The sequence below is a fragment of the Benincasa hispida genome, chromosome 10 (assembly GCF_009727055.1).
Source record: "Benincasa hispida cultivar B227 chromosome 10, ASM972705v1, whole genome shotgun sequence".
NCBI classification, from domain to species: Eukaryota; Viridiplantae; Streptophyta; class Magnoliopsida; order Cucurbitales; family Cucurbitaceae; genus Benincasa; species Benincasa hispida.
The window spans coordinates 2,241,995-2,313,480 of record NC_052358.1 but is presented as its reverse complement, the minus strand read 5'-3'; the positions used below and the strand labels follow the sequence as shown (position 1 = coordinate 2,313,480).

The following is a 71,486-nucleotide window of genomic DNA, read 5'->3' as shown; positions in this document are numbered from 1 at the left end:
TCAAATGGGTAAACAAAATAAGTCTTCTTTCAAACCAAAGAAAATGGTTTCTACTTCTAGACCTTTGCAACTGTTACATATGGACCTTTTTCGACCTACTAGAGTTGCAAGTCTAAGTGGAAAACATTATGCGTTTATTATAGTTGATGATTTTTCGAGATTTACTTGGGTTTTATTTTTATCTCATAAGGATGAAGCTTTAAAATATTTTATTTGCTTTTCAAAAAGAATTCAAAATGAAAAAGGTTTTATAATTTCGAAAATTAGAAGTGATCATGGAGTAAAATTTGAAAATTCTTCTTTTGAAAATTTTTGTGAAGAAAATGGAATTTCTCATGATTTTTCCTCTCAAAAAACACCTTAGAAAAAAATCGATCTTTACAAGAATTAGCTACCTCCATTCTTAATGAATATGATTTACCAAAATCTTTTTGGGCTGAAGCTGTTAATACTACATCTTATGTAATCAATCGTGTTTTAATAAGTCCTGTTTTAGATAAAACTCCTTATGAGCTTTTTAATAAGAAAACTCCAAATATTAGCTATTTCAAAGTCTTTGGTTGCAAATATTTTATTTTGAAAGACAAAGGGAAACTTGGAAAGTTTGAGTCAAATAGTCAAGATTTTTCAAGAAACCCAAGAAACTGACCAAAAACAACAAAATTCTTACCCAACAATGCGCAAAGAGAGGGCCACATGACCCGAAGTTGTTCGGACGAAAACTGTTGCATATGCCGACAACAGCGACAACGACGGCGAAACTATGCGATGAACGACGGCTGGCAAAGCTTCGGTCACTGTTGGATCAACAACAGCGTGCACGGCTCCTGTGAGGGCTTCTAGTCGACGGACGGACGTGCGTGAACTCACGAGGGGGTTTTCTTCTTTAAATTTTTTTCCTTTTTCTTTAATTGCATGCAAATCGAGGTTCTCATTTAAATAAATAAAACTCTTAACCTTAATTTCCCCCTTTCCTCAACCAAAAAATAAAAATATTTATTTTCTCCAACAACCAAAGAAAATTTAAGTTATTTTATTTAATCTCACTTCCACTCAATAATTAGAATTCCAAAACCAAAATTAAATCCTACTCCCAATAATTGAATTAATTCTTGACCAATATTAATTTAAATCGATTTAATCAAAACAAACAAATTGTAAGTCTCTAAAATTCGAAGTCCAAAACTAAATAATCAAAATAAATACATTCAGTTTCCTGGAATTTTACTTGTTACAATCTACCCTCCTTAAGAAACTTTCATCCTCAAAATATTTAGTTTTGAAAGAGTTCTAGGCACTGGGCTCTCATTTCCTTCTCTCTTTCCCATGTTGCTTCCTCAAACTGATTGTTCTACCATAGAACGTTCACCAGTGTCACTTCCCCGTTACGCAAAATTTTCACTTCCCTTGCAACAATTTGTACAGGCTTATTCTCATAACCTAGGTTCTCGTTCAACAGCAAGGGCTCAAAGTTCACCATATGAGATGGATCTATTATGTGATTCCTCAACATTAAGACATAAACAATATTGTGTACTGCAGGGAGGGATGGTAAAAGTGCCAACCGATAGGCCACATGACCAAATTGCTCCAAAACCTCAAATGGCCCCACAAAATGTGGTCTGAGCTTCCCCTTCCTTCCAAATCTCAGGACATTTTTCATATGTGCTACCTTTATAAACACTTTATCCCCCCTCAAACTCAAGATCACTATACCTAACATCTAAAGGAACTCTTAAACAAGAGTGCCTATGAGCGGAAGTGGATCTTTATAAATTTCATTGTGACCGAACTACCACACATACATTCGAACAAATAGATATGCATTGTAAACACCAATTACTAGCATGCTTTAATAAATAAATACAAAAGACTAAGAATCTTACTAATTGAAGACAATCTTCAATCGAACTAGGTCCAGCGGAAGCGAACTCCTCTTATTCTACTCGTCCAGCAAACGGTCGTCTACACGATCAGCAGCGCACGAACACAAAACAACCGAGGACGACACCACCACTCAAAGCCCTCGGTATTCTCGAAATGAGAATCCAAAGGTTGGACTTTGATGGAATCAGTAAAGGGAAGAAGGAAAAATGATTGTGTAAAACGAAGAAGTAAGTGGGAGAAAGGGATAACCATTGTATAGTCGGGTGCTTGTCGTTTAGGTCGGGGTATACGATCGTATGGTAAACACTAAGCGATCGTCTATCAAAAGTAAGTGATCGTTTAGTTTTGCTCGATGCACCAAGTGATCGTGTAGTAAACTTAAACGATCGTTTAGAAATCGTAGGCGATCATTTAATATGCGGGTGTGTGACCGTTTAAGAAAACGGGCGCTAACGTATAGGCTCTCAACACTAAGCGATCATATGCTTTCACATCGTGAGCGATTTTTCTGATGCGTGTATATACAAAATGAAAACTATTTTCATTTTTGTTTTTCAGTTATAAGAACTGAATCGAACTTCCCACTTTCGCAAGAATCCAAAGAAAAACTCGGTCAATTATCACATAACTGCCCAATTAATTAATGAATGAATATAATCATATTATATTTTTAATCTATAGTTTAATATCATATATCAACTATAGTTTTTTCTCCTCTACTTGATATAAATCATATTTATATCCAATTTCCTTCAAAATAATGTATCTCATACATTTAGTCAATTATATCATATATAATTAAACTCCCCCTTGTCAATTTGAACATTTAAACTGACCCAAAAAATTATTCTCAACTTTTTCCAAGCTACCAAAGGGACTTTATGAACCTATGGCTCGAAGCTCCAACGGTACGTGAATAGCTTACTAAACTCTTTAGCCATGAGATCGACCATTCGTTAACTACCAAACATTCCACTAAAGAACGACAGCTGAACTCTTCTTACCATAAATATATTTCTGTGTCCATCGGATATAACCAATCATGAGTACAATAACCCTTCACAAATGCTCGTAAATACATCTGGGCCAAATTACCATTTTGCCCCCGTAGTTACATCTCACTCCTTAAGTACCACTGATCCCTCTAATGAACAATACAACATAGTCTAACTATGTGTGAAAGCCTCTCGGGCCAAGAGAAAGTGTGTGGCGCCATAACGTTCAAGCCTTGGAATCAGCCCTTAAGGGAGCTATTTATCTACTTACCCCGGCTTCAGGAAATGAGTGCATTTCATATTGTGTAGATGAGTTCCCAACTCCCAAATTAGACGAATCTTTAAAGTGGTAGGTTCGAGTCGGCGGCCTGGCCACTCGCACCCATGCAAATCAAAGGATCGCCCTCAATGGCAGGAGTTCCCAACTCACTCAGGATTGAGGTCATGTTACCTACGGTCATCCTAGTGACTGTCTCTTATACACATCTAGATGTGTATAAGAGACAGGCATAGATGATCATGATCAGACCATTTGTACAAGTCACAATACTTGTAACTATTCCACAAAGCGGGCCGCATCCGTAGCATTACCAGGATAAGGTTTTCCTTATATATCCATATACTACAAACTATTTTGGTTATCACTTAAGACATGGTCCACTTGTATGTCACCACATATATGCTTAAATTACATAAAGATAACCAAGGATTTTAGGTTTATTGGTTTGTGGTAAAGCAAATAAAACATTTAACTGAGCAAAATCAAGAAGTGAAGTACGATATCATATATTATACATCACAAACGTTGTACAAACTGTTTACAAACTACAGGACACAAGACTTTAGGCATCAACCCCAACAACATCAGTGTAACTCTTCTGTCTGCTCTACATTGTTAGCATTCGGGCCCTAATCTTCTGCATGGCTTTATTTGTCATCTGCATTAGCTCAGTTCCCATCAACTTTTGCTCCCCAACCTCACCCCAGCAAACGGTAGACTTCAACCCTCACCATATAGGGCCTCAAATGGTGACATGCCAATAATAGCCTGATAATTGTTATTATATGCAAAATCAACCAAACGCAGGTGAGTATCCCAACTCCTTGAAAACTTCATTTCACAGGTCCGCAACATGTCTTCCGAAATCTAGTTCAAACGCTCCATCTGCTCATCAGTCTAAAGATGGAGTAGAAACTGACATTACATAACACAACGACTCTATTTCTATACTAGCATGTTGCACAAACATAGATGATATGAATGAATGCTTCGTACCAAAGTCAAATAATACAAGGGCATAATGTCCCAGAATAAGGAGTGTACTTGTCACCACTAAGTCTGACTTTTCTGCCTCATACTGAGTCGTGGCGTAAACTTGACCCTACTGTTGTTGTCAGTTTGAATTCCCCTACTATGAATTTGGGGGCTGACCCCTTACCATTTCTAGAACCACTATTAGGGCATTGGTCGGTTGTATGTCCTGCCTACTTACACCTAAAGCAAGTCCCTGTACTAATCAGATAACGTCCCCAATGACGCTTCCCACGCGATTTGCACACAGGCCTGTTCCTCCAGACTTCTCTTGAATTAGAAGCTTACTGCTTGATGTGCCCTAGCGGTCTATCTGTTTTATGAACCTTATGTGGAGGCTCTAAAGCTATCTGATCAGCTTTTCTCTTCTAACCCGAGGTAGGTTTTACAACAAAGGACTTCAGCAACACTAACACTGATGGACAACCTACTCACGTTTCCACACAAAATGTTACTGCATAGGTGGTAGGCTCAAATGCTTGCACAATGCCTCGCACCCTATCTCAAAACCCTTAAATAAATCTTTCAGCTTTCTTTGCTTCAGTAGGCATTAAGTTGGGAGCGAAACAAGATAGCCTGTCAAACTTCTCCCCATACTCTTCCACCGTCATGGTCTTCTGCTTTAGGTTCATAAACTCGACCTATTTGTTGTACCTCACATGGGCAGAGAAGTACTTTTCGTAGAATCGTTCTTTGAATTGGTCCCGTGTTATCTGGCCCTTTCCTTTCATGAAGGGGGTGGGAAACACATGGAACAAAAAGGGTTTTCTTCTTTAATTTTTTTTCCTTTTTCTTTAATTGCCTGCAAACCGAGGTTCCCATTTAAATAAATAAAACTTTTAACCCTAATTTCCACCTTTTTCTTAACCAAAAAATAAAAATTTCTCTTTTCTCCAACAACCAAAGAAATTTTTAGTTATTTTATTTAATCTCACTTTCACCCAATAATTAAAATTCCAAAACCAAAATTAAATTCTACTCCCAATAATTGAATCAACTCCATATCTTGACCAAAATTAATTTAAATCGCTTTACCTAAAACAAACAAATTCTAAGTCTCTCAATTCTAAAGTCCAAAACTAAATAATCAAGATAAATACATGCAATTTCTTGGAATTTGACTTCTTACACATTACTTATTAATAATGACAATATAACAATAATAACGACAGTGACGATGATCTTAGACCTCTAAATTGCTTTTTCTTAGATGTTGTGCTAATTAACGCTTCGTTTAATAACTATTTAATTTTTTATTTTTATATTAAGTCTAGACGTCACTTCTGCATATAATAACTTTTATGATCTTTCATTTACATTTTATGAGTGTTTTCAAAATCAAAGTCAAAATTTAAAAACTAAAAATAATGTGTGTTCAGAAACTTGTTATTGATGGCAAAATCCAGCTAAGTGAACTCACCTGACTATCACGTGCCACCAATGGTAAATTTATAACTTGTGTTACCTGTAAAACAATAAAAAATTACACATCTGTGTGGTGTTTGCCACAGACAATCCTATACTTAGCAGATTTTAGCACAAAGGTCACAATAAGAGTTGAGTTTACCTTCTGCAACGCTGCTGTGCTTTATTTATAATGAAGTTCAGAGATTTTCTTTATCCGTTTAGGTTTTGGATTCTATTTCCTTTTTTCATTCAAAAATCGGATATTTAAGGGCTAAATTAGGTCACTAGGGATGTTCCTGACTGGAGGGCCAATCCAAATTGGCCTCTCTCGAGAGGTATACTAGCCTTGCTCAAGGCCTCTGAGGACGAGGTGGGCCAATTGGGCCTTTTTGGCCTAATTGTCTTTCCCCCTAGTTGTAGGAATTCTCCCGTGCCTGCTTCTTGCAGATCTTGGGTCTGTTTTTGGGATTAGCTAACTCTTCTGGTTTTACTTTTACCTTGATCTTTTACTGGTCTAAAATTATCCATAACACTTGTGATTTTGTTTTTAGAAATTGATTGAGAAATCGAATGCTTAGGTAGGAAACATGAAAAACATGGATAAGAAATTATGAGAAAATAATAATCACAATTTTTAATAAATTTAAAATAAAATAGTTACACAACATGGTCCAAATAAAAGAGCTTATAAGTCTATTGGGGCAAACTTTAAAACAAATTTTATTGGATAAGTAAAGTTTTGTTTGATAAACCAACTGATTTATGGATTTTTTATTTAAAAAAGAGGTGATTTTCATCTTTTTTTCATATACTAATTTAATTCCTAACTAAACTTAAAAACAAAAACAAAATTTCATACATGGTTTTCTTTTTAGATTTCATAATTTGATTTAAATTATTTTTTTAAAAAAACTAAAGTAGGTAATAAAATAAAGAAACTCTTAAGTGAAAGTATTATTTATAAATTTTTTATTAAAACTAAAATTTTAAAATCAAATAGTTATCCAAAAATTATTATGTAATAAACATAATGTATAGGGCAATTTTTGTCTACCCAGCAGGTTTGGAACACGAACACCACATGTATATTATATATAAGTCCTATCCATCCTACGAAAGAAACTTTTTTTAGTGCATTTCCAAAATAATCATCAAGCCAATAACTACTTATGTATTGTGTATGTGTTCAAATAATATATACCTTGTTTTACACTGAACAATATGTCTTAATGTTGATTATTTATGTGATCAAAATCAAGATTTTCTTTCCCTCCTAATTTAGCATGTAGTTGACATTCTACCTAACTCTCCCGAGTAGGTCTAAAAGGTTAAGTTTGATGGATGAAGGTGAATTTAATATTACATCAATACCTCATTAACATTCATCGATTGACCAAAAAAACTTAAGTTAATAAAGGAAGGTAAATTTAATATTATATTAACACTCTAACATTCTCCATCTATATTATAAACGTTGCGAGGTCCCCTGATTTTTTTAATACGAGATCTTTAACACTCTCTTCAACTTTTAAAATACACGTATTTTTATCACATCTGAAATTTCTTACATATATTACATTGATAAGATTACTTTATATATTTTTCATTCAAACTCTCCCAAATCTTTTATTTAGATTTACATCGTGCATTCAACTTGATCGGCGGAGTTGTTTAAACAAAGTAGATTTAATTCTAAATTTGGTTTTATAACTTGAAAAAGGTTTAGAAATTCTAAAAGTTAAGACTTTAATCCTTATAGATTGTTAAAACTTTATAAATAGTCCATACGATTTAATAAAATTATCATATATAATCTTTTCGCAAATACTATTTTAATGTATTATTTATAGAAATAGTAAAAAGAAAATATTGATAGACGTTGATATTCAGTGATAGACTTATATATGTTTTTATCATTGATACTATTAGACTTTTATTAGTCTAATGATAGATTTCTGTCCATTTCTATCACTAATAGACATTAATAAACCTCTATCAGCGTCTATCAATGATAGACTTATATTAGTTTCTATCACTAATAATATCGATGATAGACTTTTATCGATTTCTATCATCGATAGATACTGTTAGACTTTTATCAATCTTTATCCGCCTTTATCAGATAATATCAGATTTTGTTATTTTGTGTAAATAATTTTCTTTGTTTTTTTATTTTTGAAAATCTCCCTTATATATTTTTGCTTTTATTTTATTTTTTGTGTATCTTGGAAGAAAAAATAAGAATAAAAATGTGAACCCACATGAGCATATGCAATGCAAGACAGAGAGACAGCTCATTATAGTGCTAATAAAAACATTATACCCACATGACACTCAATTTGACTTAACAATAAGCTTCTTTTGGCAGCCCTGATTTATTATTTTTGGGTAATCTTTTTATTCCCATAAGAAACTTTAAAAATAAAGATGAATTTAGTACACATTTCAGTTTCAATTATTTTCACTTATTAATTCAAGATTAAAAAAAATATTCACTGAATTTTAGATTTAGTTTTCATTATTTAGTCCTTATCAAATTGTTACATTTTTAAATCCCATTTCATAACTATTTTATTTATAAAAATTAAGTCTATAATATTACTTTCACCTCATTTTTTTCATTATCTACTTTTCAACGATGGTTTAAAAAATCAAGCAACTAAAAATAGTAACTTTTGAAATGTTGTTTTTGTTTTTGGAATTTAGTTAAGATTAAACCATTATAATTACGAAAGATGTTAATCGTTGTAAGTAATGTGCATGAAATAAACTTAATTTTCAAAAACAAAAATAAAAAACAAAATGATTATCAAACGAGGCCTTAGTAATTAAATTTTGAGTTTTTTTATTTCAATTTAGTCTCTAAATTTCAAAAGGTTATTATTTTATCATTAAGATTTGAGTTTTGTTTCAATTTGGTTCTTAAGTACCAATATTTATACTTTCAGCTTCAATTTTTCATTAAACACAACTTATAGCCTTTGGTGTTAATTTTTATTAATTAATTTAAAATAATCATAAAGTGAACTATTAAGATTAATTTCAATAGTGATGAAATGGTAGAATTTAGTTAATTATATTTTGTTTAGTTCTATTAAATTAATTAATAGACATTAACACTAAAGACATAAATGAGTATTTAGTTTAAATTCGATGTTAAAAGGATAAAATTTTAAAACTTATAGATTAAATTAAAACAAAACTTAAATCTCAAAGGTATAATTATAATATTTTGAAGCTTAGGGCAAAAAAGTATTCTTCCCGTGGAAATCAATTAAACTCATATATATATATATATATATTCTTTTAAAGTCCAAATTCAGTGAGAAACATAAAATAATCATGTAAAGTTTTCTCAAGTGTTTTCAGAAATTCTGATTAAAAAAATCATTTTTTTTATTTATAAATATTTCGTACGTGTAATAAACTTGCTAACAATAATTTCTTTCGGGACCATTTATTTTTTTGAAATGTAGATAATAGAAATCTTAGATGCCTAAAATTATAGATTATAGGAATATTTTTTGCGATAGTTTGATAATTTTGTTTTTATCTATTTGGAAATATCTTAAATTTACATAACGTTCTAAGAATACCTTACGACTATTTATTAGTTTATAATTAATTTGAACTTTTATAACTTATTTATTTTTATCCATTTGAATTTTTTTTGAAATTAATACGATTTATGTTATTTTCCTCAACAAAATAATATATCATAATTTAAGACTTTTTATAAAATAAATATTAATTTAAATTTGGATTTGAATATCTTACTAAAAGATAATAAGAAAATTACAATATAACAAAAACATATGATATATATGGTTGACTATATTTAGCGGATATAACATAATGTAAACAAAAATTACAAATATGACTAAATTTAAATAGTTTATCGATGATAGATCATATTATTGGCAGGAGTCTATCAGTGATAGACCATATCACTAGTAAGAGTCTATCAACGATAGAAGTCCATCGCTGATAGACTTGCTATATTTGCAATTTTTTTAAATAATGTTATACATTTGGTTATTATTCATAAAAATACTACTAATTATAATTACCCTTTACTTTAATTATATAATATAAATGAAGTTTGATATATATATATAAATAAATAATGGCACAAGTGTAAAATAAGGATGTCTCAACACAGTAATATGAAAAACTCATGTTTTATAAGACATCCAAAACTTTCGAGATGTCCGAAAATCTATAGATGCTAGAATATTTTACAATATCACGATGCCACAAAATAATACATGGTAATCGAGATGTCCATTCAATGAGAATCTAGATGTCTAAAATATCAGTATTGATGAGAATCTATACATCTCTAATACATTGGCACTTTTTTATAATATTTATTATAAAACCTATTATTGTTTAATGGTATGTTTTCAAACTTTATTGCCCAACAATGATAATAATAATTCAATATATACAATTTAAAAAATCTGCGACTATTTATTTCCTCAAAAAATTACTAAAAATTTGACATCAAATTATTAGCATTAAATTGTTAATTAAAGTTAATGGATTAAGTTACTACAAAATTTAACTAATAAAGACTTCACTCTTTCTATTAAAATTTTATTAACGTAAAAAGATTCGATGTATGTTTCAAAACTACAAGTGCTATAAATTTCTTTTTAAATTCATAATCGAAGATGTGAGAATATATATGAAAGTATCGACATTTAAATATTTTAAATTCAACAAAATTTAAATCACATATAAAATTATGGTTGAAAATGTAGTTAAAATATCGTATTGATTGGATAAGGAAAATATCATAAATATATAACTAAGATGTATTTTCAATATATATATATAATTTAAATATTTTATTTTTAAGTTTTAACCCAATTATCTCAAGAGGAAATAAATTTAGGTTTGGACAATTAGTAGTAAGCAACCTTTAGTCTTGTGATGAATGGACATTAACAATTTAACATTGCTAATTCTTCAAATTTTAGGACTAAAATTAGACTGCTAGACTTTTCATTGATTAGGGACATGCATTTGCCTGGCCTCACCTCACCACTATTAATGGCATTTTTTTTTTTTAAAAAAAAAGTGATTTAATTCCCAATTTTCTTTTTCTATTCTTTTCCCCTCTTGTTGACAGACCTAGAAAACACGTGTCCACTCTCACGTAGCGAGTACCCAAAATTTCATACTCCCCGGTGGAACGGTGGCATTTTCACACACTCGCCTTCCGTCCGCCTTTTCTCTCGCTCTCTGGTTCCCACTCCTTCAATCTCAATAAATACGCTCAGCCTCTCAATTCTTCCTCACAACCGATTTTCCCATTTTCCCATTTCTTCAAGCTTGTTTCCTCTTTCCCGCAAGATTCTCACAAGCTCAACGCGGGATTTTCACTTTTGATTTGCAGAGTAGCAAAGCAACAATGGCGTCCGGAAACAGGGTAGATCTAGATGGCAACCCCATTAAGCCAATCACCATTTGCATGATTGGCGCTGGTGGGTTCATTGGCTCTCACCTCTGTGAGAAGCTTATGGCTGAAACCCCTCACAAAGTGCTTGCTCTTGATGTTTATAGTGACAAGATTAAGCACCTTCTTGAGCCCGATTCGCTCCCTTGGGCCGATCGTATTCAGTTCCACCGTCTCAATATCAAGAATGATTCCCGGCTCGAAAGCCTCATTCGAATGGCAGATCTGGTTCGACTTCTGTGATTCCTTCTTTTTTTGTTGCTCATTCTTCTGGGTTCTTGAAAGAATTGTCGAATTTTTGTTCTGGGTTGTTTGAAGAATTTGTCCTTCTTTGGGTCATTGTGGGTTCTGAGCCATGCTCATTCTTGTTATTGTACGTCTTTGTCATTTCTTTTAGTTTTAACTTCGTGTTTCGTGATTGGAATTCTGCTTGCATGATGTAGACGATAAATCTTGCTGCGATCTGTACTCCTGCCGACTACAATACGCGTCCTCTTGATACCATCTACAGCAATTTCATCGACGCAATTCCTGTGGTGTGTATGCGATTCATTTCTATTTCTTTCTGATTCTTGTTTCTTAATGTTTTGATTTGAGTATGTGTGTGTTACTTCTCAATTCAAAAGATTTTGTTATCGTTAAGAATTGGTGATTTGGCGTGTTTGATTTGATGTGCTTTCTTTTCGTAGGTGAAATACTGTTCTGGGAACAACAAGCGTCTGATTCACTTTTCAACTTGCGAAGTGTATGGTAAGACAATTGGAAGCTTTCTTCCAAAAGATAGCCCTCTTCGTCAGGTAAGCCATCTCTTTCTGCTTTCTTCTTCTCTCTTATTATGAATCCCTTGAATCCATTCGATCTATAATAATTTGCCTTACTTGTTCAATGAAAATGCAATGTCCTGGATCTTGCAGAGTCGTTAGGCAACTGTCATTGAATGCCCATGAAAGATTTTAAAAACTTGAACGTGAAATGAAAATAGAAACTGCATCTTGCTTTTCTTTATCTCGTAGTAAGAAAACTGTCAGATCTTGAAATTGAACCAATAATGCCCCTTCATAAATGATTGTCGTGGTTTGCTTGACGATGTTTGTATGCTTTGATCCACCATTTTTGGCTCTTCTGTTTGGCTGAAATGTAGGTTATAACAATATTGTACTTATTGATTTTGCAATGAAACTATTTGCTAATTTGAATTAATTTTCTGATTTGAAATATGGGGTTAATGTTTTGTGGCATCAAGCATTTTATTCTTTTGCTAGGTTCGAACTAATTGTAACAGAGTTCATGAACAACCTTTCTATAACATCGGGCTAACCACATGTTCAAAATTTTATACTATTTATGTTTTGTACGCCATCTTTTATCATGTGCATAGAATTTGAAAGATGACAGCTATTTATCTTGATGTTAATTCTCATCTAATCCTCATACAATAGCCTTATGGATAATAATAATAAGCTGAATACTGTATTGTTTGTCATTTGTTTACGATAGGATCCAGCATATTATGTTTTGAGTGAGGATGCTTCTCCTTGCATCTTTGGTCCCATCGAGAAGCAAAGATGGTCTTATGCATGTGCTAAGCAATTGATCGAGAGGCTGATTTATGGTTCGTTTTCTTACTTGTTTACTCTGACTTTATGGGAATAAGTACGTGGAAATTGCAGTTGTTCTTAGCCTTTGTTCTTTCTTCTTGTGTTTCACAGCTGAGGGTGCGGAAAATGGGCTGGATTTCACAATTGTAAGACCCTTTAACTGGATCGGACCAAGGATGGACTTCATTCCTGGCATTGATGGCCCAAGTGAGGGTGTTCCAAGGGTTCTAGCTTGCTTTAGCAATGTATGTTCGGATGTTTTGTTAGTTTCCTGCTTTGGCTTCTAGTTCTTTTTGTGACTCTTGCTTTGAAGAATGACTGTTTTGATTTTCTGGTTTTGCAGAATCTCCTACGCCATGAGCCACTGAAGCTCGTGGATGGTGGCCAATCCCAAAGAACTTTTATATACATCAAAGATGCAATCGAAGCAGTTCTTTTGATGATTGTATGACATTCCTCTTGTTTTTCATTGATCTTGAACCCAAAGTTTGCATGCAGTATACATATCTGAATTGTGTATTGTTTCGTTCAGGAAAACCCAGCGAGGGCCAATGGTCAAATCTTCAATGTGGGCAACCCCAACAATGAAGTGACAGTGAAGCAGCTCGCTGAAATGATGACCGAGGTGGGGGGCGAATCGTGTTTGGTTTAAATTTTTATTGTTCTTTTGCTTTTGTTAGATTAAGTAACTTAAGTTGTTTGCTTGGAGTCCGGTAGGTTTATGCAAAGGTAAGCGGGGAACCTTCGCTCGAGACACCGACGGTCGATATAAGCTCTGAAGAATTCTATGGTGTGGGTTATGATGACAGTGACAAGAGAATTCCTGATATGACCATCATCAACAAGCAACTTGGTATGGTGCTTGTCTCATTTCCTTTCGTATTTTCCTTCGATTATGATTAGTGATTAGCGATTTCAATCGAACTGCACAACTGCGTTCAGGTTGGAACCCGAAGACATCACTCTGGGATCTGCTGGAATCAACTCTGACCTATCAACATCGAACATACGCCGAGGCGATCAAGCAGGCGACAGCAAAACCAGCTGCATCCAGCTAGAGAATGTGATACTCTTCTCTTTTTGGTCATATTTTTTCTTCTTCTCAGGCTCTTTACAGGAGTTTTATTTGTAATATGTGGCTGTGTCCAAGCTTTTCTCCAATTCTTTTCTGAGATTATAACTATATGTTGATGGATGAGTCCCACATTAGTAACATTTTTTTTTTCTTCTTGATTTTGAAATGTGTTAGTTGGATAGGTGATATGTGTAGCCCTGTTGGGGAAGACTCTGTTATATGTAAAATGATTGAATTTCAAGCTTGGACTTACAAGTTAAGGGAGAATACAAGTAATCCACTGCTTTTCTGTCCATGCCTTAATCTAATTTAGTTGACTCAAATTTTAATAGTAAGGCATCCTGTTACTACTAGAATGTTTACTAACTACATAAAATTAAAATCCAGAATAAAGATTTAAGAATCGAACTTTTCCAAAATTCCAGATGAACTTTTGTGTTGGGTAAGCAAATGGAAAAGGAAGAATGAAGTAAAACGTTGAATATGTTTTATATATAATGCATAAAAATAAGGTTAAATTTCAAAAGAATAGTCTGAACTTTGTTTATTATTATTATCATCTTCTTTCAAAATGTTTCCCATATCAGTCACCTATGTTCGGGCCTCGTTTTCCATTTCTGGAGTCATAAAGTAAAGATAACAGGATGATGATGTAGCTTTTTAAAGCACTTTTAAAATTGAAGTTTGTGTATGTTAGGAGTCTAAAGTTATGGGGTTTGGTGGTTCCATATGAAAACCTGACAAAAAACGAACCCGCATGAAATGAAGTGCTTGAAAGCCAAAGAGAAATTGTGTTTTTGAAGTTGCTAGTAAAAAAGTCCAAATTGAAAAGCTTTTGTTCGAATACCCGCAGGCCGCATCCTATTCTACTAAATATTCAAAGCACGACAACGTTTTATATTTATTAACTTAAATAATATTATTCTAAAATTTGTTTTTATAATATTTTCACAAATATCTTTCAACGTCATCATCTTGTCGATATTTCTTTGGTAAAATTGGAAACTTGATCCTTTCATATGTTAAATTTTAGGGAATGGGTGTGACCCAAGAAGTTGAGAGAGTGGAGTTACCTCTATTTGAACCAAGAATTCATGGGTCCCACGGGGTAAAACATCAATTTTATATCATATTAACATTATGAATTCTATAGAGTTCATGGGTCCCATAACTAAAAAAAATATCAATTTTATGTTATATTAAGACTTTGGGGTCAGAAGGTCAATTAACATAGTATTATAATATTAACCTTGGTGTTAGAAGTTAATCCTCCGCACCACATACTATTTTTTTAAAAAAAAACTCTTTTGTCGTAAATTCCTTCATAAATCACTTTAAAATCATACGGTCATGTCACGCGTTTTCAAAATCTGTTATTTACCAATTTTTAGATTATCTTAAAAGCAGATATAATATTTAATAAAATTCATTTTCTAAATTTATAATTAAAATTAAAGTTTATTTTATATATCTATTTTAAACAATTATTTAATAATTAAAAATTATATAAAAAATAATATTAAGTCAATTTTGTTTATTATATTTAAAATATGATNATAATATTAAGTCAATTTTGTTTATTATATTTAAAATATGATAATTTATTGTTTATTTATAGTTACCGAACACTAATACGCTTCTTCATATTAAAGTGAATTTTCGTTTAGTTCCATTATGATCATTTAAAAGTAGCGTTGTTTCAACTGAAGTCGCTTTGGCCGAGTGGTTAAGGCGTGTGCCTGCTAAGTACATGGGGTTGCCCCGCGAGAGTTCGAATCTCTCAGGCGACGAACCTTTTTATACTTTTTCTCTTCCAAAAAGTTAGGCATTTTTCATTTTCATTCTTCTTTTCTCTGTTTCATTTCGGCCAATTTCTTCCCTCGCTGTTCTTGCATCTTTTTCAACGAAACGCTTATCACATTTTAGGTATTTGATCGTTTTTCTTCCGCATTTCTCCAACTCGTCAACCATTTTCTTCTACGGCCTGCTATTGTTGCAAAGCGAGCTGCCACTACTATGTCTGTTACCTCTCCCACCTTCAATCTCTTCCATTCCACAGTTCCTTCCAACCCAGATGCTTTCTTTTCAAATCTCGAAGTTAGAGCTTCGGGATGCTTTAGATGGCCTTGTTCTGAACCCAGGGGATCCTTCAAGCTTGTTGCTCTTCATCATTCCTCGAATGTGAACTGCCGGATTCGACTTAATTGTATTTCGTCCGAGGCGGCGGCTGAGACCATCGTCGCACCGGAGGACTCTAAGGTTTTTGATGATGTTAATTCTGTATCTCGAATTGATGCGGATGGTGGCGTTGGAGGAGGTGGGAACCCGTTTGGTAGCGGCGGCGGTGGCGGTGGCGGTGGGGGAGATGGAAATGGTGATGGCGAGGATGAGAGGGAGTTTGGGCCGCTTTTGAAATTAGACGACGTGATCAAGGAAGCTGACGCTCGAGGAGTGAGACTTCCTTCGGATATGCTCGAGGCTGCTAAGGCAACCGGGATTCGGGAAGTTTTTCTTCATCGTTACTTGGACTTGCAGGTATATTTCATTTCTAAGTTTTTGAAAGTTAATTAATTGAACATATAATGCTTAGCACTTGAAATTATTTTGGATTTGTGATTAATTGCTGAGGAAATGTTGAAAGAACAATGTTCCTTGGCTCTTGTGCTTCACAACGCTTGCTGTTTTTAGTTGGCAGCATCATGAGGAAATCGTCGCAGCATTTAGCTCTTTGTTTCCTTGACCTTAAAACAAACATTAGGAAATGAAGCTTTGTCCAATATGTGAAATATTCCCAATATGATTGAACAAACCTTTCTTTCACTTCCCTGTTATCATGATTCTCCTTTTAACTTTTTCTTCTTGTTTTTTTCACCATTTATATATATGTTAAGAGTCATTCGCCCCTTCGTTCTTTGGAAATTAATGATGTATGTTTCCTTCTTCGTTTGAGCATCAAGATGGCTTTTTTCCCCCATAATTTGAAAATTTTGAAAGTTCTAATATGTAATATGATAATAAGGTAAATTCTCCTTTTGTGTTTACAGGGGTCAGGTTGGTTGTTAGGCTTCTTGATGAATTCATGCTCCATGTTTCGTGACCGAATGCTAGCAGATCCATCTTTTCTTTTTAAAGTTGGAACAGAGGTTTGTTTGGTGTTATTCAAATTTAATATAACCCAATGATCCAAATTTAATATAATCAAATGATCCACATTTCTCGCCATAGTTTTGCACATCATTGACAGTACCTTTTACTATGAGAAATCACATCATTGACATTTAAATCCAGGATTTAAGTCCCTTGGTTTTATGCTCTAACTGATTCCTTGGTGGTTCTCTTCGATCAATTCAGTTGATTTGATGATTAACTGTAAATTACAATTCCTGATTAATGGATTTAACAAGCTTTGCGGATGCAGGTAGTCATCGATTCATGCTGTGCTACATTCGCCGAAGTTCAGAAAAGGGGAGATAATTTCTGGCCAGAATTCGAGTTGTTTGCTGCTGATCTATTGGTTGGTATTGTGGTCGACATTGCTTTGGTTGGTATGTTAGCACCATACGCTCGTATAGGACAGCGGCCTGTATCAAGAGGATTATTGGGACAGATGCAACATGCTTATTCTGCTCTTCCTAGCAGGTTAATATCACATGACACCTTTCCGAATGAAATTCAACACCCTTATAAGACTTGCAGTTCCCTGTGTTGCCTTCTTTTGTATTTTATTTACTTCTTGCTGCTGGATCCTTCACAAAGTCTCTTGTGCCACGACTTTGTTTAATATCTATTTTTTCTCTCAAGTATGAGATGATATTTTCAAAACATTGGATGGAAGATCAGATTCCCAAGATTTGGCCTCAATTTTCTGACCGTTCCAATTTTCCTTGGATTTAGAATTTCCACGCTCCATTTTGTCATCTATGACTAATTACTTATTATTATTATTTGCTTCTGCAGTGTTTTTGAAGCTGAAAGGCCGGGGTGTAAATTCACAGTGAGGCAGCGAATTGCATCATATTTCTACAAGGTACTGATTGCAGCTTTCTGTGAGCAATGCTTAAACTACAATTTACTTTCCCATCATTGTTTCTTTGTTGTTTTGGAACTAAGTGCTCAAGACATGCCTTTGTTTGTCTTGTTGCTGCTGCTGCTGCTGCTGTGTATATATATATATATATATATATAATTTTTTTGGGGTTTTATTTAACTTGTTTTCATTGGTGCATTCTGGTCCAGGGTGTCTTGTATGGCTCAGTGGGATTTGGCTGTGGTCTCATTGGCCAGGGGATTGCTAATTTGATCATGAACGCAAAACGGTAAGCCTGTTTAAAGTATTCCTTATGTGTCTTGTTTTTTAAGATGTCGGATGTTGTTTTGTTTTCTAATATTATTATGTTACCATAATCTTTTTATTGGCAATGTAACTGTTTACCTCTAAGAAGGACCTGATTGCGTTGATAAACTCATGAACTTCGAATTGTTCTTTGACTGATGTGTGTTTTTATTGCTTCGAGTCATTGATATTGTAATTTCTCTGATTTAACTGTTACCCTTTAATTGATATTGTTTTTATTTAACTTTGAATTGATATTGGTTTTATGGCTTCTTCTTTCTTTCTTTCTTTTTTCTTTTTAATTAATTAATTAATTTAGCTCAGCTGTTGCTTTTTGGTATTGCAGTTTTTTGTGTATACAGTAACACTAATAAAAAAGAACATGTACTAAGTATTATATTATATATTCTAATTCTTTATTTGTCCCTCAATCTTGTTTAATAAAATAATTGATTATGAATTATGATACTTGTAAAAGGTTTAAATCCATTCATCTATACGCTGATGCTATATATATAAGACGTCCATTAAATCTCTATGTAGATCCTCATCTTTGGAACTGTATTTAATAATTCAGGTGTATAAAGAAATCAGATGAGGATGTTCCTGTGCCTCCTCTTATTCAGAGTGCTGCTCTCTGGGGTATGTATTCCTTGAATCGTCTCTATTTTACTTTACTAATTTGTTTGTTAATGAGACAAATGATCTTGTTTTTCTGAATTAATGTGGAGCAATTTAGCATAGTACATCATATCAATACTTCTTTCTTTGGTTAAATTATGATCCATAATACTTAGGTTGGTTTACAAGTCACTTATTTCTTAGGATTTTACTTGCCCATCCATTTTATTTTGGTTTACCAGAAGTTTGGTCAAGTTTCAACCTGGAAAGAACATCAAATTCTTTCTGGAAAGAACCAAAAGCACAATACTTATCGTTTTTATCAATCTCTTCGTTAACCTGTTTGGTTCGATCTTCACATCAACTACAACTTGAAGGCTACTTTTATGTATATTAACGTGTCGCTCTAAGTCCTCTCTTTTCCCTCATTCAGGTGTTTTCCTTGCCGTATCTTCCAACACTCGTTATCAAATTGTGAACGCACTTGAGCAGGTCGTCGAAGCATCACCTTTGGGAAAGAAAATTCCACCGGTGGCAATGGCTTTCACAGTTGGTGTGAGGTTTGCCAACAACATTTATGGTGGTATGCAGTTTGTGGATTGGGCAAGATGGAGTGGGGTTCAATAAATTTTTATTTAACATGCTGCATTAATTAGCCTTAATCTTAAAGAAAAGAAAAAAGCCCCCAAATTTGGCTCCCTATAAGCGCAGTGTTGTATCTTGATCTTATATAAGTTTTAGGTTTAGGAACTCAAATCTCTTTCCCTCTCAGAGTTGGGTGGGGCAGGCTTAGATAGGATGCCAATTTTCCTATGAGTATCCTTCACTAGTACTTAGGAATTGGTAGGATCATGGCTTTATTTATCGGATCATTTGATTGAATGCATGGAAATTTTGCAACACGGCCCACTAATGGTGGAGCTGGCAAATTCACTTGATTTTTTTTTTCTTTTCCCTTCACTTTACTCCTTAATTAAACTTCTTCCATTTTAGTGTGTTACAATTTAGTTTTTGAAATTTAAACTATATAATCCTAATGAATATAGTTCAGGTTTAATTAGATTTATTACATATTTAGATAAGTTCCAAACATGTTATAAACTACGAAGATATGGAAGGAATTTAATTCAACTTGAAACTTTAGTCCAATTAAGTTGTTACCTCCTAAAGTTTAGGAACTAAATCCTTATTTAAGGACGAAAAGTAATATTTAACCTTTTAATTTCTTGTTATCTTTTAGATTATGCACAATAAAATTCTCACGAGACTATGAGGCTATAATTTGCTTCTAATCCGTTCGGAATGGAGGGAGGATCTCCCTTTCAAATAGGATCAAGGTGTTAAATATATCTTTTTTCTTCTTCTTTTTAATCTTATTAATGTACTAAGCTATGTTTTTTGCTTTGTTTTTGAGTCCTATCATTGGAAGATAGGGATGATTATTGGAGGCTAATCCTAAGTTATGTAGTCTTCATTTCTTACTCTGCCTTTTCTACCAAATCCCATCTCTAAATTTCTCTAACCTTGAAATTGGAAGACAGCCAAAAAAAAATTGGCAGAAGGTTGAATGGGTTGAGCAATGAGAATTTAAATACTACTTTGTTCTTGTACTTTTGGTTTTGATTCATTTTGGTTATCGTATTTTCAAAATATTTATTTTGGTCTCTATACATTCAACTTTAGTTTATCATAGTTTCCTATACTTTCAAAATAATTTTTGGTTATTTTGGTCTTTGTATTTTTAAAAAAATTAAAAAATTAAAATCAATCAAAGAAGAAAGTACAAACATCAAAATAAATATTTTAAAAGAAGAGATCAAAATAAATCAAAATTAAAATTATAAGGACTACAATGAATATTTTCAAAGTACAAGTACAAAAAGAAACTCTAAAAATTATAGGAATCAAAATAGTATTTAAATCACATTCTGATCCCATCCTCATAAAACATAACTCGGCTCCATTCTGCGGCATGTGGCCTCTATTGCAATCATTAGTTTTGACCTGCAACAGTGTGGAGAAAAAAAAAGGAAATCCAGCCATAACTCTATATTTCACTCGCCTTCTCATTGAGAGCGCCAAAGAAACCGGTATCCCGCCGGCCATTAATGCCGGTGTATGGACGGCGGTCTTCTTCCTTTTCCGGTCAGGCCTGGAACACGCTCCTGTATTCGATTCTCCTCTCTCGCCCATCGCTCGTGATGGAGATGCTAGCGATGTGATTCTGGGGAAAAACCTCATTTATATCTCTAAATGTTGAAGGGTTTGTTAGACTTGGTGTTAGTAGTTACATTTGATTAATTTTAAATTGCCAAATGTTATGATATAGTTCCTTTTAAATAAGCTGAAAAACACAAGGAATATCAAAGATGAGAAACCAAAATGGTTAATATCTATTTGCTTCTACCATTTCTCTCTAGTATTGAGTTGGTTTTTATATTTAGACTTCGTTCATATGAGGTGAAATGTACTAAATCAATGGTAATCTGAAAAGTGGATCTCATTTTATCATGTTGTTTACTTTGTTTTGTGTCCATATGGATATCTAGGCCCACATTCAACTTTATAATAAAAAAATACAATCTCATCGAGAAGTGGAGGGTGATTAATATGATTGCATCGAGAAATTACGTTATTGTTATCGTCACATTTATGGTTACCATGACTATTTATCCTAAATAGAAATAATAATAGTAAATGTGATATATTCAACCTTCTAAGTAAACGTTATAAAAAAAACAATGATTCATAATTCTAAGTAAACATGATTTGAAAAAGAAAAAAAAAAAACAATAATAATAGTTGATAATTACAAAATGAATTGTAGTAGTATTTTGACTAAGAACTTTGAGGGGATGTTGGGGTAAAGGGTGGAATAGTGAAGAGTAATGAGTTAAGTCTAGGAATTTTTGAATTATTAGGACCCACTTGATAAGATATAAAATTAGTGTTTTTAGTGGTGGGACCCATAAACTCTTTGGGTCAAACAATGAATGAAGTTCATAAATCGGATGCGACACGATACTACGTTAATTTTTAAAAAAATGCGTTATATATATAGTCTAATTAATTGCTAGAATACTTATTTTAAGTTAGATTGAAATAGATTCAAGAAGAGAGTGAAAATTTGAAAAAAAAATCCAGTAACGTCGAGTGAATGTCGAGCCTCTAGAGTAGATGGTAGGAAAGAAATAGAAGATGAAGATTGAGGAATGAAGGGCGTGTGAATCATGATTTAAATAGTAAGAGAGAAGAAAATAATGAAGATTTAATTACGTTTTGGGTTTTTAATTTTTTTTTTTAATTTTTAATTTTTATGTTTTTATCATTTTTAATTTATTTTGTTTTGGATTGCTCAATTTAAGTGGACTTTTATGTTTGGAGGTGATTTTAAAATGGTTGAAATCACTTTTGTCATTTTCAAAATCACTGTGAAACATGTTTAATTATTCAAAACTAATTTTCATGATATGAAAATTACATTTAAAAGTATAAATTTGAAAACTATATTAATTTTGAGTAATTAAAAGTGTGTTTTCGGGGTGATTTTAAAAATGAAAAAAGTGGTTTTTTATGGTTTTAAAATCACTCATGCACTAAAATAAAATGGGTTGAGGGTTGGGTTTTTAAGTGGTTGGGCTTATTTATTTATTTTTTTTAAAAAATGATCCACGTATCTGGAAAAAAAATAGATACGTATCTACCACGTATCTGAATGTATCCGTATTTGATACAGATTCTCTTACAATTAGAAGTATCTGTGCTTCCTAACCTACTTCCTTACTCCTACTTCTCAACTCCTTAGTCAAATACACGTGGAAAGATTATAACAAATATTTTTAAAATTTTAAATTAAAGATTGATGGACTAAAATGAGATTTTCTTTCTCATGGACAACATATTTTAAAATATTCAAAACCTTATAAATCTCAAAAGAGTATAAGGAATATTAAAAACAATAATTTATATTATACATCCAGCAATTGTACTTATACATTATTTTCTAACACGACATTTAAGGTTGGAGGATCTGAATATTGGCCTTTTAGTCGATGGCAGACGTCTAAATCAATTGAAGTATACTGAGAATACCTTTTGTAAACATATTTGTAATCGTTAGAGTTAATATTCTAAACATAGGTTAAAATATCATTTTAGTATTTATCTCAAGGACTTATTCAATTTTAGTTCATTTACTTTTAAATAATTAACTTTATATATTTTCGATAAATCTGAAATTTATTCACTACTGTTAGTTTGTTGTTGTATCAGACTTTTTTCTATAAAGCATATTTGCACAATACATTTCTCTTGCTTGACCTGTTAATTTTTCGTTAAAAGTTAAGTATCAAAATTGTAATTTCACACAAAAACACAATTTAGTTCAAAGGTTAGAACTGTAAATATTTTACAATTTAGATGTGAACATTGTAGCTTTGTTTACACATCAACACAAAAAGTTAAAAGATATGACATTTGCATTGAAACAACATTTAAATTTAAAAATAGAAAGACAAAATTTAATATAAGCAATGAAATATGAGGAAGTACATGTATAATAAAATTAATAGTGGGTTTGAATTACATTTCTAACAATTTAATTTAAAAAATAAGTAATTTTAGAAAAAATTAAAGTAATTCAAAATAATTTTTCAAGTGTATTTTAATCTGTTTTTATAAAAATATTTAAATAAAAAATATATTTTTTAAAATACTTTTGTCTCAAATTAATCCAAATTGGTAATGTTTAGACGTAACATCTATCACATGTATTCCCTCTAATTATAATAAAAAAATATATCAAATTTCGTTTATATATTTTTTAAAAGCTTGTTACGAAGTAATAATTTGTGATTGAACCTTTGGGTGAATAATGCAAAATAAGTGTAATTTTGAATCCACCAAATATTTTAATTTTGAAATGAAAAAAAAAGGAAAATGCTACAAAGAGAAAAACAGTTTATTTTTTTTTAGTTTAAACTGTAAATATGGGTTAAACCAAACTCCAGCGAGTGCGAATTCAAAAATGTTAAAAATGGAGGAAATTAATTAAAAAAATTAAATAAATAAAACAAACAATTTGATGAGGGATCATTTCTGGTTGAAATTTCAGACTTCGATGGAGGTAAAATAAAAGTCGTCTCTGCTGCCTGCCACTTTCCCGTCGACCGCTTTGCCAATTTTCTTCACTCCATCAATTTCTCGATCTTCCTTTTCATCTCTTACATTTTTCGCTGTTCGTTCTGGATCAAACCGTGGATATTTGAATTGTTTCTCGCTTGTATTATTCGGAGTTTGAATTGGAGTTCGTCTTATTTCGAGTAGCTCTGCTGCTTGCTGCCGTCAGATCCGCTGGTGGAGCGCGGGGATCTAGGATAGGGAACTGAATAGATTGTGTCTTTCCGGCTGGATCTGAGCGGAGATGGCGTTGTCCGGTATGAGAGGCCTCGCCGTTTTCATCAGCGACATTCGTAATTGCCAGAATAAAGAGCAGGAGAGGCTCCGAGTCGACAAGGAGCTTGGAAATGTCCGCACTAGGTTTAAGAACGAGAAGGTTAGGGTTGGCCTTTACTTGCTTAATAACTTGATATGTGATTGTAATTCTCGCCTTCTATTCCCTGTTTTGCTGGTGCTTGCAGTTTTGTTCGTAAGAACTGTGGAAATCATGCCATTACCTAATTGCTGGCTTGGTATTGCGTTCTAAATTGTTTCAACAGAAAATGTAGATACCGAATATATGATGTGATTATGAGCTGGAAGGAAAACTGTCCCAATGGATTCTCCTTTGATTTTTTTTTTTCAAATAATTTTTTCCGCGTGCTGGTTCACCTAGCATGCTCCGTGGTATTTTAGGAAATTGTTTTAATAACATTCTGACCTGAGTGAACTACGATTGTTTGCAGATGACATAATAGTTTGGTTGCAAGTAGTGACTTAATACACTTTCTATGAATACATTGCCTTTCCAGAAAGGAAAGTGTTAGGTTATGTAAATTATACAATCTGTCTTAAACTACTGAAGAAGTCTTAAATGACGAGTCCTCGACCTTTACTTTAAAAAATTAAGAATCAAGCAAGGACTCCGTGCCAGCAGTCTCTGTGTGAGGTCTGCACTTGGCAAGTGATATTGTTTACATTGGAAGTGACTGATTTTATTCAAGTGGCTTCGGGGTGAGCCGTGGCTTGACAGTACTTAGCTTTGCGAGATGGTCCTTCTTGACTCATTGCTTGTTGTTTAACTATCTAAATTGGAAGGTTTGTTGTACATGCAATGCTACTTGGATTCACATGATGATAATTGGGTATGATCCAGCAAGTGCTATTGGAACATCTTGGGAAATCTATGTGTGAAAGTTGTGCAAATGCAGCATTGGACTTTTGAGTGCATCTTCGGTGGGGTTTTGAAAGGCACACCAAGAATCTGTGTCTTTATATTTCAGGCAGACTTTCCTCTTTCTCATTTTTGTGTTTAGTATTCAGTGGGGAATAAGATGGATACCTATTTATGAGAGATATGTGGTGGGGAGATAGGCTCTATGCTGTTTGTTTTCCTTGGTTATACTTCCTTACTTTCTAGGCAACATGAGCGTAGTCCAACTAGCATAAAACATGTACTATGGACTAAGAAATGAAAGATTCGAATACCCCATCTCGCATGTATTTGAACTAAAAAAAAATGCTTCCGTACTTATCAAAGGAACCATTTGGTGGCCATCCCTCCATCTTCATCCTCTCTTTCTCTTGGTTTATGTCGTCCTTTGTTTAACCGGCAAACATCAAATATTGTGGTCTCAACTTTTATTGGAGAGTTTTTGCTTAGCCTTAGTAGAGGGGATTATTGCTTTTGGGGTCCCAGTCTTGCCAATGGGTTTTCTTGTAGTTCATTCTTCCGTTGCTTGGTGAACCCTCCTCCGCCTAGTTTCTCCATATTTTCCTCACTATTGAAGGTCAAGATTTCTAAGAAGGTTAAATTCTTTGTTTCATGGAAGAGTTAATATCTTGCATTGTGTTTTGTGGAAGTTGATGGGTTTGTTAGCATCGCAATGTTGTATTCTTTGCAGGCAGGAGGTTGAGAATTGCTACCACGTTTTTGGGAGTTGTGACTATGCTTCCTCTGTTTAGAGATTGTTCTTTCAATTCCATTTTTCATTTAGCTCAACCGTGAGGATATAGTTTTTTGATTGAAGAACTCATGCTTCACCCGTCCGTTCGTGATAAGGGGCATTTTCTGTGACTCGCTGTGTTATTGCAATTTGTGGGGCCTTTGGGTTCAGAGGAACAAAAGGACTTAAGGGTTGAAAGACCTAAAGAGGAGGTGTGGTCACTTGTTAGATTCCATGTATCCCTTTGGGTTTGGGTTTGTAAGGTTTATAAAATATTGTTAAAGAATCCTAACTCTTATCTCTTTCCAAGTCGTTGTATGATGCATGAGATGACTAATTGGTGGATCACCCTTTTGGGCCCCTTTAAACATGAAACCTTGGGGGGAGATTACTGCGTACTTCTATCCACTTCTAGATATTTGCACTCTTTTGTGTGTGTGGCAGTAGACAAAATTAAATTCATAAAGTGATCAAAAGATGAGAAGGAACCTATTCGTGTATGATATCTCCATGTAATTGCAACATAGCCATATGATACGGTTGATGAAGGTTTATGAAGCCTTAACAACCAATGCACAGTGTGTTAGTATGGCCTGGAGGGTCAAGCACCTTGCTTTGAGTAAAGGTAGCATCAGAGCAAGCATGGCTTGTCTCACTTAAGTTTGTGCTTGTGTCCAGGATATAAGTACTACATATCATTCCAATTTATTGGATGTCCCCAAAGGGACGGATATGGTACTATATAGATTATTCTGATTGTTTCAGCAAAGCGCCAACAGCTTGAGCGATAGCAAAAAGTTCACAGTTCCATTGTGTTTCCATTTATTGGGTTTAGTTTTGATTACTGGTTGAATGCTTTTCACAAATATTGACTTATATAACTAATGGCACCATTGTTTGTCAATAATGGCATCTACCAGGGTCTAACGCCATATGAAAAGAAAAAGTACGTCTGGAAAATGCTTTACATTTATATGCTTGGTTATGATGTGGATTTTGGTCATATGGAAGCTGTATCTCTTATATCTGCACCAAAGTATCCTGAAAAGCAGGCAAGTTTCTAACCCTTTCATGCATGCTTGTAACTTGTGTTCTTAGTTTCTTTTATCCTTACTCTCCACTATTGACTAAACTTTGGATACATACAGCTGGAATCTTAATATGCAGCATTGGTCTCATCACTAGAAACATATCCCGTGTTTTTCTTTGATTGAAAAAGTGTCTTATTTTTAACAAAAAAGATCCTTGGTTCCAAACCTCTGGTCACCTGCTATGTATAGACAACTCTCAAGTTTCTGAATGAATAGTTATTTTGTTATAGTGCCATTCTCAATTTTGAGGTTTTAAATGTCTAGACTTAGAGGCCAAGAGATTTCTTTAAAAAAGGAATCCTATGTACAGAATAGTTTGCATAAAGGATGGGAAATTGTTTTAAAATGACAAAACTACCGAAAATATTTTCAAATATAGCAAAATGTTAAAGAGTCTATTGGTGATAGATGATAGTAGTCTATCAGAATCTATCACTGATAGACAATGACATTTTGCTATATTTGTAGATATTTGGGTTCATTTTACTATATTTGGAAACAATCCTTTATTATTATTATTATTTTTTTAAATATATATATTGATTTTTTTTTTTTAAACTTTTAAATTGATTGAAGTGTGATTAAATAATTGCAGGTTGGCTATATTGTCACATCGTGTTTGCTTAATGAGAACCATGATTTCTTGAGGTTAGCGATAAATACTGTGCGCAACGACATTATTGGTCGCAATGAAACGTTTCAATGCCTTGCGCTGACTATGGTATGACCATGGGAAATCTTTCATTAATTTAATTCCAAGTTATTTTTCTTTTACCTATGGAATTTATCTGTTTTTGCCTTATGTAGACTCCTTTTAGTGTATAACCAAAGATCATCTTCTCTGCATTAATTTTATTATCATCTTCGTTATTCTTTTCTTAAAACATTCTTATCACTTCTCTGTTCTTTGTTTTTGTCTTGTCTTGTTTTGTTTTGTTTTTTGTTTTTTTTTCGTAAATTATTCTTGTTATTACATGCTTTAGCTGCTTAAAAATTTATGACTTGATCACTTTAAAGCTTAAAGAAAGTATTGTTCTAGCTGCCATTTGGTTTTCCATTCAACGAGTTGAATATCTGGTGACTAGTGAGTGACCCTCCTTGCTAATGCTACCTGATGGGGGATTGTGTTGAGGTTATTTATTATCTGAGGTTTTTTTCCCCTCTCCCTAATGATAGTGGTATTCTGAAGGAGATGTGCGTAGACTTAACTACTGGTTCTCGCATCCATTAGCTTCCATTCATTTTACCAGGGAAATGTAAGACTTGAGATTTTGATTAATTACAGTATTTTTCGTGGGTTCTAACATCATCATTAGCCTTCTCAATATTTGTAATGCCAAGTCAGTCTGTATTTATTTTATTAGAACTTCCTTTTGGACATTTTGTGCGAGATAACCATTTAATGACTACTGACTTTGATGTTCATTTTTATTTATTCATCTCTTTAGGTTGGAAATATTGGGGGGCGAGAGTTTGCCGAGTCGTTAGCACCAGATGTTCAAAAGTTGCTTGTAAGTGATTAGAGAAAATTTTAGTTTTTAACTGATGCTAGATCTAAAACGAGATGAAAGGAATTTTCCTTTTCTAGATTTCAAGCAGCTGCAGACCACTTGTGAGGAAAAAAGCAGCATTATGTCTACTGCGTTTGTATAGAAAAAATCCCGATGTTGTCAATATAGATGGCTGGTATGCTTCAGTTTTAATTTCCTTGTACTATTATGTTTTCCCTTGTCGGTTTCCATTTGTTCCCTCTCTAATCAGTCATCGTTTAAAAATTATTTAGGGCGGATCGGATGGCACAACTTTTAGATGAGCGTGATCTTGGTGTTTTAACATCTTCCATGAGCCTTCTTGTTGCTCTTGTATCAAACAATCACGACTCCTACTGGAGTTGTCTTCCAAAATGTGTTAGAATTCTGGAGCGCCTTGCTAGGAACCAGGATATTCCACAAGAATACACATATTATGGTATCCCATCTCCCTGGCTTCAGGTTTGTAGTGTTCTGCTACTGAATTTCTGATGTGATGGAGGCTATATATATATATATATATATTTATATATATTTTGATGTTTATATATTTGAGCAAAATGTACCTTAGATGCTGTAAACCGGTGTTTATTTCTTGCTATGGAAAATACCCTGTCCTGGCAATATCAAGAAAATACACACACTATAATTGAAATGAGTTGAGAATTTTATTGATGGATGAAATTACCATCAATTGTGAACTACAAAAAGGATGCCCAATTATAAATTAAAGAATAAAGATTATAATATGTAAAAGGGTGTGAACATTTATGCCAATAAACAGCACTAAATAAAGCAAAATCCATGAAGTCATCAAATGATGATTGTTTGTCATTTGCCATTGAAGATCCTCCCATTTCTTTTATACCAGATAGACCAGGCAGGCCACAATGTCTTCTTGTCTCTCCCTTGAATGGACGTCTTACAAAAACCAAAGATAAGAAGTAAAAAATGTTCCCTGGAGTAATCATGTTCCAACCGAAGAACTCCTAAACCAAGTTCCAATATTGCTATGCAAAAGAACAACAGCCAAACACACCAGAACAAATGGCATTAAGATTCTGAGCTAGTCTTGCCCATTGCACATCAAGGAGGAGAGAGAAGGAAATAGGGGATTCTCCTTTGAATTGGTCTGCTTTATTGACACCTCATGACCAAATTCACATAGAAAAAGCTTTAATTTTTCATGGATATAAACACTTCCAAATTACTGTGAATAAATGCTGATGTCTTTTCCCACTATTTTGGACCCCATCATAGATCTAATATATATTTGTGGGATGAATCGATAGCCCAACTCCAAGAATCTGTGGCAGTGGACAAAGTAATGGAGAATAGTGGATGTGAAAGTGAGCCCATTCATCAATTTCATTATCCTTAAGGTGTCTTTACAGCCCAATAATCCGATCGGGAATCGTAGAATTCCTTATTTTAGCCACCGTATCATTTAATATGGGCCCTTACTAAACATTTGAGGACCAAAATGGACTTCCTTGGTGCTTTAGAAGATCCTGAAACAGAAGATATTGGCCAATGATCAGATTTTGTTTGCTGAATTGTTGATTAGTTTTGATATTTATACCACTCCTCGGTCAAATAACGATGCCTAATGGAAATTTAGCAAACCAGTGCTATCATTGTGATATCTTGGGAGTGGGGAGTTCATCAATTTTAATTTTAATTTGTATTATGAATGTTCATTCTGTAGGATTTTTCTTTTAATTTTTTTTTTCAATTTAGGAAATTCTCCAGAGCAATTTGATTCAACTTATGTGAGTTTTCCCCCCACTTTGTCTAGGTGAAAACCATGAGGGCTCTTCAGTACTTTCCAACAATTGAAGATCCAAATACCCGAAGGTCACTGTTCGAGGTTGGTTTGCTTCTAAGATAATGTCTCTAATTTTGTGATTCATTAACAAGTTCCTTCATCTAATTAATGGGGTCTGCTTCCAGGTCTTGCAAAGGATTTTAATGGGAACAGATGTTGTGAAGAATGTCAATAAAAACAATGCATCACATGCTGTTCTGTTTGAAGCCCTTGCTCTTGTATGTGGGCAATCTTTTTTCCAATGTCATTTTAATGGATGAATATCAGATGCATAAATTAGCATTTTGTTTCATATTTGCTATTTATGCATGTTAATACAAGCTTTAGTTTGTGTGGATGCATGCTAATTTTTCTGGCTATTTATAGTTGAATGGGAGGCTGTGCATTGGTCATCCTCCCTGTTCTCTACGTCATAGTGATCTTTTTGAATTTCAGTTTTTTCTTTCCCTTCTTTCAAGAAGTATAGTTCTAATGACCAATAAAATAAAAATTTTCTTCAAAGAAGGTTCTCATGTTAACTTGCTTGTTGTCTATTGCTTTCAATCCGTTCTGTCATAGGTAATGCATCTTGATGCTGAAAAAGAGATGATGTCTCAGTGTGTTGCCCTTCTTGGAAAGTTTATTGCTGTCCGTGAGCCAAATATTCGATATCTTGGCTTGGTAAGTTATGCATTTGATAATTGAGTGATGAAAACCAGACCCAGGATGGAATGATTTTGATATTATGTTCTTGTGCAGGAGAATATGACTCGGATGTTGATGGTGACAGATGTTCAAGATATTATTAAAAGACACCAGGCTCAGATCATAACATCATTAAAGGATCCTGATATTAGGTAAGTAATAACCTGTAAAGATTTAACACCTTGTTTGGAGTATCCAACTTTATTGTAATATTCGATTCTATTTGTTTATATAATATTTCACTGGATAATCTAGGACGAGTTATTTTGTAATTATGTTTATTTCAAGGCTCGTTTCCACTAGTAACTAGTTCTAGTATAAAAAATTGGAAGGTTGAAACATGTAAACTGGAAATTTGGAATATGTTGCCGTATAAATAGAAGAATAACATAACATTTAGTGGTCAATAGCCTGGTTGGACCCTGATCAACCTGCACCATGCCAGAAAAGAAAGAAAAGAAAAATAAAGTTATGTTTTTATACAATTATACCTAAGTAATTTCAAATGATAAAATTTGGGATGGTTTTGATTTCTTATTATTAATTATCAAATCCTGCTATGATGCTGCATTGTGTTCCTACTGAAAGTTTAGAATCTGTATGTAATAGATCGATTACTTACCATGCAGGCAAGAAATTTCAATATTTTCTTTCCAGTGACCAAAGGCTTAATTCAATCAAAATATGTTTCCTATTTATATATTTATATAAAATGATCAATGAGCTTAATGAATCCCTAAATAATGTTCCAAAGAGTTAGTGGGGGGTTTAGATGTTCCATAATTCATCTTTAAAATGGATGATTAAATTAGTGATTGGTTGAGGACTTGGGATGGTGCTGGGAGGTAAGGGCTCCTAGGTCCTTGGCTCAGTAAATGAAAATCTTTGGCATCACCTAAAAACAAACAAACAAACAAACACACATGTGCATGCGTGTGTGCTTACAAATCAACTTGAAACAATAATTCTGATTTTCCAAATTATCATTGGGGAAAAATGTAAATGGATTGCAAATGGAATTCCTGGGATGAGGATTCTTTAGTTCTTTTTATGTGTGGTTATTGGTGACACTGAGTTTGACCATTCATGAAATTCAGAGAGGCCTGTGGGAACACTTCAGAATGGGATGGGATGAAGTGTACTTAACTCACATTTAATTTGCAAATGACCCTTTTTTATTGAGTGAAAATGACCAATGAATAATAGGAAATGATCTAAAGTTTCAAAAACATTTGTGCTCATGTCAAGTCTCTGGTTTAACTTGGAGAAATCCCTGGTTTATGGCATTAGTATAGAAATGAACAGAGTCGATGAGGTTGGACACGCTGAGTTACTCTAATGCTTCTAGATGATGATCCCAAAAAGAGATTTTTGGAAACCAATTAAAGAGAGACATGGGAAAACTCTTTTTTTGTTTGTTTGTTTGTCCAAGGGTGGTTGTCTTACATTGACAACTGGGGTTTTATCTAGTCGATGAGCAGTACTGAACATTGAAAGGAAAATGAGAACTTTTGGATGAAAGGTGCACAAGTAAGGGAAATTAAGTCATGTTGTCAGTTGAGAGACTGCATCAATTGTGGGAAAAGGGTAGGTTAGGCTAGGCTTTGAAAAGATTATAAAAAGCTTATGGTTTGTAGGAATGCTTGTCTGTTTAATGATAAGGAAACAATAATAATGTGATGATAAAGACATGCGTTCTTGTTGAGTTCATCAACAAAAGTTATTACCTTCCCCAAAAAGGAAAAACAAAAGAAGAGAAAAGAAAAGAAAACGAAAAAAAAAAGAAAAGAAAAAGGCATTACAATGAAGTTCACTAGAAATCCATTTTTCAAACATGAATGAACTCCCATGTTCCTACATATATCCCAAAAATAAATATACCAAGGTTTGTAAATATGTTTTTTTTAAATAACTAAGAAATAAATAAAAGATTTATATTCTATTTTGTTCAGAGACATAAAATGAAGGTTAAGTATTCGCACTAGATCTTATATCTTATCCATCAATGAAGTCGTTTCTCTCTCAAAAAATTGTATTGTGTCCATCTGTCTGATTTCAATGTCTATGTCTAATTGTTTATGGATCTTAATGTCTTATCCATATGCCATTTAAATATGACTCTGCTAGAAGAGATGTTTATGGGTATTTTGATTTTCAAATGGTAGTAACATATAGGGCAATGCTTTATTTTGCAAATTTATATTTTCAGCATCCGAAGGCGTGCTCTCGATTTGCTTTATGGTATGTGTGATGTTTCAAATGCGAAGGACATAGTTGAAGAATTATTGCAGGTATTGGTCATGCTGCATCTCTCTAAGATTCTGTATGATCTTGATAGGTAGTCTCATTTTACATCCTTTTGGGTTACTGAAATCATTTCCATCTTTTATTGGAAAATAGCCTTGCTACTCAGTACTCACTTACCTTCCTTGTCAGTACCTCAGCACAGCAGAATTTGCGATGCGTGAGGAATTGTCTCTTAAAGCTGCAATTCTTGCAGAGAAGTTTGCTCCTGATTTGTCTTGGTAAGTATATACCTGCTTTTGGTTGGTAAGCAATGTGGAAAGAAACCAATACATAGTAACACTGAGCACTACTATAATGAAAGGGCCGGAAATGATGACCTTCCCTAGTTTAATGTCATGACTGTTTTCATTTGTTATTTAAGAAACTTGATGAACATGGAGTAGAATTCTTTATTTTCTCAACCTTTTAGATTTTGCACTCTTCTTGGTTTTAGAAAGAAAAAGATGCTTACAATAATATTAGACAATTACTGTTTTTTCCCCTGAAAAAGATAATAGATAGTTATTGTGAATGCGAGGTTTTCATTCCCTTTTTGTTTGATCTTTTCCATTACTCAATTACTTTTTCTTTAGCATCTTGCTGATTTGTGATTCAGGTATGTGGATGTGATTCTACAATTGATCGACAAGGCTGGAGATTTTGTCAGTGATGACATATGGTTCCGTGTTGTGCAGTTTGTTACAAACAATGAAGATCTGCAGGTAACCTAATTTGCTCCATTCCATTTTACACTTCGTTTCCATGATACAGTGATTGGGTTTTGTTTTATTGATTGTGATTTTATGCATTTAATCAGTCTTATGCAGCAATAAAAGCGAGAGAATATCTTGATAAACCTGCTATACATGAGACAATGGTAAAGGTGTGTATATCCCTTTTTTAAGTTTTTTTTTATTCCAATTATTGTTTTCATTCTCGAGCTTAATTTATGGTGATATCCTATATCACTATATGTTGATCATCAAATGTTTTTTGGTGTTAATTTTTGGCTCTCTGTGTAACTTATTTGCATCTAAACTGCAACTAATAGTTTCTCTTTCCTATGTCATTAATGATTAATTTGGATGTATAATCATAGACTTCAACTTAGATGTGATTCGTTTTTCATACAGGTCAGTGCATATATTCTTGGAGAATTTGGTCATCTTTTGGCCCGAAGACCAGGTTATAGTGCAAAGGAATTATTTAAAATAATACATGAAAAGCTGCCAACTGTTTCGTAAGTGCTCCTAGACTCTACTTAAAGTTATCTCCCTTTACCAAACAATTGCTTTCTGTTTTTTTGAAAAAATCTACTTTCTCTGCAGGACATCTAGCATTCCTATTCTTCTGTCGACATATGCTAAGATCTTAATGCACACTCAACCCCCGGATCTGGAACTGCAAAATCAAATTTGGGGAATATTCAACAAGTGAGACTTCTGCACTCTTTAAACTGAAACTCTTTTGTTTATTTGCATTTGCAGTTAATTTAAATTCTCTAATAGAAACTTGTTTTCCTTAGATACGAGAGTTGTATCGATGTTGAGATACAACAACGTGCTGTTGAATATTTAGCCCTGAGCAAGAAAGGTGCAGCTCTAATGGACATATTAGCCGAAATGCCAAAGTTCCCTGAGAGACAGGTGCATATTCTTCCTTTGAAGTGTCTGATTAAATGCAGTTTTCTGTGAAGGATTATAATGAGTACTCGGCAATCTTTTTTCAGCAAAAGGTTGTTGATATTATCTCTAATTTTTTCCATACTTCAGTCTGCTTTGATCAAGAAGGCTGAGGACACTGAAGCTGACACTGCAGAACAAAGTGCCATCAAGTTGCGAGCTCAACAACAATCATCAAATGCTTTGGTCTTAACTGATCAACGTCCTGTCAATGGCACACCATCGTCCAGCCAGCTTACTCTGGTGAAGGTGCCAAACACAAGCAGTTATCCGGTTTGTTTCTCTGTCTTTTCTTCATTAAACTTTCAGAACATCATTATCGCATTTTTTTTTAACACTTGAACCTGTTAACGGGAGTCTGCTTCTTGATACTGTCTAGATTTGGAATTCACTTCATTTGCAAACCTAATGACAGGATTCAACTGACCGTGAACTGTCCCAGACCAATGGTACTCTAAGCAAAGTAGATTCTAGCCCCCCCGAACCTGATCTCCTCGGAGATCTCTTGGGTCCTCTAGCTATTGAAGGTCCTCCGAGTGTTGTTGCTCAGGTTCCCCAAAGTGTAATGACCAATATGGATGGTGTTCCAAATGCAGTTGAGGGTGGAGCTATTGTTCCAGTTGGAGAACAGACAAATTCGGTTCAGGTACTGTTTTCCTTCTAATGGTTCAAACTCCAGGTTCGTCCCCCCCCCCCCCAACACCACACCACACTCACACACACTCACACACACACACACAAAAAAAGAACTTTTCAATGGTATTCTGAGAGGAAGCAAGAATATATTTATTCTTATTTCTTTACACTGCAGTTGTATCTGCTATCATTATCTATTGTTGGGTTCTTATTGCTAGAATTTTTTTATGCTTACTGCTTGAGGCAATACCATCGATGGTCCTATGATACTTGCAGTCGTTTAAGATATTTTACTGGGTTGATTGCATGTCAGCTGCTATGCTGTGGATTGCTCGATGTTGTGATTATTGATATTTCTATCTTTTATTTTTTCAGCCGATAGGAAATATAGCTGAAAGGTTCCATGCCTTGTGCATGAAAGATAGTGGTGTGCTGTACGAAGACCCCTATATTCAGGTATCTTTCCCCTGTATTCTCCTCACATCTTTTTTGTACTTCATATTTTTAAAAATTATTTTTTTAAGTTCCCCTCTTTTATCTTAATTCGTGGCTGGTTGTAAAACAACCTTAACATCCACTTGTGACTTCATTGCAATTCTTAAAGTAATTAAGTTGTTTTGGAGAACAAACTATCAAATACATGTTTTTGGTTTCTCTCAGCTTTATTCACTTATTTTAGTGCTCGAGACATGCAAGTTACACTTACAACCCTTGTAATTGTTCTCATTAAACTTGTGACAGATTGGCATTAAAGCAGAGTGGCGAGCCCACATGGGACGACTTGTTCTTTTTCTCGGAAACAAGAATATTTCTCCCCTTGCCTTTGTTAAGGCTATCATATTGCCTCCTTCGAATTTAAAGATGGAGTTGTCATTAGTACCTGATACTATTCCTCCTCGTGCACAGGTAAAAACAAGCAGTTGAGTTTATATATTGTCGTGGTTGTTTAAAGGCCATTACCTTTTTTCACCTATCATCAGTTTTTCTCTTTGATTGTATAGGTACAATGCCCACTTGAAGTCATTAACTTACATCCAAGCAGAGATGTGGCCGTCCTTGATTTCTCTTACAAGTTCGGGAATGACTTGGTAAATTTTCCTTGTTTGAAGTATTCTGAATTCCCCTTCTCAATGGCTGCAATAGCCCAGAATAACTCATGTATATATTGTTCTTTGTAGGTAAATGTGAAGCTTCGCCTTCCAGCTGTCTTTAATAAATTTCTCCAGCCTATATCTGTATCTGCGGAGGAGTTTTTCCCTCAGTGGAGGTCCCTCTCAGGGCCCCCATTGAAGCTCCAAGAAGTGGTGAGCTTTTATACTTTTTTCTTCAGTGCTGACAAAATATCATCGAAGAGTAAAACACCATGAAGATTTTATCTAGAATTGAAATGGAAAATGCTTCTCTAGTTGACACAGGAAGTTGAAAGTTTCCTGCAGTTATTGTTATAGAATTTTTGAGTGAGTTCCCAAGAAGAAAAGAAAAAAAGCAATTGTTACCTTGGAGCCTCCACCTCCCTCTCTTCTTCCGTCAAAATTTTCGTTTTTCTTTCTATCACACGTCCCAGAAAAGGTTTTTGGGTGTATGAAAAGAAAAACAATAATTTAAAGTCGTAAAGTGGATCCGTAAAGCATTATCCAATTGAAACAGTTGTTGCACAAATTTGGTCCGAGCGTTGTCTTATGGTGACTACTAAGCCATATAACTAATAGTTTCGTCTCTTATTGCCATTTACTTTGCAGGTTAGAGGTGTAAAACCCCTTCTGCTTTTAGAGATGGCGAATTTATTCAACAGTCTAAGGTTGATGGTTTGTCCAGGACTTGTAAGTAGTCACAAATTTCTCTCTCTCCCTCCCTTTTATCTATTTATTTATTATTATTTTTTTTTAATGAAATGATTCATCCTTTTAGTTTGTACAAAATTTACCTTTTCTTTTCCATCTGTTGTCTAGGATCCAAACCCAAATAATCTTGTTGCGAGCACAACATTCTACTCGGAAAGTACGCAAGCTATGCTCTGCCTAGTAAGGAATACTCTCCCTTAGTTTTTTACTATTTTCATGGGTTAAGTTTCTCATCCAAGCACGCACACCTTTTCATATCTGGTCTCTCTTTCGGCAGTTCCTCCTATTATTTTGCCCTTCGAGAAATTAGGCCCCCTCATATCACTTTTTATTTTTATACTTAAATTTTAAGTTTGTAACAATTAAGTTCATGTACTTCTAAATTTGTAACAATTTAGTACCTATACTTTTAAGTATCAATTTAGTCTTTGTAGTATACAATATACAAGATTTAGTCCCTATCGTGAAATATACTATTAAGATTCAATGAATTTCTTACCCATATAGATTGATAAACTAGGGGACAAGTTTATTAAGAAATTAAAAAAATTAAGTTGTTGCATAATTAGAATTGACAATTTAATTTGATGAGATTTTTTCCAATAGGGACTAAATTGTTAAAAATTGAAAAGTTCTAAGTTGATATGTGAGTTCAACGTCTAAATTGTCATGCGTATGTTCATGGACTAAAATTATTACAAATTTAAAATAATAACTAAATTGTTCAAATCATAGTTTAGGGAATAAATGAAGTTATCGACAAAAATTGATTTTTAACCAAAAATTTATCACCTAAGCCAAATTCTCCTGATCTGCCTTATTGATATTCAGGTTAGAATTGAAACTGATCCAGCAGACAGAACCCAATTACGAATGACAGTTGCTTCAGGGGATCCAACAGTAACTTTCGAGTACGTACTTTAGCCTGCTGTTGCTCAGTTAGCTCTTAATTTATGCGATTGTCACATTCTAATTTTCTATATACAGGTTGAAGGAGTTTATAAAGGAACAATTGATAAGCATACCTGTGCCTCAGTTGACAACTCCGCCATCAGCAGCAGCACTATCAGTAGGTCAACCCACAGTTGCTACACCAGCATTGACAGATCCTGGGGCAATGCTAGCAGGTTTGCTCTAGGAGAAAGCGATTCATCAGAAGATATTCATTCAGTATACATTTGTAAACATGATTATACAGCCGGCCTACCCCCGATTCCGGGGATACTAAGGCAAATGAGGGACACCAGGGCTTGCGGCGTGATCGGCATTGCATATTTAAGTTAAATCACTGGGGTTGGTCGGAGTTCTTGAGATTTTTTTATTTGCGCCAAAAGTAAAGGTGAGATTTTTTTTTTCTTTTTTTTTGTGTTTTTTTTTTTTTGTTTTTTTGAGGGTTAGGGTTCGGGAGAGTTGGTGAGAGATTTGTTCTACTACTGTTTCTTCCCGGTTCTTCATGGGGTGATTTCTGTAGTGTATTATTTGATGTGTAAGATATTGCGTTTAGGACTCAAATTGTATCCATCCCACAGTTTCAAACTCAAACACGTTCAAAATTTTTGTCCACCAGTCAGAAAATATTCATCCATTAAACGTTTGTAATTTCGAATCTTGTGTTATAATACATTCAATTTCACGATTTTTTGATTCAGTTAACCCTCCAAGATGAACCATAAATTAAATTAATTTAAGCACAGTAATATTTATATTAAACTATTGTGCGACATGAAATTGATCACATAGAATGAATGGTAAAAAGATGCGATGCGATGGAAATTAAGAATGTAAACTTTTGATATTAGCAAGCCTTGAATTTGGAAGTGATGGTCGTCAGCCATCACAAAATTTGTACAGGCAATTTAATCAGATAAGCACATAAAACCGTGCTTATCTTCACTTACATAAATAAGCTGATTTGATTAAGGTATTCCCAAAAAATCAAGTCGGGGAAGAAAATTGGTTAGATGACTAAAGATTTCGGAAATTTGAAAAATGAAGACAGAGAGAGAACTAGCCATTTTCTAGTAGAGAATTCTAAAGCTCAATGTCAAGCTCTGTCACCGTAGTCTCTCTGAACGCTGAACTTCCACAAAGCCTCGGGCATGGCGGCCAGCGTACTGGAGAATCCTTCAACAGTCCAGCTCAACAAGAACAAGTCCTAAGTATTTACGTGGATTTACAAGGCATGCTTCTTCATTGTTACATAGTTTGATCGATTGGCGGCTTCCTTCTTGCCCAATGGGAACCCGAAACCCAAAGCAACAAAACACAAAAACCTCCGAAGATACCTGAAACTAGTTACTGCCACTCTCGGCACCGGCCACAAGACCAGTTCTCTTCCTTGGTCAATGCATCGTCCCAGGGCGAGCAATGATTGTGTATTTGTAGTCCACAAACTTGGCAAAGGAGATCGGGGATGGGGTCTGAATTTGTACAGATTTGACAGTTCACAACAGTAGGTATAGACACTGCAGTTTCCTGTCGCTCATTGGAACCGTGATTGAAGATATTGTTATCTACGATTGAAAAGGAATTATCGATATCTCCCGAGGCATCTCCTGATGGATCCATCCCACCAAACTCCACATCATCATCAGGTGCTAGTAATTCTGTAAACGAGAAGTAGGTCTGAGGTCCAAAATCCATGTCCTCAAAATTAAGGCTGGCAAAGTCGAAGGGTGCGACCTCGTCCAGACCATGAGCAGAATTGTCCCATTCTGAGAATGGTGAAGATCCCTCTACTGGCTTCAAGAGTGCATTTGTTTCATGTGGGATGGAGAAGGATGGTAAAGAATGGGGTAGAGAACTATCCGAAAAACCATCCATGTCATCTTCCGGTTTTGTCTGCCTTCTAACAGGTAGCTTCTGAGGTGCTGCTTGTCCAGCTGCTGTGGCTGCGTTCCACTCGTCATCTAATCCAGGACTGGGTTCTGTAATTAGCTCAACTCTTGAAAGAGAGAAAATGAAAGGATCTTCTTCCTTGGGTAACATAGGACTACTTGTCCCATGCTTCTTAGGATCAGAAATGGTTATCAAATCATTACATTCCACCCCTGAATTTTCCTGCTTTGATGACTTTGCACGAGTTTTCTTGCCCCCGTCTTGTTTCTCGGGTTTAGGATCCATGTAAGGACATTCAGGTGATTTAATCCTACGACACCTACAACACTTGAAGCCCATCACATCAAAGATTTTTGATTCCTCTAATGCAACAGCTTCTGCATGGTACCAATCTACACATGGATATGAGGTGTTTATATTTAGAGAGGCCAAAAAAAAAAAAAAGAGAACAAGATAAATAAATGAAAAAAAAGGGCGAGGCACCAGTCATAAAAAGAAAACTTACTTTTGCAAGCCTCACAGCAGATGTACATTAAATCTGAACTATATGGCTTACTGCATAAATGGCATACGGGTTTCATATGATGTAATTCCCGGCCGCCCTTCAAAAGAAGATAATTATGCCTGAAATTGGCACTCGTGTCTTCACCACTCTTCTTCTTCCATATAATGCCCCATGAACAATTCCTCCGCTGACTCTTTGGAGCCGCACCAGAATCACGCGTAGCTTGTTTCTTCTCAGATCGAGTTTCCAGCTTGATTACAGAAGTAGCTTGTTTCTTCTCAGATTGAGTGTCCAGCTTGTTTTCAGGAGTAACTGGTGGCTGATTGGAGCCTTTAGGCCTCACACTCTTGCGTACAGTTGACGAACTCGAACTCCGTTGTCCTTTACCTTGCAAAGGTAATGGACTGGTTGGTGATTCAGTACTGTTTCCACTGTGATTAAGAGCTTTGAGATGGCAACACTGATTGCATATGATTGAGCATACAGCGTCCTCGGTAGCAGAAATTGTTGATCTCACAGTACAATTTACATGACAATAGCCTGATCAAAGGTAATAACAAGCATATTAGCTCTAGATTTACTTCTATGGAGCCTTTCAAGCTAAAAGCTAAAACTATTGGAAAAAGTTCTAAATAAACTTAAATGACAAATTTCGGGAAATACTGGAACCAAATAAACCCACTTTGAAGCTAACCTTAATAAAGCTGATAGGAATGTTATTAGAAAACACTTAAGAGTTTTAAGGGCATATTAACAATTAGTTAAAGGAGTTTGTTAAGAAAGTTTAGTCATAAATACTTTGATTGATTTAGGGTTTGAGAGAAATCTCAAGATAGAAGGGTCCAAGAACCTCGAACACTGGGTTTATCCTCTAATTCTGTTATTGTTTATCTTTGAATATATTTGGATTCTATCAGAAGCCCACTAATTCATAACTTAAAATGAACATTCCAATACAGATTTTGGTGGCTTTTCTGCATTGACAACGACCTAATAGATTTCAGTTAGAACTTTAGAAAAAAATCATCCAGGGGAGTATATAATACCTCGGCAAGAGCTGCACTTCACTGCATTCCTGCAGAGTACAAGGAAATTTTTTTTATCAACTATAGACCAAGTCAGTACAAGTTATATTACCAACTCAGTAGAGGCATAGATAATTACCTAATAAGGACCTCCATTTGACACGATGAACAAGCCAACAAGCCCATATTGTCTCTTCTACATGTGAGATAGAAAAATATCTCTCTTTGGTAGGATTTCACCCATCTTCTTCGTGATTGGTACAGAATATTTTGGTATACCTTGGATGATGACAAATTAACTTGAAAAGAACCTTCCTCGTACTCTTTGACCAGATATAAAGGGATGCAGTTTTCCGAAAACCAATACGCAACTCTTCCATCTTGCTTCTGTTCTATTTCAATGACATTCTTCATAACACGAGAAGGAAGATGCTTTTGACTCCCAAAGGCAACTCCATATGTAATTTTATTTTCCATAACTTTCTTATCACTAATACTAGCATTTCGGAAAACAGAAGCTTCAGTCTCTTGACCTTTCATATCCTGAAGGGTTTGTTCTGGCCGGACCAGATCATTCCATCTCAAATGGAAGTCTAGGTTCCTCAACTAATACAAATTCAAATCCCCAAGAGTTAGTTGTTATAAGCTTTTCTCGATATGGAGAAGATTTAGCATTTAGGAAAACAAAATTTCAAATTATCCATGCAATCCAACTATGATATGAAACTGAAAAACAAGCCATAAGAATATGGGCAACAAACCAACCTGAAGGGCAAGTTGTGATGCATTCTTACTCGCTTCAACAGCAGCTCTCCAGACAAGCTGTCTGCTCCTTCTAGGAATCTCTGAACCATCAGTGTAGTGTATACCAGAAATCTTCCTTGAGCCACCTAATGGATAGAAATTTTTTAGTGTCAAATTACCGGCCTCCTGTTTTTTTCTCTTAGAATTGACCAAGCAAAGGAATCTACAAGCCTCATACACATTGACGAAAATTGAAGTTGTTCACTCATTACCTTGACGGGCTGCTTTAGCAACAATAAATTGAGGCAATGCTGCTCTCTGGAATACAAGTTTGGATAGCCCTCCTCGAAACCATACAAAATTGGCATCGGTCCGATCATGAGAAGGAACTTCAGATACAGACTGTTTCCTACCTCTCCTCCCAGGTCCACGTTTGTGAACTGTTGTACCAACAGCACTCGGAGCATTTTGAATCATTGAAGTTTCTAAAAACCATTCATCTACCAGCTTAAACCAGTTACCAGAAAGAGCAATACAGCGAATGTTCTCTTCAAGCTGCAAATTATTTTTTGTTCATCAATAAGGAAAATGAATAATATAATTCAGATTTTTGTAACATCCATGAGTGGCACCTAATCAACAAGCAGACTGATATTTATGAGGAAAAGTGAAATATGTTGCATCTCAGACTCATAACACCCTTCACCCAAAAAAGAAAAAAAAATGCAGGATGAAAATCAACTTATACCTGTGTAGGGACATCCTCCGACAGTTGCACATAATACAATACAACTATATCTCAAAGTAAAACCAGGAACTCGGAGTAATAGATCAAAAACAAAAAAGTCCACTGATAAAAATATATGGACGAACACTGATGTTCAGAGGCTGGACTAAGAGGATCAAGTTTTATGCAAGCCAAGCAAAGGAGTCTTTCTTAGAGCTGTTGGGACATCCAAGGGAAGCTAATCTACTATCTTTACAAACCAAAATAAAGTGTAATAGCTTATCCAGCAGAAAATAATGACAAGATGTTGAAAACAAAAATAAGTGTATGCTGTATGGCACTCATGTGAATATGATACTAAAGTTCCATGACCCATAAAAAGGATCATGATACAATTCGTTTTTATTTATTCACAAAAGGGGCAATATCAAGCTGTTTTTTGGACAAGTAACCTAACTTCCATTGAGAAACATGAATGGAAAAGATAAGAGAGTTGCCCCACCCTGTTGTCTACTTCACAACTGACAAAAGCATACCTCCCTAAATCCTCACATCAAATATATCTATTTTTATAGGAAACAAAATACATTGATGTATGAAATTTACAAAAAATTCCCAACAAGTCTGAGCCATTGAAAATTACAAAAGATGGGCAAAGAGCCCAAGCCATCGAATGTTAACTCACTAACAACTCTATTTGCCTACAGCCATATCATCTATAGTTACAAAGAGTCCCAGTTAACTAACAATCTAAATGACCTAAACGCATTTCCTTTTAATTCCAACTGACAAAAAAAACAATTGATGAACTATAAGATCACCATCTCTTGCCACTAGTCAAGATTGGGTTTCTCATGTCTCATCAAATGAAATGATTATCATATTATTTTAGAATGCAGTAGTATGAGTATAGCAAGCTTACACTTCGACCCTCTGAAAGATGAAATGTCATGATTTATTCAGCTGATCTTAGCATACCAAAAAGGAAAATCATTATAATACATCTTCAACGTGTCTTTGGTCTGGAATACCTACATTGATTCAGGGGACGAACCTATATGACCGCTGTATCATGTTGCAAACAGATCATAAAATTTGAGGCACTCGAAAAGAATTTCATGGCAGCCAGAGTGCTATTCCAAAGAGAGTTAAATTCTTTCTGTGGACCATGGGCCTTAACAGTATTAACAGTATGAAGATGGTTCAAAGCAGATTTCCTAGCCTGTGTCTTTTCCCTAATATGTGTCATGTGCGTAAAAGTGAGGTAGATATAATTTACTTGCTGCTTGAGTTTGCTGAAAATGGCTGGAACTTCCTTGGCAAGATGATTAATCAGCACGGGTGTAAACCAAGATCCAGATCTTTTTTCTTAATGGGAAAGCAAAAATTTTATTGAGAGAAATAAAAAAATGCAGGGGCAGAAAACCCACAAAAAGGTGCCAAACTGCTAAAATGGACTCCAATCAAGAACAATAAGACAAAGCCAATAACTATAAAAAAAGAAAAAAAAAACTAGAAACCAAATCCCAAAGAGAAATAGAGAATCTACCAAGGGACCAAATATCACAAGAAGAATTCTCACGCTCTATGAAGATTTTGTTGTTTCCCTCACTTCAAAGCCCAACAAAATAGCGCACAAACACTTGCTACAAAAACAGGCCTTGATCATGAGGGCAGAAGGAGAATAAGATCCTCAAAAATCCAATAATTTCTGCAGACTAACAGACACAACTTATGCCTAGCAAATGACCAACTGTGAAAGAAAGAAAGAAAGAAAGAAAGAAAGAAAGAAAGAAAGAAAGAACGAAAGAAAAGAGAAGAGGTCAGTGTTGAGACCTCCCCAACCCCCAAAGCAACATCTTATTCGAGCAAAATATTATCTAGTTTCTTAAAAAATTTCCCACTTAATGCACCAACCCACCTCCCTCCCCTCCAAACAAACAAGCAAGTTGTTTCACAATAAAATATACAACGTAAGGCAAAGAAGCACACCAATCTCTCTCTCTCCAATTAAAAAGCATGTTGATTCTCTTCCACCTAGGTGCACATATATTGTGGGGAATCACTCCAACTAAAAGAGTAAAAGATGAAATCATTAAACTATTGATAGAATAGGGTAGAAAACATCACAACTTACTTCAAGCAAGAGAAATTTGATCAAACTGCAACTTGAAGCTGATTCTAATTGATGACGCCATTTTTTTCTGTGGCTTGCATTCAAGAATGGACCTCCAACAAGACCTCTTAAACTCTCCTCCATATACAGAATGTACACTGCTATGCAAGGTAGATTTCCTTCTCCATTCTTCCCAGGCCGGAGGCTAGAGAGGATTTTCATAGCACTTCTGGTAGCAGTCAATGCAGCATGATTCAACAAACATCCTTTCTTGCTTAAGACAGAGGCTCTACATGAAAGACACCAACCACACCTCTCTCTTGGTACTTCCATGAGCTTCTTGTCAAATGTTGGCCAGAAGAAGCGTGAGGCTGTTTGTGAAAACGCCTTTGCTTGCAATAAAGCATACGAAGAAGCAGAACTACTTCTCTTATTATCAGATGCATTTGTTCCCATAACCCGAGTTTCTTCGGATGACAGAACATCTAGTTTATGAGCAGCTGATGCAGCAAATTCTCCATGGGCATAGTGATTCACATATGCCTGAGGCTTATATTGGGAGCCCATGTAAGCACAACTAATAGCTGACTTGATATCACCCTTCACTTTTCCATGACCCAAAAGACTACCATTTTGGCTTTGACGAGACAGATTCAATGAAATAGAGGCATTACCATTCCCAGTATGACTAAAAGTTTTGTTTCCTGAAGTACTTGAAAGGTCTGTTGTGCTGGAAATATCAACCATATTAGGGCAAGCTAAGTCAGTTGAATTCTCTGGCCTGCTAATATTAGAAGTAAGAGAGTCCAGGTTAAATCCATTACATAGCACATTTTTTCCTACACACTCAGGTGGAGTTGTTCCACGACTAGTCGGATGAGAAAGTGGATCCTGTGAAGTTTCAACGTGCAAGGTACCCCGAACCAAGTTATTGTCTTCTTCACTATTGCACGTAGGCAAGCCTTTTCCATCCCCAACCACATCAAGCTCCTTACGTTCTTCCTCACCACCTGGATTTGATTGAGCATAGAAGTTGGTGTCTTCCCTCAAATTGGCAGGAACTACATCCGTACCACCTGCTTCAGGAAGAACTAGGAGATTTTCTGGGATGTCCCAATATTGCATAATGGCCTTACAGATGCCATGATATAAAGCAATATATTGGGAGGAAGAACAAAGAAGATGAAGTACTTTTAGAATGTCATTTCGATTATAATATTTGAGACATGGTTCAGAGTTTATGGAAGTCTTGAGCCTGCAATTATCGATACAAAAGGTCAGGAAAGATCCAACAAAAAAATTAAATAGCATGAAATCGAAATTAAAACACAAGTAAAGCAAAGCATGAAAATGCCAGACAAACTAGAGGGTCAGATGCATATAGCTTAAAAGAAGCCTAAATAAAAATGTTGTAACATACACCACCAAGTGGTTGCAACTACCCAAGAAAATGTGCTCATATGGATCAATGCCAAAAACTTCTGCTCCTCTGAGTGATGATCCTTTTGTTATTGTTGGCTCTCTCTTATTTATAGTGCATTCAGGACAATACCATGGCCCTTGAGGTATAAGTACCTTCACCATGCCTATACATCTCAAATGGTATGCTGACGGACACCCATCACAACAAAGCAAACTCCCATCCATCCCACAGAGCCGACACTCGTCGCTATTTCTGTTTGCATCAACAGCAGTCACATCCAAGTCACCATTAGTACCGCCTTTTAAACCCAAAAAATTTTGGTCTATATAAGACTTCGACCCATTATTCTCTACAATAATCTCCATAGCTTCCCCATCCTTGCAAGCTGAAGTTTTGGGGTACCTGGGATGAACCCTTCTAGGCCCATTTTCAGACAGACATGTAGCTCCAGCATCATACTCCAGTCCAACTTCAGATATTTCACGTGCATCAATTTCTGCTCTAAGCTCTCCAGATTCTAATACTTCATCACAAAGAATTTGCAGAACCATAAGCTTTCGACCAGCAGGAATGGAGTAATACTCGTTACCTAGAACATGCTTGTAAAATCCACTCCATTCCAGACCTTTTGCAAGTCCCATAACAGTTAAGTATTGGACCAAATAAACAGGCCATGTGAGTGAATCTAGCAAGTTCCAATTGAAGTGCCTGCAGAACAACATAGTAAAATGAATTATAATATATCATCAAGATAATTATAAATCATTCCACTTTTTGCAATAAGCTTAAGAAAATGTCATGCATAACATATTTAAAAAATAGATCTGACACTTCCCGAAACCCATCATTTAAAGAACCTAAGTTGAGTTCGATATAAAGTTTTCTTAGTGCACAATGTGTTGCTTTTACACATCTACTAAATACATAATAATCTTAGGTGTCCTAGGCTGGCCTATATGCACTTCAACTAATGTTGCTTGCAGAACATTGTTTAGACAATATATATGTTCAAAACTAGATATTCATATCCTAAATACTTCTGTTGGAGGGTTATGACAATTGCTGGATCTATAGCACCAACACCCCAAAAAATAAGGCAACAATAACAGTTGGTGGAGATCAATTGGTAAGGAAAACACTAGACAGGAAAATAATGCGACTCCCAACTACATTCAGAACATGTGATAGCTTCGTAGGTTATTGTAACATGAAGACTGCGAAGATATAACTTCGTTTATCATAAATTAGAGAGGAGTTTCAAGTTAGCATCTCCGATATCAGCAGGTAAAAGACATTATGATAAATCAAAATGTTATGCATTAATCTCCTCTGGATAGAAAAGAAAAAAAAAAAAAACCAAGCGAACCAGAAATTAGAAACTACCTCAAGCATTTTGATGCGATTTCTAAGCCATCTGAAGAAAGAGCTTCAAGATGCCGGCGTAAGGCACGCATCAGAGCAACATGAATGGAGTCCAACAATGTATTCGCTACACCACAATTAAGTGATCCCACAAAGTCATCCAAACTGAATGGAAACAAGAATAAGCGGACACTAAATGATCGCAGGAAACCATAAACAGATAAAAGATGTGAAACGTGCTGCTCTTGGATCCCAAAGGTTCCAGAAGATGGTGGAAACTCTGGTGCTGGGATAAGCAGACTTTCATCTCCAAATTCAAAATCCCGGTCCCTAACAGACTCAAGCGAATCACTAGAAGAATTAACGTCTGGTTCAACTTCTTCAGCATCATTTTCAATCATATGCTCACTGCTTAACTTGCTCGGTACCGATGCAACTGGATCCAATTTTTCAGTGGTGTCCGTCACGATCTTTCTCGTCACATTTGTACTCTTCGCATTAAACCTAGCTGCTAATTCATCCAAACGCTTCTTTCTCCTACTCAAACCATCGTCAAAATAAAGATCGCCAATTAGCAACCCCCGAATTTCCCCACTCTCTAAATCCTCACTATCACCGTCTTCGTAAACTACTCTATATAGTCCTTCCTCGTAATACACTACTTTTCCAAGAAACTTTCCACTGCCATTGAACTCTTTCAGCAGATATCGTCCCACCAAGGCCACGGGGCGCGACACAAGGGTCCGCTTGCACGATTCAAGAGCCGATTTCGCATCATCATTACCATCTTGAAGGTCATTATTTCTCCTTTTCCTCGGTCGACCTCTCGATCTAACTACCGGAGGTTCCATTGAAGTATCGACAAAAAGAAAAAGCTGAAACCTAAATCCAGACACTGTTAAAAGCAAAATCTAGGGTTTCAAACTGACTCTAACTGGAATATTGCATTGGAGAGGCATTCAATCCTATGAATGAAGAAAATCCTGCAAAACATCGAACAGAATCAGATTCAACGAACGAACAATAAGTGCCTTGTGCAGATTCGAAAAGTTCCGAGGTTCGAGGATCAGATTTTTCAGTCTTTACGTTTCCGAAAAGAAGAAATGCGACATTAGATAAACTGGTGGCTTGAGAGAAAACGAAAAAGCACGAAGAGCAATGTCGCTAGGGTTTCATAACCGCCATTGATAATGGCTCTGGGACCTCTCAAGAGAAGAGAGAGGGGGAGGTAAGGAGACCACCCAAAAGATATAATTTACACATCTAACCAGCTTAACTTTCAACGAGTTCGCTCGTCTGAACGAGTCATGACTCGCGATCCCTCACTCGGAATTTTGAAATTTTAAATTAGAGAAAAAATCATTTTAATTTTGAACTCGAGAGATTTTGAACTCAATAAGAATAACATAAAATCAAGAGGTTTTTATTTAATAACTTTTGTTTTAAATGTACTTATTTAAATAACAAAGATATTTTATTATATTTATTAATACGTTAACTTATTATCCTATATTTGAAAACAATTTAAAATTTAATAGAATAATACAAATTTATATATATATAAAAAAGGATAATATGTGAGATACATTGAAATTTTGATTTTTTTTTTTAATAGAAAGAGATAATAGCCTGATTCATTTTTTCTAAAATAAATATTAATTTTTACCATAAACTTCACAATATACGCTCATTTTTACTTTCAACTATTGATTTCATAAAAATAATATTATTTAACACATTTATTTCTTTTATTCTAAAGAACAAAACATTTCTTCATTCTTTGATTTTATGTGCATTACGTGGATTGAATTTTTTTGGAAAACATTATTTTTCTTTCCAAACTGGTGAATATATATTTCTTGCCATAAACATTGTTTTATGGAAAACATTATTTTTTTTTTTACTTTTTATTTAGCGAAATTCCAGCAAAATCAAAAGATAAAATCAAACAACTTGGGAGATCAAAAGATTGAATACCTTCATCCAACTTGTTGTATTGAACAACAAAACAGAGCAGAAAGTTTAGATAAAAAAAAAGGTCATAAAATTTACTAAATTTATTAATATACTTTTCTTAACTTAGATCTTGTTTGATAACTGTATTATTTTTTATTTTTGAAAATTAAACATATTTTCTCTCAAATTCTTCTAATGATTTGCATATTTATCAAGTATAATAATTTGATTTTAAAAATAAATATAAATTTTTAAAAGCTATTTTTTTAAAAAATTTGGTTCGATTTTTTAAACTATTGATAGAAAAGTAGATACCAAGGAAGAAATTTGAAGATAGAACTAATATTCATGAGTTTAATTTTAAAAAACAAAAACGTTACCAAAAGAAGGTTTAGATTTTTCACTCAATTAGATTTCTTTTCTTAACCTTTTTATTATTTAAAAAAATTATATACATTGATTTTTAAGAAAAAATTATTTTAAATCATAAAATTATTGAAAATATTTTTAAATATAACCAAATATCACGAACTAATAGGTAAATATTTTGGTTTACTTCTTTTTAATAGATTTATTTCTCTAACTTTTTTTTCATTCATTAACTTTTGTTTTGGTGTTGCCTTCTCAAATAATAAATAATAACAATAATATATTGACTCGAGCATTAAAACTCGAATCATTTGCTTGATATATAAATACGTATTATTATCCAAAATTGCAGCACATATTTTGTCTTTAACCTATAATTTGTTCTCTCTAATTATTTTTTTCTTTTTTTCTCAAAGAAAAAAAAAAGGAAAAAGAAAAAAACCTAGAAAACTTTTGGAACGGATTCGAGTTCATCCGGGGTTAGAGCGGTAAGTATCCTCAATGACCAACAATCGTCCGGCATTCAAACTTTCGATCTCCTGAATGTAAGCAAAGATTCAATCACTTTTAATTGTCGGGTCCTATAAGCTTTGTCCATTGATTTGCTTATTTCGATTGTTCCATTGGGCCCAAGGTTGTCATGCTTAGCTCCATCTCCTTTTTGTTAAAGATTTTCGTTCCATTTGTTCTCAGATATCATTGAATTCTTGGTATTGATTATTCAATTTAGCTGGTTAACCCGTTGCCTTCCACACTGCCTCAGTTCTGAAGTACCTTCATAACCGGTAAATAGTTTTGGAAATTTTTATAAATATGCAGTTTGATTTTAATGTGGATGTCAAGTGTCCAAAGATTCTGGCATTGCTTAGTGTAGTAATTGAATTTTATGAGGATTCTGCACTGTATGTTAATGTCACATGGAGCTTGCAGCCAGTCTTTACATTATAATTTCCATTAGAAGAGTAGTGCCAGGTCAGATAATTAGCCTTACTGAGAGGGATCTTTCTGATAATCTCCACGTATCAGTTAGGAATATGTTCTCCATCTTTTGGTTGTCCGATTGAATTAGTGTCAGACTTCCTTTGTTGGAGCCTCTTTTTTTTGGTATGGTCTTGTGTTCTTTCATTGTTTTCAATAAAAACGTGGTTTTTTATTGTATATATAGATATTTTTGGAGTTTGGTTGTCCCATTAACCATTTGGATTTATTAGACTGGAGACAAGTAAGTCCTGGATCTTAGTTAGAGGGGTGATAGGTCTGAATGCCAAGATCCCCAGCATCCAAATTTCCTTTTACACCTTGATGTCGTTCCCTGAACCCATTGTTGTAATATCTTGTTTGGAAGTAGGTTAGATGCCAAGAGGTGTTACTTGGTCATTGTCCTCCACACTAGTTTTCCCAAGTAAGGTTTTGTTGAATCCTTTTATATCCCTGAATTTTGAACCTCCTCTTTCCTTGGGTACAATGAGCCTTTTCCGCTTTGTCCAATGCATTTTTTGGGATTGTTCCCAGGAGTCCCTTAGGCTCCAAAGTCTCGCAAAGGCCTTCATTAAATTAGAACAACATTTATTTGGGAGCTCGAAACAATTCATTGTGGGAGTAGGGATTTATTGAGCAACATATTTTGGAAGGATTTCTTTTCCACTTACAGAGAAGAGTGCCCCCTTCCACCCTTAGATAGATTTCCAGATCTTTTCCTTTACATATTAAAGGTCTTCTCCCAAGGTTTGTCACTGCCAAATACTTTCCAAGGTTAGTCACTAGCTTTGCCCCAACAACCTTTGGAGACAAACCTCTAAATCATCATTAACATTTGGCAACATGACAACATGAATAATGCATACTTTGTAAGGTTCACATGCTCTTTCATAATCATTAAGGATTGAGCAAATGACAAAACTTTCAGGTGTTGAGGCCCTTAAAGAAAATAAGGTTATCATCTATGTGCGCGTGTTACATACAAAAAAAGAATGTGAGACTGAGAGGCCAGACTAGATATAGAAATTTTGCTAATGATTCTCATGTTTGTAACTGCTTGTAGCAGCAATGACAAATCCTCAAAACACAACAGGAAAAGATAGGGTGACAGTGAGCCACCTTTTCGGATTCCTTTGTTCGGATATATACATCCCTTTGGTTTTCCATTAATAAGGATTGAGACTTTGACTAATATGATGCAATCCATTAATCTATCCAACAATCAACAAATCCCATTCGTCTCATTCTTGCATCTCCATCACATTTTCTTGCATGCTTTGGTCATGTATTGGTGCCATCACTCCCTGTCTCCCTTTCTTTTGGTTTCATGCACTCATGAGCTATAATAACATTGTTTGTTATTGCTCTTCCTGGAATGTAAGCATTTGATATAATAGTCTGTGTTTCAATCAATTTGCCAAGACCTTAGTGACAATTTTGTAAGACACGTTACAAAGAATGATTGGCTTGTGATCAGTTGCTATATTTGGATTATTAATCTTGTGGATTAGGGCTATAATCATATGGTTCCAGTTTCCAACACTTTTTTCCCATTCAAAATATCGAGACAAAAATTTTCCCCAATGCTTTTGATGGAAGAGAGTAGGGAGTTGCTAATCTGACCATAGCATAAATGGTTAAGACATTCCTCGACTTCCAAGTGTTGTTTAACTAAAAAAAAAAGAAAGAGATCTGGGAATATTAGGTCCATGCAACCTAGTTGGGACATATAATTAATGGCCATTTTGTTCTCATTTTGACAAAAAATGGAGACTAACTTTCCATTCATTTCCTCAGTCTCGAATCATATGCCCTATTACTTTCTCAATGTCATTTGCAAAAAGGTTAGAGGATTTGAAAGTAGATTGAACGTGAGATGAAAGTATTTTCAATTCCAATGTCATCCTTATTGCCAAGTGCTTGTCTCATTGAAGGTTCCCATCATCTCATTTTTCTTTCGTTGCATATTAGCTTTAATATGAAACCATTTCCATTTTCACAGGATTGCTAGTTCCGACCAATCTTTTCTTTCTCAAGTAGAGTATCCAATTGTTATCCAATAGAATGGATATGCTAAAAATATAATGAAGGATAGATTTTATTAGTGGTCTTTAGTTGATCCTTTTTAGGACAGAATTTCCTTAATCCTGTTTTTGTTGAATATTAGTGGTCTTTAGTTGATCCTTGCACATAAAACAAGGTTTTTAAAGTTGTCACAACCTTCCGGTATTTATGCCTTCTAATACATGATCTCTCATAAATTTTATATTTTATTTTGGTCCCTAGTGGAGGACCCCACGGGTGTGACTTTTCTCTATAATATGTAGGTAAAATAATAACATCATATATTGAAATTTTGTCCCTTGTAAATTTTCATTTTTCATTGCTTTCACTCATCGAATTCAACATTGATAAATTTATATGATATTTTACCGTATTAGGTATCAAGAAACTCGTAGAAGAATATTTTATATAATAGATAGATGACCAAAATTCAAACCTACAAACCTCTTGGGCGCTGGGTTTGTAACTTGATCCTTTGCTAGATTAGGTTTTATCATATCAAAATGTTCTCAATATGATGGACCCCAAGTCACCAAAGTGTATGTGCATAAGAGAAAAGGAAGTTAGGGGGCCCGAGGGATACAGTAGGTGAGGAATGTGATTATGCAATTGGGTGGGCGTGCATGTGGTTATTCTGTGGGACCCCTTTTTTTCATTTTTGTCTCAATGATAGGTGTTGTTTTTATTTTTTAAAAAAAGAGAAATAAAGAGTGGGAGAGAGAGAAGTGCATCCTTTTGCATTGGCTGAATTGTAGCTCTTGTCGAGCATTATGGAGAGCGGGGATCCCTTGAAACTCCCTTATGTTGTTAAAATAGTCCACGTAATTTGAGCTCTACTATGATACTCTCACTTTTAAACTTGCATATAATTTCAAAATGAATGGAGCAGACACCACCCATGGAGCCTTTTTGATGAGATTATCGGTTGTGTCAATGCTACTATGGCTAACCTCCCACAGAAAGAACCGAATCTTCTTAGGGATAGGACCCCTCCAAATATTAGCATCAAGGATAGCATTTTTTTTTGTGAATTTGCTTAATCATTTTGGAAGATAATTTTAACTTCTTTCAAATACCAAGTGGTTTTCCCAAATGACCCGCTTACCCTATTGAATATGTTTCTTATTGGTCATCCTTTCAAGAAAGAGAAGGTGATTATGTGGGACTTCTTCATCAAAGGCTTTTTTTAGCTTATTTGGAATGAACATAATCATCGTAATTTTTAAGATAGAGAAACAGAATTCACACAGTTCATTGATCATCTTTTGTACACTTCTCTTTCTTGATGTAAATTTACCCTCTTTTTTTGTGATTACAAACTTACTTCCCTTATAGCACAAAGGAATAGCATCATGTAATCTCTTATGGCACGTTTACCCTTTTATAATTTCATATTATCAATATGATTGAAAGTTTCTCATAAAAAAGTGCTATTCAGTAAGTAGACAGTTAATATGAAATAACAGAGAATAAAAATGATGCTGTTGTGATTTGTGTTTGCCTTCTGTGCTAATGCTATATAAGTCATTTAGACCAAAAACTTAATTGGTGAACTTGAAGGGATCCCAATATACTTTCAAAAGTTAGAAGCAATGAACTTCTCCACAAGTCAGAATACGGCATTTTAGATTATGCATAAGGTAGTATACTTGATGTTTGATACTTCGTTCTGTTTTAGAAAATTCCAACTTTGATGATTAACCTTGAATAGGCACGCAAGACAAGTTTGAATTTTATTTAGAATGTAGTCTATTGACATGATTAACTTTTTATTTTTCCTCCACTATTGAAAAAATCTGTCCTCAAATTGAAGTTTATGTAATGGCATTGTAGGTCATGGCCGAGAAGAAAATTATAGCTATTTGTCAATCAGGCGGTGAATTTGAGACTGGTAGAGATGGTATGCTTTCTTACCATGGAGGAGATGCTCATGCTATTGACGTGGATGATAAAATGAAGTTTAATGAGTTCAAGGTGGAAATAGCAGAAATGTTTAATTGTGATGTGGACACTGTATCAATTAAATACTTTCTCCCTGGCAACAGGAAGACTCTCATTACACTCTCCAATGACAAGGATCTAAAGCGTATGTTAAAGTTTCATGGAGATTCTACCACTGTTGATATTTTCGTAATCATGGAAGAAGTTATGGCTCCCAACATCTCAAATTTGCCTGCCAGTAGGTAGTTTACATGATGTCTGAGCTTTTTTATTTTTAATATTCGTTTTTTGTTTGTTTCCCTTGTCTGATAATTAAAGAGTTGAGACTGTTTCAGCTGCTGGAGTTTGTGCTAAGCATGAAAGTGTTGTCATTCTGTATTTCCTAGGTCAAGCAGAACGACCTTGTCAGAAACAGTGGTACCAGTTGATGGTACCCCGCTAACTGTTGTCCATGGTGTAGGGGATGATAATATTGAGTCCGATATCCCACTTGATGGTGCACTCGATGTTGTGGATGACACAAACCCTTTAGTTACCCACATTGATATAGCAGGTGACATCACACCAATTCTTCCTCTTCTTGGTTCAAGTGATGATAAGAATGGCAAAGGTGTACAGCAGTGGCAGAATACCATTACTGGGGTGGGTCAAAGGTTTAGCAGTGTTCATGAGTTTCGGGAATCACTTCGTAAATATGCCATTGCACATCAATTTGCATTCAGGTACAAGAAAAATGATAGTCATCGGGTGACTGTTAAATGCAAGGCTGAAGGTTGCCCTTGGAGAATTCATGCATCGAGATTGTCAACCACTCAATTAATATGTATTAAGAAGATGAATCCAACTCATACATGTGAAGGAGCAGTTACGACTACAGGCCACCAGGCTACAAGGAGTTGGGTGGCAAGTATTGTTAAGGAGAAGTTAAAAGTTTTCCCAAATTACAAACCAAAAGATATCGTCCATGACATCAAACAGGAATATGGAATACAATTAAACTACTTTCAGGCCTGGCGTGGGAAAGAAATAGCAAAGGAGCAGCTTCAGGGTTCATATAAAGAAGCATATAATCAGTTACCTTTTTTGTGTGAAAAAATAATGGAGACAAATCCTCGTAGTCTTGCCACCTGCGACACTAAAGAAGACTCGAGTTTTCACCGTCTCTTTGTCTCGTTCCGTGCTTCTTTAAGTGGTTTCCAACAGGGTTGCCGTCCTCTTATTTTCCTTGATAGCATTGCTTTAAAGTCAAAATATCAAGGAACATTATTGGCTGCTACAGCTGCAGATGGAGATGATGGTTTTTTTCCTGTTGCTTTTTCCGTAGTAGATACAGAAAGTGATGATAATTGGGGCTGGTTTCTTTTACAATTAAAATCAGCGTTGTCAACGTCTTGTCCTATAACGTTTGTGGCAGATAGACAGAAGGGTTTAACTGTTTCAATTGCTAGTATATTCAAGGGCTCGTTTCATGGTTATTGCCTTAGATACTTGACAGAACAACTTATTAGAGACTTGAAAGGACAATTTTCTCATGAGGTGAAGCGGCTCATAGTTGAGGACTTCTATGCTGCTGCTTATGCACCTAAACCGGAAAATTTTCAGAGGTGCGTCGAAAGCATTAAAAGCATATCACTGGAGGCTTACAATTGGATCCTACAAAGTGAACCTCAGAATTGGGCAAATGCATTCTTTGAGGGTGCTAGGTATAACCACATGACATCAAACTTTGGAGAGATGTTCTACAGCTGGGTATCAGAAGCACATGAATTGCCCATCACGCAGATGGTTGATGTGATTAGGGTTAAGATAATGGAATTGATCTATACACGGCGGGCAGGTTCTGACCAATGGCTGACAAGGCTTACCCCATCCATGGAGGAAAAGTTGGAAAAGGAAGGCCATAAGGTTCACAACCTTCAAGTGCTAATATCGGCGGGTAGCACATTTGAAGTTCGAGGTGACTCAATTGAAGTTGTTGATATTGATCACTGGGATTGTACGTGTAAAGGATGGCAACTTACTGGATTGCCATGTAGTCATGCAATTGCAGTCCTTGGCTGTCTTGGCCGAAGCCCTTATGATTTTTGCTCCCGATATTTCACAACTGAAAGCTACAGACTCACATATTCAGAGTCGGTGCATCCTGTTCCCCAAGTTGACTTACCTATACATAAAGGTTCTCTACAGGCCTCAGTTACTGTAACTCCTCCTCCTACACGTCGTCCACCTGGTCGACCTACATCAAAGCGATATGGATCCCCAGAGGTGATGAAACGTCAACTCCAATGCAGCAGATGCAAGGGGCTCGGGCACAACAAGTCAACCTGCAAACAATTACTGCAGAGTGTTTGATTTTGTAAGAACAACTTTCTTGTATATACTTTAAAAGTCTTTATATATAAAATAATTTTCATGATCGTATTTGGATTCGGGCATGAATGCATCAGTTAATAAATAATGTATGATTAGTCGAAGTGCAAATAAGCTGAACCAAACATTCATGAATATAAAAGTAGTAGTAGTAATAATAAATAATAATAATAATAATAATACACAATGGGCATGATTTGTGCAACTTACTAATAATGTAACCACGATTCCTTTTCTTGGTAGAATTGGTTTCTGCATTCTGGTTTCTTGTAATTTCGTACTGGTGCATCCATATCATTGTGGACTTTGAAAATTTGATAATTTTCACTTTTTCTTGTTCCAAGTCATGACATTTAGATTCTTCATTTCATTCAATTCTATGGGGTCAACTTCTTGTAATCTGCATTATTGATTGACAACTTTCATTTTTAGTCTTCAATTGGAGAGCTATCATGTATGGTTAAATTGGTTCGGAGTTTTTCCTCCGTTATGTCGTCAACCAATGAGGTTGAATTGCAAATTTGGTCCCTATGGTTTTGAGAAAGTTATAAGTTAGTTTTATGGTTTATAATTAGAATTTAATCTCTACGGTTTGATAAAATCTTAAAAAATAGTCCCTATTCCTTTTGGTTTTAAAAGTTAGAATTTAGTCTTTATAGTTTGATAAAATCTTCATAAATAACCCCTCTAAGGACCAAATTTATAATTTAACCAATCGTTAATCTTGACACAATTGCATTATTTATTTGTAAGTTGAGCTTTCGTCAACCTGTTTAGTTGACTAACTGAATACAAGGCTCTTTTTGTTATTCTTCTCTAATAGGATTGTGAAAGACGAAGGGCCATCCAAGAGCTCCATTGTATAAAGGACTATGCTGAACCATATACTTTTACCTCTTCTTATTTGCTTCCGTTGACTGATTAGTGGAACCAGTCACCAGATGTCGTAAATGGTAGTCTCTTTCTCTCTCTCTCACAGTTGATTTTTCCCTTTTAGCTGTGTTGCTAACTTATGCTACAGCAATAACAATAATTTTAGGAAACTAATGAAAATAGCAGGTTGTTTAACTGGCCTTACTGAATGTGAAGTGTAGACATGAAGCAAATATGTTGCATTTATTATTTTTCTTTCTTTCTTTTTGGCTAATCAAATATGTTGCAATTTGTTGTCATCATCTGATCTCCAGTATACATTTTCTCATCATCTGATCTCTCCAGTATGTGTATCTCTGTCTTCCTCTCCAACCAGAACGAGGGAGTAGATTTTTTTTTTAAACAATATGTAGGATGGAGAAATCGAATATCTAACTTTGAACCTGATAATACAAGTACTAGTTGAGTTAAATTCATCTTAGGCATATTTTAGAGGAAATTGTTCACTCAGAAAGTTAATACTCTCGAAACTCATTCAAACTAGCTCATATTTGTAGATATTGTTGTTATAATGGCTTCCTAGACTGATGTATTGAATATTGGCAGAGTTGTCCAATTTTCCCGCAGAGATGGTATAAACAAGTCAGGCTGGGGAAATATATATACATATATATATATATTTCATCTTAATTTAAAGATTTCAAGTTATGGAATTATGAACTTGTTAAGATTTGTTTTCGCGTTTAGAGGGAAATGTTGCAATTTGATGGATAGTATTGTTTTTTTTTAAAAAAAAAAAATAAAATTAATGAGAGTTTTCATTAAGAAGTTACGTGATAATTTTTCAGGGATTTGAGAGAAATCATTTTATTTAGTTGATTTTAAATGAAATCAAAATGTAAATAATAGGCGGTCTAAATTAGCTATAGTTTTAGTTGATGTAGTTTCCAAAGTTTAGGAAATTCTTTTTTCCCCAAAATTTTAACGTAGCCATAGTTTTTATTTTAGTTTTTCGTTCTGAAAAAAAAAAAAAAAAAACTATTAAAAGAGATATGCGTTGCGTAAAGACAATCTCAGCAAGTCACAAGCATGTTTAAATTAATCCAATCACAAATTTACCAAGAATGAACAATTTAATTAAGAAACTACATTGATGCATCTAAGCATAATTTTCAATTGATTAAGGTATTATACACTCACCAACAGTTAAGATGTTAAAAAATATGCTTAAATTTTGTTATATATATATTTTTAAAAAAATTCAAGTACCATAATTATAAACCTTGAGATGTTTATATTTGGACATTAAAAAAAGGGCCTTTTACGCATATAACGCACATGAATAAGTATAATATCACAGTTATCTAAATTTTCCTATTTTTCACATGAATAATTTAGTAGGCGATTGTTTTATACAAAAGTCTTACTCAATTTAATTTTTCAGTTCTTCTTACTGTTTTTTTTTAAATGTAATAGTATTTTTTTTTGAATAGATAATATTATTATACAACAACAAGAGGGATCCCACAGTTCGAAATCAAGACACCATAGCAAACAAAACACCTACATAAACAACGCACAGCCCATAAATAGAGACACGGACAAACCAACCATAAGCAAAAAGTAAACATAATAAGAAAAAACCTCAATCCAGAGACAATCCAAGTACCATAGTAACCAGGAGGAAGCAAAAGACAACAAACAACAAACAAGCTAGAAAAGACCATGAAGATCAATCCACCTAGAGACAGCACGCACATGGACCATAGAGACAATAAGCTGTAACAAAGAAGATGCCAATCTCAAATGCCCGCCATACAATCGACGATTCCTCTCTTGCCAAATTTAATAAATTGACGCACACCAGAAGGCTCGAAGTAACTTACTCCGAACACGCTTACCTGACCCCATCCGACACACCCAGCTAAACTCCACATCCTACCCAACAACCCGATGAGACGAACCCAACAGACACAACGCACCCTCTAAAACCTCACTCCCAAACACACAATCGAAAAACAAATGATTTCGGGACTCCACCCCATCGACACAAAGCAGATAAGCAGCACCCACCATTTAATCCCACCTTCTCAACCAATCCTAAGTACCTAATTTATCCTTCACCGCCAGCCAAGCACAGAAGAAATGCCTTGAAATATTACCTTTAGACCAAACTAGATGAGCCCAGGACACTCTAGGACGTCTCAGACGCAAACTCTCCCAAGCACCAGCAATAGTGAACTTGAAGGAGTTAGATAACATGCAACGGAAGAATTCAAAATCAATAAGCACTCTAACTATGCTTAATTTGAGTTTAAAACATGCTACTCATAACAAGTTCACAAGAGGATTTGAGTTACACATTACCTTTGAAGAAAACTCCACGAATTCAGCAAGAAATCCAGAAATTTGAGCTTGAATCTTCAAGTAGACCACCACCAAGATCTTTTCTACTAATCTCAAATGAGGATTGTGTGGTGGAAACACTCAAACTGAGCTAAATTTGGATGAACTTTAGAGAAGGAAGTGGGTTTTCACTGCAGTAGACATTTGGTGTAAAAACACTGCATGGCCCCTTCATTCTCAATATTAAGCTTCAATTTATAAGCTCAGATCATGCATGGAGATGCAGTGTGCATGGAAGCTAGCTTCAGCTTCATCAATTTAATGAAACTCAAGTGGAATTTGGTGATTAAATACTTAATCACCAAATACTTAATCACCATAGCGGATTTTTGGTGTGCATGGAAGCCAGTTCACAAGAGAATTTGGTGATTAAATACTTAATCACCATAGTAGATTTTTCCAAAATTGGAATCCACTAAACCCATTTTAATCATATTTTAATCAATTCGATTAAAATACGATTTTATATTTAAATAAAATATTTTATTTAAATATTTAGTTTTACAAAATTATTTCAAATTAATTAATTTTAAATAAAACTAATTTTAATATTAATTAAACTTTTTAATTAAATTATTAATTTAATATCTTAATATTAGATTAATAAAAACATCAATTCCACTAGTATGATTGAATTTCATATAATTAATATTTAAATTAATTTAAATATTAATTGATTCTCCAATTTCGTTTAATTTCGATAAAATTAAACGTTTCATCTGTATCGTATACAATTAATTGAAACCCTAAATTGAATTTGAACGTTTCAAATTCATAACCCTAATTTCAAATTTCATCCAATAATACTCAATTTATAAATCCAATTTACGAGCTAGTAGAAAGGCTTAATGGACCTACAGATCATGAGCTCCAACGATTTATAATTAATTGGTTAAACTCTTTAAACTGAATTAATTACTATTCGTCAACTATCAAGACATACCATTCAAGCTCGATAGTTGCACTCTCATCACTGTAGATGTATTTCTATCCATTTTAGTCATAATCGGTAAGTCGATCCTTACAGGTTGTTCGTATTTACAGTTGGGTCAAAATTACTGTTTTACCCCTATAAATACATCTTGCTCTTTAAGCTCCCACTGACCCTTTATTGAACAACTGATTCATAATACCACTTATGAATCTCTCACCTATGCAAATCAAAAGATAATCCCGAATAAACAGAAGTTCATAGTTAGCTCAGGATTAAGATTGAGTTACCCTAGGTCATTTTAGTTTGAAATAGTCAGTTTTAACAGTAAACGATCATTATAAAGAAAAATGACTATTTCGAGGTCCAGTTTTATGTAAACTCATTGCGTGGGATGCCCCCACTCACATGTCTCTACATGAATGATCTGTGGATCACATTATTGTATCAGCATACAAAATGGGCCGCATCCAATAGTGTTATCAAGATGAGATACCCAATCTCATCCATATACTTATAGGCCATTTAGGTTATATACTATAACTTGATCCTAATTATGTCACCACATAAAGTTAAAGTATTCATACTATAGCCATGAATTTGTTTACTGGATTTTCATAATAGAATGCAATATCAACAATTTTATTTAATAAAATACTCAATAATATTTTATTGATAAATAGAATGTTTAACACAAAATTTATGAACTGCGAGTTTTAGGACATTCCCAACAAAACTGACCATTACCACTTGGTACCCAAACTCAACAATCCTCCCCACTCACCCTCGGCTCCACGTCCTGATACAAACCCCACAATTCAAGAAGTTCCCAAGAAACCGAAGGCTAAAGCCAACAACCATCAACAGATAAAAATTTGATAGTCTAGCCTCACGACAGCTGGCAACATCATTAATCACACGGTCCCCACACATCTCGACAATGGCCTCTACAGGTCCCACCAAATAAAACATCTCCTTCCTTTACCAATCTGCACCCTGAAAAATGGCTTAAGTCTATCACAACAGCGTAAAATCGCCTTAAACACTAGGACCGCTCCATCTCAGTACGAATCGCCTATAACGAATGACCCCGAAGCACATACTCCCCATCCATGTAACCCACAAGGAACCAGACCGCACCAGCAATAACCATAATAATTTCAAAATAGTTGCCACATTACAGGAAGAAGTATGATGGATACCCAAACCCCCTTTAGCTTTTGACAAATAAATCTCATCCCAAGCAACACGCACACCCCCTACCATCAATTCGCCCTCTCCACAAGTAAGCCCGTAAAATACGATCAACCTCATGGGCAACAGAACCAGGCAACACAAACACACTAGACCAATATACCTAGAAACTCTGCAACACTGATCAAACCAACTGCAAACGACCCGCAAAGGAAAGAAATCTCGTAGCCCAACTTCTAACTCGAGCAGTAATCTTCTGAATCAATGGGCACAATCCATAACCTTCAACCTACCCGACAGCAAAGGAAACCCAAGACAACAAAAAGGCAAGACCCAAGAACAAACCCATATTCCTAACCAACTCTCTAGTCACATCACAAGAAACACCAGTAACAAAAATAGAGCTCTTACCCACATTAGCCATAAACCCACATAACACCGCAAACTGACTCAACACATGATGCATTAAACTCAACGAACCATGATTAGTCGTTCAAAAAATCATGAGGTCATCAGCAAACGACAAGTAAGTCAACCTCACCTTTTCATACCTATGATGAAACACAAAGGAGGGCGAAGGGTTATTCAGCATACGAGATAAGATGTCCATAACCCTTTCCTACCAAGAAAGTACTCTTTAAGAGATCCATTAATCATCACAGAGAAAAAGAGGGATGTAACACAAGCACGAATCCAATTCACAAACTTCAAAGGTGTACCAATGGCCAAAAGAACACCAAACAAAAAGTCCCAATTAACAAAGTCATAGGCCTTCTAAAGGTCCATCTTCAGCACACAACGAGGTTGGCCCCTATTAAGCTGATACCCTCCAACAAGCTCTTGGCACAATAAAATATTTGTTGGATGGTACCAGTACGCAACGGAAGCGACGAGGATCGATAAACACTCTAATTGATTAATTTTGGCAGAAACGAAAACATGCTCAAGTAGAAATTAATGGGTTTCAAGACATATCTTTGAAGAACCTTACACAAGCAGAAACGAAAACATACTCAATCAGAGTCAGTGTTTCCTATAAGGATCAATTCCTCAACACCACACACAAGCATACAGTTTCTCGTTCTTCTAAGATACTTGAAAATGGCCTTGACCGCTATCCAATGATCAAATCCTGGATTGGACTGATATGTACTGACCACTTTTACTGCATGGCATATATCGAGCCTAGTACACAACATAACATACAAAAGGCTACCTGCCGCAGATGCATAAGGAATCCGTCTTATCTTTTCAACCTCTTGAGGTGTCTTAGGACACTGTTCCTTAGAAAGAACAATTCCATGCCTAAAAGGTAATAAACCTTTCTTGAAATTCTACATTGAATACTTGACAAGAATTTTGTTAATATGCGATGCCTGAGATAAGACTAGCGTTTTGTTCTTATGATCCCTTATAATTTAGATCCCTAGAACTTACTGAGTTTCACCCAAATATTTCATTTGGAATTGAACAGCTAACCATTCCTTAATTTTGATCAGAAAACCAATATCATTCTCAATGAGTAGAATATCATCCACATACAACACTAAGTAAGCTACTGAATAGTTAATGATCTTCTTATAAACATAAGGTTCATCAAATTTTTTATTAAAGCCATAGGTTTTGACCTCAACGTTAAACCTCTGTTCCAATATCTAGATGCATGTTTTAATCCATAAATGGATCGATTGAGCTTGCAAATTTTTTTCTTTTGACTTTGTACTATGAATCCTTCTGGTTGAGATTATCTATTCAAGATTACCATTAAAAAAGGCAGTCTTGACGTCTATTTGCCATATCTCATAGTCATAATATGTGACAATAAACACGAGAGTCCGGATAGATTTTATCATAGCAATAGGAGAGAAGGTTTTTCATAGTCCACCTCCTCAATCTGGGTGTAGCCCTTTGCTATTAATCTAGCCTATAAGATTTGCACATTTCCATCTATACCTTTTTTCCTCTTGTAGGTCCACTTGCAACCTATAGGTTTTACCCTATCAGGTTGATCTACAAGTTCCTAAAAAGAATTGGAGTACATAGACTCCATTTTTAGATTCATGGCCTTAATCCATTCATCTTTGTCAACATCTTCCGTTGCCTTCTTGTAAGACAATAGATCCTCAACATCATCATTATTGATGTTTTGGGCTTTTGTTAAACTCACGAAGCAAAACAAGTGGGTTCATAACCCTCCCATTACGTCGAGGCAATCTCAATTCTTGATATTGATTAGTTTAACTAGAAGAACCGACATCAACAACTTTTGTTGATGTACTAGCCTCTTCAACAACTCTTGTTGAAATTTTAGTAGTATTTTCAAAAAAATTTGTTAAAATTATTTTGCTTCGTGATTTCTGGTCCCTCATGTGGTCTTCTTTCAAGAATGTAGCGTTTGTCGATACAAACACTTTATTTCATTTGGATTAAAGAAGTACCCACTTTTTGTTTCTTTGGGGTAGCCTATAAATAGGCATACTTTCGAACGAGGTTTCAACTGTTTGGGATTTGTCATAAGCACATTGGTTGGACATCCCCAAATTCTGAAGTGGCGTAAACTATGTTTATGGCCTCTCCACAACTTCAAAGGTGTTTTAGAAACACTCTTTGATGGAATGTTGTTCAAAATATAAACAACAGTCTCCATTGAAAATCCCCATATCAAGTTAAGAAGTTGAACAACTCATCATAGATCGAACCATATCCAACAAGATTCTATTTCTCCTTTCCGATACACCATTTTGCTGAAGTATATCAGGGACTGAGAGTTGGGACATTATTCCATGTTCTATCATATAGTTATGGAATTTTAAGTCTATGTACTCTTCACCATGATCAAATCGTAGTATTTTTATATTTTTACTTAACAATTTTTTAACTTTAGTTTTATATTTGTTGAACTTTTTAAGTGTTTCAGACTTGTGTTCCATTAGGTATAGATACCCTATCTTAAATAATCATCTATAAAAGAGATAAAATATTCATACCCCCATCTTACATTTACATTCATCGGACCATAGAGATCTAAATGTATAAGTTCCAAGGCCTCTTTGGCTCTATAACTTTTTCCAGTAAAAGATCGTTATCTTATCTTGCCTTTAAGGCATGACTCACATATAGGTAAAGAATTTTCTTTTAAACTATTTAGAAGTCTATTTTTCACCAATCTCTCGATCTTACTGAGATTAATGTGACCTAACCTTAGATTCTAAAGGTGGGCATTTTCTCTAGGAGAAATCCTTGGTCTCTTAGCAGTTGTTGTCGTTCTGAACATTTCAATATTTAGGACAACCTTTGTAACTAACGATCTTAGTACATATAATTTACTTTCTTTTGAAGCAAATCTTATCTCAATTTCGTTTTTTAAAATAAACACTTTACTTCTAGAGAAAGAGAGAGAATAATTTTGTCCAATCAAACAAAAAACAAAGATTAAGTTCCTTTTCATATTAAGAAACTACATATATGTCATCTAATAGCATATATCATTTCTTGTCCAGAAGTAACTTAAGCCTGCCTACGACAACAACTAAAATGGCCTCACAGTACCAACTCGAAGAGTTATCTCCAAATGTCTCGGGGAATTAAATCCCTGATACGAAGAACATACATGATTAGTAGCCCCTAAATCAACTATCCAGTCAGAATCATTATTCTCTACTAAGCACGGCTCCAGGACAAGTAAATCATATTTACTGTCATTGGATCTCTTTCTATTTAGGAGAGCAGTGAGATCAACTTGAACACCCTTATTATGACCTCCAAGTTTTTCCTCCAAGGTCAAGCCTCTTTGATAAACTTCGCTAGAGTTAGCAACTTTTGCCTCCTGTATTTGTCCCTTGACATTCAATACAGACCGGAGTTCAAATAGGGAGCTGACATTACTAGTTTCGTCTATATCAATTCCATCCTACTTGAATTGTAAGAACACTCGCTCAAACAACTCTTGCATTAATTTCATAATATGAAGTGCAGTGACCATGCTCTTAAATCTTTTGGCCAAGGCATTAGGTATGCTCGCCAAATTGTCAACTCGAGCCTCAAGATTGGCCTTCGTCCACCTTTTGTATGCATTAGAAATATTTTGTGTTGCATTAAGTGTTGGAACAAGAGGACATTCCTCAGTCAAGGCGAAGTTAAGGTCGTTAACCATGAATGTGGTTTTAATCGATTCTTTCCAAGGTGTGTAATTGAATTCGGTCAATATGTCAACATTAAGAAGGTTCATTGAAGCGCTAGTCAATTTTGTTGATAGAAAACAAATTACTTATTTTAGAAATTTATGCAAACATTCATTTTAATCCAATTAGTTTAGCAAAAACTAATAATGAACCCAACATTATTCCATTATGCAATGATGCTGCGGTGATTTAGGACAAAAGCCACCAAAGGGTGGTCCATCAACCCTTCCCTGAATTGAGACACTTTCAACCAATCATTACACCATAATAACTCTTATTCCTATAATGATTAGTCACCATTGATTTGGTCAAGAAATCATTAACTTGCTTAACATTTATTGTAAGTGTGACCTTTTATTTTAGACCTTAGAGTTCCGTCCCAATGAACCAATTGAAGGGAAAAACCGATTAGGGTAAAAACTAAAGCGATCCTATCTAGAAACCATTTATGAAGTTTGCCTCTGTTTGACCTAATGAAAAAACCATCCAAAGGGGAATGCTCCCAGGACACTTCAAGACCGTGTAAGAAGGTCTCACGATGTAAACCAATGAAGGAGGTCGTAGGACATGTTGACACATATCCTTCCCCCACTTACTATAAACACTCCCTCCATTTACCTTGATATTGACCAATGCAAACACCATTCAAAGAGGGATGCTTCTAGGGCGCCTTGAAACCAAGTATGAGTCTCAAGATGTGAACTTTTAAAGAGAATGTGAGTGAAAAAATTGACATAACATATATATCTTTTTCCTCCCATTGAGTATTTTACAAAAATGGGTTTATTAACTTAGTAAAAACCGACCTTTATTAACTTAGTAAAAACCGACTAATTAATTTTAACTAAATATTTGTTAATTTGCTCAATATAATGCTTATACTGAATATTTCAACAATATATGACTTCATTTGTTAAACTTTTTAATGAAGTCAATCATTTATTGCATGCTTATAAAATATTTGTCCAATTCACCTTTCATGTCAGTTCCCAGGTAGGGGTGTTCCGTTTTCGTCAGCTTAAATATCTTAGCCTACACAGAACTTTCCGTAGACAAAGTTCTCTTATGAGCAATTATTTTATAAATTTAATCTCTTATTGAAATTCATTTTAATCATATTAAAACAAATTAAAAGATTAACCCATTTCTAATCTTATTAGAAATGTGTTTAACATAAGTCTTGGTGAATTAATTTTAAACCATTTAAAACTAAATTGGACTTATGTTTGGATATAACTCTTTATTATAGATTTTAATTCTAATTTTATTATACTTATAAAAATTATAAAATAATAAAAAATAAAATCTATAATTGCATTCAAAGACATTGATTAAATATAACATTTATATTTATCTAAGTAATGTCATGCTCAATGCAAAATTTATTTTAATTGAAAAATATAACACTTATATCTAACAATTATTAAGCACACATATCCATCATGTCATCATACATTATAACAATTATAACCTAGTATGATGCATGAACATGCTTAATGTACCATACATCTAAAATAATATAACACTATAAGATGCATAAGCGTGCTAATTTCATCATGCATCCAAAAAATATAACACTTACATTTTGACATGATGCATGAACATGTTTATCCAAAGGTGAGATTTTGAATTTAAATGACATACTTTATGCACCATTCAAAAATAATTTAAATCATACATCTCATACATAATTAAATTGAAAAAATAGAAAAGTTGACCAGTTATTAGCATTCCTAGAAAATAAAATAAAATAAAAAACCCTAGATTTTAGAAAATCCTAAAAGAAAACGGAAAAAGACAAAAAATTTGCTTCTGTTCAGCAGCAACGATGGATAAACCAAGGCTCAAAATGACGATCCAACTGTTCAAAATGAGACCTAAGTGTCCTAAACATACTGACCAAATTTCAGTATGATCCAACAGTTAGAACTCCAGTCATCAATAAATTTGTAAGAGCTATCCCTGAAAAACCAAACCGCATTGCATTATTTCTCTTTGTTTTTTCTTGTTTTACCTTCGTTTTCCTTGGTTCTTTTCACAGCAACTTTTTACCAATAAAGACACAGACTTACAGACTCGATTTATAGTAAAAAAAAAAATACCCATAAACACTAGATTTTACATTGATCTTATGAATTAAAATTGTAAATCTAAATGCCAAAAGCCTAAATAGTCAACTCGTAAACCACAATTAAAATCATATACATCTCATGCATATATTTTAAAAGCAACCCACCAAACCAAAAATAAAAATTGCACAAATTTGGCTCTAATACCAATTGAAGGATCGAATCCCAAGTGGATGCATGTGATCGTCTAGCAATTTTGTTTTTAATTTTACATAAACAAAATATAGTATAAAAATAATAACATAATAGATAAATAATCAAGATTAGCATGCATTTGAGAGAAGAAAAGAGGGAAGAGCTAAACCTTACCTTTGTAGATTCCCAAATTCTTCATGATTCCCTCAGCATCTTCTCTGCATCTTCTCCGGAATGTCTCTTCAATGATCAAGGCACAACACTATAAGTAAAACCTTGTTATTCTCTAGGATCCCAAGAATTAGATGTGTGGTCTCCAAGACTTGGAAGAGGAAGAAGAAGTAGTAAAGAAAAGAAGAGAGATTTTGAGAGAAGTAGTAGGAGACTAGGATTTAGAATTCCCAATTCAACCGTGTCACAAACATGGGTCATGAAGACCATGAGGAGGTGACCCCCTTCTCCTAATCTTTCCTATTTCTACTCTAGTTCTAATTTAATTAAATAAGCTTTCTTTAATTAGTTAGTCCAAAAATTAAATAACCATATATATTAAATCCAATTTAATATATATAATTAATTAATAAATAAAACATCACATTTTATTGCTCTCTACTTCTGAAAATTAATTAATTAATTAATTAATTAACCATTAATTAGTCAATTAAACGACTATGTTAAATCATATTTAATATAGAATTAATCAACATATAATTATCACATATCTATATGTATACATCTCTTTAATGTTTGAATGTTATTCAAATATTTTTCTCTCTTAGTTATAGATCAAATCTATAATTGACTATATTATATTAATCTCATTACTATGCAATTGATTTGAATAATTCAAATCATTCTTCTTATATATGCTTTAGTGAGCTAATAAGGGGACCTTATGAACCTACAGATTAGAAGCTCCAATGATATAAGATTAATTAATCAATTTTTATTAACTATCGGTCATTCCACTAAAGACCGATAGCTGCACTAGCATTGTAGATTTATTTGTGTCCACGGATATAACCAATCAACAACGAGTCGACCCTTCACAAATTCCTCATACTATAGCTGGGTCATAATACCATTTTACCCTTATAGTTACATTTAACTTCTTAAATACCACTGATCCCTCTAATGAACAAACAGTTATAGTTCAACTACAAACTAACACCTCTCAAGCCAGTAAGAGGTTGAGACCTCAATGTTCAAGACCCAAAATCAGCTATTAAAAGAGCAATTTATCTATTTTCCCTCAGGTCGGAAAAGAAGTGAAGTTCATCTTGTGTAGTTGTGTTCCCAGCTCCCTACTCGAACGAGTCCCCAAAATAGTAGGCTTGTTGAATCAACTAACAAGGCCACCCACACCCATACAAATCAAAGGATTGCTCTCATAGGCAATAGTTCACAACTCACTCAAGATTAAGGTGAAGTCACCTATTGTCATCTTAGTGAAATATAAGTCTCTTTTAGCAACGGTGTTATATAGAGAGACTATTCATTTCACGGTCCAGTCTTATACAAACTCTTTGTGTAGAATACCCTGCCTCGTATGTCTCCACATGAACGATCGGGATCAGATCATTTATAGTACTTTACAACAATTGTAACATCTACAAAGTAGGTCGTATTTGTAGTGTCACCAGGATAAAGTACTCAACCTACTACAGTCTCTTTAGGTTATCACTTAAACGTGATCCACCTATATGTCTCCACATACATGTTTAAGTTTCATAAAATAACCTTGGATCTTAGTTTATTGGATTGATTTAATGCAGTCTAAACATTAATAAAATACCTCTATTTTATTAGATATATAATTTGTCTTTACAAACTAAAAGATACATTTG

At 34.6% G+C, this 71,486-nt stretch overlaps 5 protein-coding genes and 1 non-coding gene across 9 annotated transcripts; 5 read left to right on the top strand and 1 right to left on the bottom strand.

The window, feature by feature from the left end:
- Positions 1-10,855: 10,855 nt before the first annotated feature.
- Positions 10,856-14,033, top strand: LOC120089477 (UDP-D-apiose/UDP-D-xylose synthase 2). Its single transcript, XM_039046962.1, has 9 exons — positions 10,856-11,293; positions 11,509-11,601; positions 11,755-11,862; positions 12,563-12,677; positions 12,775-12,908; positions 13,007-13,108; positions 13,196-13,288; positions 13,381-13,516; positions 13,606-14,033. The coding sequence occupies exons 1-9, from the start codon at positions 11,021-11,023 to the stop codon at positions 13,719-13,721; spliced, it is 1,170 nt and encodes a 389-aa protein (XP_038902890.1). The 5' UTR covers positions 10,856-11,020; the 3' UTR covers positions 13,722-14,033.
- A 1,413-nt stretch (positions 14,034-15,446) lies between these two features.
- On the top strand, positions 15,447-15,528 carry TRNAS-GCU. The gene has a single exon. It is a non-coding gene; the product is annotated as a tRNA-Ser (tRNA).
- A 7-nt stretch (positions 15,529-15,535) lies between these two features.
- LOC120087687 (protein RETICULATA-RELATED 1, chloroplastic) lies at positions 15,536-19,633 on the top strand. The gene is made up of 7 exons (XM_039044547.1): positions 15,536-16,273; positions 16,783-16,881; positions 17,157-17,377; positions 17,696-17,765; positions 17,975-18,054; positions 18,649-18,713; positions 19,126-19,633. The coding sequence occupies exons 1-7, from the start codon at positions 15,755-15,757 to the stop codon at positions 19,317-19,319; spliced, it is 1,248 nt and encodes a 415-aa protein (XP_038900475.1). The 5' UTR covers positions 15,536-15,754; the 3' UTR covers positions 19,320-19,633.
- A 4,140-nt stretch (positions 19,634-23,773) lies between these two features.
- On the top strand, positions 23,774-39,008 carry LOC120088337 (AP-2 complex subunit alpha-1-like). The gene is made up of 27 exons (XM_039045561.1): positions 23,774-24,246; positions 26,716-26,847; positions 27,482-27,607; positions 28,335-28,397; positions 28,475-28,572; positions 28,670-28,877; positions 30,214-30,285; positions 30,369-30,461; positions 30,802-30,903; positions 30,982-31,079; positions 33,137-33,218; positions 33,364-33,452; positions 33,830-33,935; positions 34,031-34,096; positions 34,347-34,453; positions 34,542-34,646; positions 34,739-34,859; positions 34,986-35,168; positions 35,311-35,541; positions 35,907-35,987; positions 36,273-36,437; positions 36,533-36,619; positions 36,710-36,835; positions 37,271-37,351; positions 37,481-37,552; positions 38,204-38,283; positions 38,360-39,008. The coding sequence occupies exons 1-27, from the start codon at positions 24,115-24,117 to the stop codon at positions 38,508-38,510; spliced, it is 3,057 nt and encodes a 1,018-aa protein (XP_038901489.1). The 5' UTR covers positions 23,774-24,114; the 3' UTR covers positions 38,511-39,008.
- A 133-nt stretch (positions 39,009-39,141) lies between these two features.
- On the bottom strand, positions 39,142-49,361 carry LOC120088336 (DDT domain-containing protein PTM-like). The gene is made up of 9 exons (XM_039045560.1): positions 48,134-49,361; positions 46,748-47,458; positions 45,349-46,582; positions 42,757-43,039; positions 42,506-42,630; positions 41,880-42,346; positions 41,762-41,790; positions 40,716-41,255; positions 39,142-40,602 (listed from the first exon to the last, which is right to left on the bottom strand). The coding sequence occupies exons 1-9, from the start codon at positions 48,961-48,963 to the stop codon at positions 39,668-39,670; spliced, it is 5,154 nt and encodes a 1,717-aa protein (XP_038901488.1). The 5' UTR covers positions 48,964-49,361; the 3' UTR covers positions 39,142-39,667.
- Positions 49,362-50,825: 1,464 nt separating this feature from the next.
- LOC120088456 lies at positions 50,826-58,965 on the top strand. 4 transcript variants are annotated; one of them, XM_039045774.1, is made up of 6 exons: positions 50,826-50,982; positions 51,131-51,222; positions 55,313-55,379; positions 55,525-55,662; positions 55,807-57,776; positions 58,614-58,965. In XM_039045774.1, exons 4-5 carry the CDS (start codon positions 55,568-55,570, stop codon positions 57,770-57,772), a joined length of 2,061 nt encoding a protein of 686 aa, XP_038901702.1. In that variant the 5' UTR covers positions 50,826-50,982; positions 51,131-51,222; positions 55,313-55,379; positions 55,525-55,567; the 3' UTR covers positions 57,773-57,776; positions 58,614-58,965. The 4 variants fall into 4 exon arrangements, with proteins under 4 accessions (XP_038901702.1, XP_038901698.1, XP_038901699.1 ...); XM_039045770.1 differs by having other exon boundaries at positions 55,313-55,662; XM_039045771.1 differs by lacking the exon at positions 51,131-51,222 and having other exon boundaries at positions 50,830-50,982; positions 55,313-55,662.
- Positions 58,966-71,486: the final 12,521 nt, after the last annotated feature.

What these genes read in the sequence shown, in the direction of transcription:
- LOC120088336 (XM_039045560.1), bottom strand. Translation starts at nt 48,963, where the DNA reads ATGGAACCTCCGGTAGTTAGATCGAGAGGTCGACCGAGGAAAAGGAGA. An exon ending in AGTTGCAACCACTTGGTGGT is followed by an intron (nt 46,583 to 46,747) that starts GTATGTTACAAC and finishes CGATAATTGCAG; the next exon opens with GCTCAAGACTTCCATAAACT. An exon ending in CATCACAACTTGCCCTTCAG is followed by an intron (nt 42,347 to 42,505) that starts GTTGGTTTGTTG and finishes AATTTGTATTAG; the next exon opens with TTGAGGAACCTAGACTTCCA.
- LOC120088337 (XM_039045561.1), top strand. Translation starts at nt 24,115, where the DNA reads ATGGCGTTGTCCGGTATGAGAGGCCTCGCCGTTTTCATCAGCGACATT. An exon ending in CAAAGTATCCTGAAAAGCAG is followed by an intron (nt 26,848 to 27,481) that starts GCAAGTTTCTAA and finishes AAATAATTGCAG; the next exon opens with GTTGGCTATATTGTCACATC. An exon ending in ACAAGTTCGGGAATGACTTG is followed by an intron (nt 36,620 to 36,709) that starts GTAAATTTTCCT and finishes TGTTCTTTGTAG; the next exon opens with GTAAATGTGAAGCTTCGCCT.
- LOC120088456 (XM_039045770.1), top strand. Translation starts at nt 55,316, where the DNA reads ATGGCCGAGAAGAAAATTATAGCTATTTGTCAATCAGGCGGTGAATTT. An exon ending in TCAAATTTGCCTGCCAGTAG is followed by an intron (nt 55,663 to 55,806) that starts GTAGTTTACATG and finishes TGTATTTCCTAG; the next exon opens with GTCAAGCAGAACGACCTTGT.
- LOC120087687 (XM_039044547.1), top strand. Translation starts at nt 15,755, where the DNA reads ATGTCTGTTACCTCTCCCACCTTCAATCTCTTCCATTCCACAGTTCCT. An exon ending in TTGCATCATATTTCTACAAG is followed by an intron (nt 17,766 to 17,974) that starts GTACTGATTGCA and finishes ATTCTGGTCCAG; the next exon opens with GGTGTCTTGTATGGCTCAGT. An exon ending in TTGATCATGAACGCAAAACG is followed by an intron (nt 18,055 to 18,648) that starts GTAAGCCTGTTT and finishes TTAATAATTCAG; the next exon opens with GTGTATAAAGAAATCAGATG.
- LOC120089477 (XM_039046962.1), top strand. Translation starts at nt 11,021, where the DNA reads ATGGCGTCCGGAAACAGGGTAGATCTAGATGGCAACCCCATTAAGCCA. An exon ending in AAGCAGTTCTTTTGATGATT is followed by an intron (nt 13,109 to 13,195) that starts GTATGACATTCC and finishes TGTTTCGTTCAG; the next exon opens with GAAAACCCAGCGAGGGCCAA. An exon ending in CATCATCAACAAGCAACTTG is followed by an intron (nt 13,517 to 13,605) that starts GTATGGTGCTTG and finishes AACTGCGTTCAG; the next exon opens with GTTGGAACCCGAAGACATCA.